We start from the raw sequence: 60,948 nt of genomic DNA, 5'->3' as shown, positions 1-60,948 counted from the left end.
CAGCCCCGCAGCAGCAGGCGGCGGAGCGGGGGGTGCCGGCCGCGCCACCCGCGATGTGGACGCAGCACCGGCGGCGGGGGGCCCCGTAGGGGCCGATCGCGGGGGGGCGGGCGCGCCCCAGCCCTGCGGGGACCCGGCTCCGCGGGGCGCTCGGCTTGTGGCGAAGACTCCGGCCGGGGCAGCGGCGCGTCGGCTCGCCCGTGCCCCGGGGCCGGCGGGGGGATGCGCCCTTAGCCACCCTCTGCGCGCTGCCCTGCGCGCCGCCCGGACCTGCGCCTGGCGAGCCCCCGCGCACCCGCCCCTGGCTGGCCAAAACTTGTTGGACTTGTTTTTCCGGCGCCGGCTGCTCCCCAGGTGGGGCTGGCCGAGCTCGGCTTGGGGGGCAGAGTAAAGGGGCTCGGGCCCAGCCTGCGTCTCTGGAATTTTCAGCCCTCCTGCCCCAGCGCAGCCCCACGGACTAACGGGGCGGGTTGAGGGTCCCAGCCCGGAGCCGGGCGGCTAGACCAGGCCGGAGTTACCCCCCTGCGCCAAATAACCAGTAACTCGCTCGTTTTTGCTCTATTCCTCCCCCGCCCCACTGCCCCGCTGATTTGTTTTTCCCATTGGAAGGCATCGCTGTTTCCTCCGGCTGCCCCACGGAGATATGGCCATGGTGGCTGGAGGCTGGGGAGACCCGAACGGAGACACCAACGGGGTGGACAAGGGTTACCCCAGGACCTCCGAAGAGGACTCGGTGTCGCCCCAAGGTGGGGTGAGCGACCAAGAGCACGGGGACGAGGACAAGCCGGGCATCCAGGTGGACTGCACCGTGTGCGGGGACAAGTCCAGCGGGAAGCACTACGGGGTCTTCACCTGCGAGGGCTGCAAGAGCTTCTTTAAGCGGAGCATCCGGAGGAACCTGAGTTACACCTGCAGGTAGGGGCTCACCTGGATGCCTGCCTGGGGCCTGCTTGGATTCGACTGCTAGAATCAGAGAATCGTAGGCCTGGAAGGGACCTCGAGAGGTCATCTAGTTCAGTCCCTGCCCTCATGACAGGGCTAAGTACTATCTAGACCCCGTCCCTGACAGGTGTTTGGGGGGGTTTTAAGAGCAGGTTAGGCAATGAGGGAGATTCCAACAACCTCTCTTGCCCCAGGCCTGCCCCTTGTGCAGCCATTTACCCCAGTGCAAAATGGGTCCTGTTCCTGGCTTCTCATGTGGTCCCTTGAACCAGCGCCGGTGAGGACACACGGTGCGGGGTGCCGTTGCAGGCTCTTCCTTGTGGTTAGGTTTCCCCTCTCCAGCCAGTGTGGCAGCTAATTAATTCATGGCTGTACAGTTCTCTGCAAACGTGCAGCCGTTGTTGTTATGAATCATTATGTTCCCCAGCGCCTCAGCAGAGAGCAGCCTTTTAAAAAACTTGATGTGGCGACTAATTGGAACCAAAAGCACAAATCCTAATGTGTTACGGACCTCAATTCTCCTCTCGCTCTGGTGTAGATCAGGAGTAACTCTTAAAATCAATAGGGGTGCCGTAACTGGTCAGTGGCCTTGACCCCTCTTAGAAGAAAAATATTTTTCAAGGCAGAGAAGTAAACACAAGGCAGATCTAGGTTCACATGCATGTATGGTACTGTAACAAGCCCTAGGCGTTCTTGCAAATCAAATTTTGCATAACGGTACTTGCCAAACCAGTAGATTCCATAAGATTGGCTACTTACCAGCCTGGGTACACAAATGATTTCCTCAGTATTGTATCTGAGTGCCTATGTTAACAGAACTAATCATTCACAGTCCTGGTCATGGTGGAAGTCATGAGACTCAAACCTGATCAAAGAGCAAGTTTTGCTGCTGTATTTATCTTGCAGTTTCTGACCCACTCCGCTCTCAGGTTTCAGAGTAGCAGCCGTGTTAGTCTGTATTCGCAAAAAGAAAAGGAGGACTTGTGGCACCTTAGAGACTAAATTGGTTAGTCTCTAAGGTGCCACAAGTACTGCTTTTCACTCTGCTCTCAGTTCGCCTGGCCCAGATTCAAACTCCCCTATGTCCTGTTCCGTATCTCCTCTTATCTGGGGGTGAGCTTGATTTCCTCTTTATCCTCAGTTCTTAACAGCAGAAATACTGCCATGTGAAACTGACCTTATGAACCCTTGTGTGCATGAAATTAATCCTGCAGCTGTTAAACTTTGTGCAATGTTTTTTGTCCCCTGCACTTTGCGTTTTGAAAGGTTGCGATATCCTAAAAACCTTCTGTATGTTGCCACCGCTATGAATTCTGGGCCTGTGGGCACAACACATTCAGTGAACCTTTGCTATATCACCGTCCTGTGCCCCTGTTTCCCCAAATCGTGATAATGATGCTTACCTACTTCGTAAAGTGCTTTGAGATCTACTGGTGAAAAGCACTAGATTCAAGAGCTAAGTATTCTTGTTACTTGAAGACTGGATATATGTATCCTACTGAAAGTACCAGCATTCTGAATTACAGAGGGGACAAATGACAAATGCAAAGAATGTTTGTTTTTGCAAAGAAAGAAGATAAATGTCTGTTGTTGCTTAGTAGTTAGGTACAAATGTATTGAGAAAAGTAGCACATCGTTCCAGCTAGACCTTCACGTCTGTAAATGTATTTTTTCGCCTCTTGGGTCAGAGCATGTATTTAGGGGTGAGCGTATTCGCTTTGCGCTCAGAGGAATGTAGGATGAAATAAAAACATAGTTTCTTAGTACGCAGTTCCTAAGTGAGGACATAGGCAATGCTTTCCTCGGGCAGTCCTGTAGTGGGCTTCCTTAAAGGATTCGCAGCGACATCAAGCCAAAATTGCTCTAATTTGAACTTTAAAAGCTGAGCTGAATGCAGTTTAGTTCTTGTACTAAATAATGACCTGTCCTAATTACATAATTTGCACCATACACACCTCCTATGTTCTCACATTTTCCTGTATAGCTACAGTGTGTCTAGGAGAACTTGCTAAGAACTCTTGGCTTTAAATAGAACTATTTAAGTTTTAAAATAACATAAAAAGTGATTTTCTTTTTAAAAAATATATTTTTTGGCCCTTACTGTAACTCAAAGCCTGGATTCAGTTTCGCTCTATGAAGCTCAGGTTTTGGCCTGGGCTGTCTGAATGGAATTGGACCAAAAGCACTAATCATAGCCCGGTTTGTCTGTAGTGAATTTCTGGCCCTCTTTACAGAAGGATTTGTGACACAAACAGTTTCTCACGCTCCAGCCCAAACCGCTGTAACGGAGCCCTGGGATGAAGATGTCATCTGATGTTTAGATTTATCGCTTCTCCACTAGAATAACGTTTGATCAGCAACACATTTTAAATGTGTTAAACACAGTGGTGAGGTTCAGGGTAAATTAATTCCAGTATGAACAGTTGTCGAATCGTACGTGGCTCTTCTCTGGAGTCATGTAAAAATTAGGATATTCGTGTCAGGATTCCAAGGTATAACCAAATGCTTTCACTCACGCTGGCAACGGGTGGGATTTCTTTGCAGGTTGACTGGCCACCGTGCATGGTTTACATTCCCCCCCACCCTCCCCCAGCCTTTCACTTGATCATGCGTTATTTTGCTAGTGGTCCCCTTGCAAATTTAAAGTCCGAACCAATCCTCTGCTTCATTTGCGTGCTTTTATTCCATCCTCATGTCTATCCCTCGTCTCCCTTGACAAATGAAGGGGCAAATTCTCAAACATTCAGCGCCCACAGTGGGGGCAGATTTTCCAAAGGGCTCAGCACCCAGCTGCTCCTGTTGTGACACTTCCAGCTGTTTTTGTTCAAAAGTCCTCTGCACCCAGTGCGCCGAGCGTCTTAGAAAATTTGGTTGCTTATTTTACTGCCTAAATGGGAGCAGAGCCCTTATGAAAATCATGCCCCAAAGGGGCGACTGCCATGTCCTATTTACGCAGGAACAAAGCTCAAGGTAGCAATGTGCAAAATTATTTGAGAACCGGGGCGGGAACTCGTCCTAAATGCACAGGATCAGATTTTGGGAGTACGTTAAAGCCTCCTTCCCACCCTGACATTTACATCTCTTAAATAAAACAGCACATTGCGTTCAGTAGTGAGCTGGGCAATAAACATCTCTGGCTGAGGAAGGCCCACGATTCCAGACACCGAGGCAATGCAGCTTCTGTTCTAGCTGACTGCCGTGTGTGTGCTGGGTTTGGATCCTGGAGAGACTCTCCGGATAGCCTTCGCTCTTTGGAGAACAAAACCCTGTTTTTTTGACCCCTAACATCTATTGCTTCACATCTCTGACTATGAGAACATGCTTCTCATACCATGAATGTGATGGCAAACGGGGTTTGAGCACACAGAAAAGGGCTGCAGCGCTCAAGAGACACGGGATGCTATATTTTGCTGAATCAAAGCCAGGAGGAGTTCGGCATAACACTTGAGCGTGTGCTTAACTTTATGCATGTGAATCTGCTTATCCCTATACATCAAAACACTTAATGTGTGCAAGTCTCCTTGGAGTCGATAGAATTTCATAGCAGGCTTAGATGCTTTTCAGAATCAGGACTGAAAGCTGTCATGGGGCTTAGGACCCCTGAATTATTAGTATTTACCATTGTTTTTAATCTCTCCTGATCAGAGCAGCAGGGGCGGTTAGTTATGGGTCCTGTCTATTTACTTCTCTGCTGGTTTTTCCTATTCACATCTTGTCTGGCGTTGATCCAAAATGTAAGGCTCAAAGTGGTGAGGATGGGGATACGTTTTCTCTCTCTCATCCTTGTTTGAACATGTGCTGGGCCAGGAGAAGAGCCTGCGAAGACAGGACCAGGGCTGGTAGCTTGGTTCCCCACCTCTGCTCTGCCTCAACCGCCCTTCGCTATCAGAGTGTCCCTGCCGAGTCACTTACCTCTCCGTACAGTCTGTAAAATTGATCACGGCTGCCGGAAAGCATCTGGGCGGGTTTGGAAGCTGTGGGCTGGGTTGGGAGACCCTTACCCCGCTCAAGCGCGGTGACTGTCACGGGCCTGCTCCTAGCTGCAGAAAGAGGCTCACGATTGGGCCCATAGTGCTTGAAAGCATTGTTACTCCTGGCTCTGCACGGTTCTCCACTGAGCCTTCTCTCATCCCTCCTCAGATCATAGAATCATAGAGTGGCAGGGTTGGAAGGGACCTTAGGAGGTCATCTAGTCCAACCCCCTGCTCAAAGCAGGACCAATCCCCAAATTTTGCCCCACATCCCTAAATGGCCCTCTCAAGGATTGAACTCACAACCCTGGTTTAGCAGGCCAATGCTCAAACCACTGAGTTATCCGTCCCCCCCCCCCGCCCCCCATCCTTCACTCTTCCTCGTGTCCCCTCCCTTACCCAGACACTCTTTCCACCATTCATCTCCCCACCCCAGGTGACCTTCCCCTCAAAGCTCCCTCAGGCCCAGATCCTCAACTGGTGCAAAACACACAGCTCTCTTGAAGCTAGACGGAGTCACGCCAGCTGAGGATCGCCCTGGGTCTGCACAGTCCATCCGCTAAACGACCCGAAGCTGGTCCCCTGTTGCTCGTGTGTTTCATTTCGTTCTCCGTCTGCTTACGCTGGAAGCTCTTGGGGGCAGGGACCAGGCGTTTGCAGAGCCTACCAAATATTGGGTGCCACCCCCACGACCCGTAACACTCGCAGAGGGGCAGTGTGTTGTCTAATGCCACACTTGGTCCATTTCAAAGGAGCAGAGGGGGAACGGGCAAGCACTGGTCGTGCCCCAGAGACTGGCTGGTTTGGGGGTGCTGATTCTGCAGCAAGCTGGGTAAACGGGGGGGGCCGCAGCAGGCGGGTGAACTGCTGACTCTTAGCTTTTGTCACCCAGGCCTGGTCTCCGTGGGACGTGCCCGTTTTTCAGTCTAGCAGCGCTGGCGCAGACGCGGTGTTTGCGGTGGTGGGCCCCCGCTGCAGACGGCGTGGGGGGGCCAGATCGTGAACTGGCGCTGCACTGATTTCGGTGGCGCGCCGGCGGTTCAGGATCTGGCCCGGAGACTTTTGCCGCTGACTTCAGAGGGGCTGGCATTGTGCCTTCAGCATTAGCCCCTTCTCCAAAGTGGAGTCACAATTGCACGGGGGCAGATAATGATTTTACCCTGCCTCCCCTAGAGGTTTGCCCCCGCGAAGCCAGGCAAATGGCCCATGTCGACAAGGCCTTAGGCAGAGCTGAACGTGAGACCCATGGACGTAAATCTGTAAGTGCTTAGTACCTGGGAAAGCAATCAACAGGCTTTAATGGGGCTGGGATTATTCGCGCCCTGCTGCTGTTTACTTAGGAGGGCAGGTAAATGAGTTGTGTGCACTGGGAAGAGAAGTGACCCCTTCCCCTCGGCTGCCTGGAAAGGGCTGAAATGTTCTCATAGGAAATAGTTGGAATTCTTCAAGCTCCTGGTGAAAGGGGCTGGGAACAAAAGGAAGGCTGGCTCAGCTGTTTTCAGTTTAAACACCGCTGCCCCCTCCTTAGTGCTGGGAAGGCAGAGCAGTGTGGGAGAGCAGCTCTTGCAGGGTGAGGGCTAGACCCTTTCCTCAGCAGTGGATCCTGGGCACAGTTCACCCTGTGCAGATGGGCCAGCCCACAGACTAGCCCTCGGGCCCTGATTCTGGGAAAGCACTTGAGTGCTTATGCATAGCCCCGTGCTGGGCAGCACCATCCTGAATAAAAATACTTTGCTTCAGGGGGTCTAGGCCAAGTGCTGGGCCTCTGCCTGGGGGTGACTTTCATCCAGGGGTTGCAGCAACTGGGGGCAGCTCTTGTTCCCCAGGAGAGCTGTTTGGCGAAGCAGGGTCACGGACAGCAAGGTGAAGTGTGCAGTGCCTGGCGCAAGGGAGTCCCGGGTTCTGTTGAGGCCTCTAGGCCCAGCACTAATACAATGCAACGCTCTGCCCAGTCTGTCTCTCTAAAGTACTCCTCAGGCTCCCATTCCTGGAGTATCTGGGCCTTTCCAAATCTCTAATGTATTTAGCCTCCCAGGCCCCTCCCCGGTGTGGCAGGGCACTCTTATCTCCATTGGACAGGGAAACTGAGGCACAGAGGGATAACGTGACCTGCCCGAGGTCCCACAAAGGAGTCTGTGAGTTGAACCCTCATCTCGTGTCCTCTCCTCCTTCTCACCTCCCCAGTACTTAACTCAGAAAACACACTTCTCCTCTCGGGTCGGCACTTTCCTACCCCCTTGCAATGGCGTGTTGTTGTCTGATTTGCACACAGGTCAAACCGAGACTGTCAGATTGACCAGCACCACCGCAACCAGTGCCAGTACTGCCGCCTGAAGAAGTGCTTTCGTGTGGGCATGAGGAAAGAAGGTAACTTGGCCCACCATTTTGCAAAAAAAAAAACCCCTTCCGCGAATGGTGGAATCTGGCACTCGCTAGCCAGCCGAGCATTCCCCAGGCATAGAGGAGATCCCAGTGCGTGTGAGAGGTGTAGCTGGCTCCTGTGTCGACTGCCTCCCACACAAACAGGGCCGCAGGGGGCGTGGGATGGAGCGGTGCCACGCTGATTCCCAGCTGGCATATGTCCCCAGGGGGTAGATAGACATGCTGGCTGCACGCGAAATAGCAGCCTGGACGTTGCCGCATGGGTGGCTGCTAGAGTACAAGCCTGCCTATTAGCCCTGGGGCCGGAGCTGGGCTGCTCAGCTTGTTGACCTGGCTCGCTCCCAGCTGCAGGGTGGCTGTAACCCTGGAGACCAGAGCAAGGGGATGCAACTTAGAGCAACCTCTGAGCTGCTCTATCTTACGCCGATAAGCTGTGGCCAATGAAAAGGCACTGTGAGAATCCGGGCAGAGTATATCTAGGTCTGTCCTTCCCAATGTGCATTGGTGCTACAGGATTCACGCACGTTTGGACTCTTGGGGCCGGCTTTTCAGAAGAGCTCTGCTCCCATTTAGGCATTGTAATGAGGCCCAGATTTGCAAGAGGTCTCAGCCCCCAGCGGCTCCCATTTTGACGCTGCTGGCCAGATTTCCAAGAGACCTCCGCAGCCAGTGAGCATTCTTGAAAACCCAGCCGCTTGGGTTGATGCCTAGTGGAAACCGAGCTCTCTGGAAAGCCAGGCCCTAGGGGCACGAGTGAGAGCGCTGCTCCGGACCAGCTGGAATGCCAGTTCTTGAACTGCTGTTGCTTGGAAACAAGGAGGCAGGCTGGTAGTTAACCAGCATGGAGACGTGACTGTGCCGGAACTATTGGCTGGGATTTTATCAAGGCTTTAGGCTTCCAAAACCCACTGAAGTTCCAGGGGAGACCGGACAGTCAATAGGGCCCTTTGAAAATTCCAGCCATCTTCTGCATGGACCAGCACCATGGGCGGTCAGTTACATGCCTCCTGAATGGGTTGTTTTCAAAGCGCAGAGGGCAACTAGGTGCCCAACTCCCAGTGGACATCCGTGGGATTTGAGTGCCTAACGCTTGTCTCTGCCTTTGAAAACCTCCCCCAGTATTTTTAAACACTGGCTGCTCCCAGCAACTAAACTAAACTCCTCCAGTGTCAGGAAGGGGCTAGGAATCAGCCACACCTCCCCGACTGGGGCTACCCCTGCCACGAAGGGGATTGCCTGCTGGGATAGGACCAGCGTAATGGCCCTGTCTGACTTCCCACAGCAGCTCCCAGCCTATGGGCATGTTCCAGGAAGGAGCAGGCACTCTGCAATCCAGCTATTCTGGCCTCTAGGCCGGGACCATTGGAGCCAGGGCAACCGTTAGAGCAGTGCCCGGGGCTGCTCTAGTTTGAGCGAGTTTTCAAAAGGATCCCAGCATCCCCACAACCTAGGAGGTGCAAAGGTGGTATAAATTCCCACCCTTAGCCCCCCCCAGGAGCTGTGCCTCCAGAGCTCTGACGGGGTCACAATCCGAACCAGTGCCTCTTGAGAAGGGGGTGAGGGAACAATCCCCCCAAAATGCACCACGTCCTGCCTCGGACAGAGTGGCTGTAGATTTTCCTTTTGTTTGGCTTTTAGAACTAGTAAACGCTGCTCACCAGCTGCCTAGAAAACCAGGTGAGTAAATGCTTCAGTAGAGGAGATTGTTGTTGGATCAGATCCCGAAGCTGAGGCCCAGCCAAATGGCCTGTAAATCCCAAGGCATGCGCTTCCCCAAGATGTGACTGGACATGTTCTAGGGAGGATTAGAAACTCCAGGCCTGATCTCCTCTCTCTCGCCCCAGCTTCGCATGGGTGCAGTGGAATGCCTCCTGCTTTGTGCTTTGAACTGGGGCCTCTGGGAAATAGGGTTAGATTTTTAATCTGGGTTAAAACCAGCCCTGGGGGTGGATGGGTTAGGGGAGTCAGGAACTCCCGGTTGCTTCTTTTAGTAAGTTACATTCCACCCTCTACAATTTATACCAGTTGAGGATTTTGCCCCCATGTATCTTTGGTTACATGCCAGGGACTGCAGTTGGAGAGACTGAGCGAATACCTTTCTGCTGGTTTGATGCCAGCAAGACGCCTTTGAAGTCAGCGGAATCGCACCAAGGAAACACAGTCGAGGATCAGGCCCTTACCACAAGGTCTTGTGGAGCGAACCAGCCAGGAAATCCCTGTGCTGATTGTGGTATCTGGGAGCAGCCATTATTGTCACAGTGAAATCCCCGTCTCCGGGCAGAATACAAAGCCATTTCTGCTATTTCAGTCTGCCCTTGGGCGGATCGCGTACCAGTCTGACAGGTGGTGTTTGTTTGGAAAGCCAAAGCCTTGGCTAGATTCGGTGACTCACCTGGAGCCTTGTACCAGACCACCTGACCTAGCAGCTTTAAAGGTCGCAGATGGAAACCAAGACAAACTTAGAATAATCCTTTGCAGTTCCAATATTGACTCAGTTATGCAAATTTCTGTGGCAATGTATCGGGGGTGTGTGTGTGTGTGTGTGTGTGTGTGCGTGTATGGCACAGCAGATGGCGTTGGCGGCTGTTCTCTTTATCTTGGGCATTGTGTTGCATTGAGAGTAGAACCCAGAACATTTTAAAGCATTTCTTGAGTCCGTTTCCCATCTTTCCAGAACTGGAAAGCAGAGGAATCCTCGTGGCTCAGCACCCTCTCTCCTCCCCTTAACCCAGGGGCCCCGCTTCGATCAGGAACTCCTCTGCCGTGTCTTCATGCGCAGTCAAGGAGCCAGTCAGTGGCAAGCTTAGCAAACCTTTTCCCACAACACGCCATTGGCTGGTGGCACTCATTGCCATAAGATAGCGCTGAAGCTCAGAATGGAGCCGCGTGGTTTTTAGCTGAGACAGAACATTCTGTGGAGAATGAGAATATCCAAAGGTGTTATAGGAAGCCTTAAAAATAACCAAGAGCTTTGGAGTGGCTATAAATCCTCATGCTTCAGGGCATACACCAATGGAGGTAGGAAGGAATTTCCCCAGATTATCCCATAACTGTCCACTGCAGGGGTTCTTGTGCCTTCCTTTGAAGCAGCTTGTTTTGGCCATTGTCGGAAGCTACTGGACGAAATGGACCATGGGTCTGATCCAGTCTGGCCATTCCTAGGTTTGCAATCTTCATTTGAACAAAAAAGTTCAGGCCAGAGTTTTCAGAAGTGGCCACTCGTTCAGGGTGCTCGACTTGAGACCCTGGTGGCCTGATTTTTCAGAGGGGCTCTGCCATTGTTGCTCCATGAGGTCTGAGAGCAGAGCTGGCTGGGCAGGATGGCTAGCTGCAAGGTTTCACTGGGGCCTTGGGGGTTGCTTGGGAAGGGAGTGACCAGAAACAGAGTCATGCTGGGACGAGCTGACACGGGTTTTGAGCGGAGGTGCTGGCAGAGTGAGTTGCACAAGGGGAACCTAGGACACTAGAGACCTACTTAGAGTAGCAAGTGCGAACCCCCATCAGGGATCAAAGCTCTATTGTGGGAGGTGCCGTACAAACCAACGAAGACCACAGGCCCTATCCCAGATTCCCCAGCCACCCTGCTCCTTGTGCCATTGACGCCAGCGAAAAGCGAAATGCTAGTTAAACACTATGGATGTTCCTCGGTGGCATTTCACACCCAATTTGTCTTGGTGTCAGACCACAAGGTGCAAGGCTGGGGCACGAGGTGTCAGAGAGGATGTGATGAGAGGCAGGGTGGGGGAAGGACGGGTAACAGCATGAACAGAGTTTAGCAGACAAAGGAGATGTGAATTTTAAATTCACCACTCGCTCTTTGCTTGATGTCAGGCGGTATTTGTATTTAATAGTCTCTACTTCTTCTCTAGCGCTTTTCATCTCTGGACCTCAAAGTGCTTTACATGGAAGGTCAGGATCATTCACCCCCTCTGTGAAATGGGGAAACCGAGGCACAGAGCGGGGCAGTGACATCCCCAAGGTCTCCCAGCAGGCCAGGGGCTGCTGGGACTAGAACGAGAGGAACAAGAAATTCTTCGCTCCTCTACTGAAGCTCTTCGATGCTCAGAGCCATGTTTCCGCTGGCATTCAGTAAGGTTGGGTGCCTCTGCTGGCCAGATTCCCAGCTGGCATAAATCCGGAGGGAGCCCATTACATCTGATTTTCAGAGGTGCCAGGCCCTCATGAAATTCACACCTCCTGCCTAATGCAACTGCTTGCGCTCGCTTTCCTTTTCCACGGCATCCCTTCCCGCCCCATGTCTGCGGGTTGTCAGCGTAGGCAAAAGGCTTGGAGACAAGGCGCGTGTTGTCTGTCATGACTTAAGGCTCCGTGCTTGCCAGTAAAGTCACGTGCGTGATATCTGTTAACAGTGCGAGAGCAGCAGTGTGCCAGGCCCCCGTGTGCAGCGACAGTGGATTTCAGGCTGTGCTCCAGGTAACAGATTTAGGCCCCGAGTTAGCAAAACACTCACGCACATGCTTGAGTCATTTACCCTGCTTAAGTGAATCGGGGCCACAGGACAGATCCTCTGCCGGTGTAAATGGGTGTGGCCCCTCCGGGGATCTGACCCAACAACTGGACGGGTGAGTGAAGTGCCCATGCTGGCCTGTCTTGCAAGCTTCAAATGCTTGGATCTCCCTGGGCTGGAAGTTGGGGGTGGGGGAGTTTCAGCAACTTTTGTGGGACCGAAGTCCATTCTTGATGCTCATGACAAGACTCCCCAGGCCATTCCCACTAGAAAGGGTCCAGCACTTGCCACTTAGCTGTGTAAAGTTGGATGTTTAGATAAGCATCCTGGTTTGTGGCAGTGCTCCGCTGAGCCCAGTGGTATTCGCTCAGTGCGCACTGGACTGGGACTCAGGAGATCTAGGTTCTCGCTTCCTGACTCTGCCACTGGTCTGCTGGGTGACCTTGGGCAAGTCCTTTCCCTTCCCCGTGCCTCAGTTTCTCCATGTGACGCACTTTGAGCTCTACTGATGTAAAGTACTAGGCAGTAGTATTTAAGCTGCCTAAGTATGGATTTAGGCCCCTAACTTTTAAGTACTCAAGCTTGAAAATCACAACCATTGTTCTGGGCAGATTCCACCTTGCTGTGGGCAAAGATTGAGGGCGGTGGGATCCCTCTGTGGTTCGGCTAGCCAGAGCGTATTTGCTGCTCCACGGGTGGTGGTAGAAATGTAAATAGCACAGGAAAGAGATATTAGGAGCAGGACATAATTTCCTCCTTCCAGGCGAGTGGGGACAGCATTGTTGTCACTTACGATGATTTAGAGCTCTAATTTAACTGCTGCAAGAACAGCCCATAAATTAATTACTGGGGGCCAAGCAAACAGTGGATGCTAACGGGAGCTGAAAAATAGCTTTCTTAGCATGCAGTTAGGAAGAGGAGCACCTCCAGGGTTAACAAGTTCACTGAAGATGTATGTTTCCATTGCAGAGAAATGACCTTGGCTAGCCGTCATCTCACTATAGAGCAAAACGGGGAGGGGAAAGAATTAGAAGCTTCACGTGACTGCTTGGAGATTAGAAACCTGGGCTTAGTGCAGTGTGGAATCCCGCCTGCTACTGGAGATGAAATCAGCTGTCCCAGAGGCCAAGATTATCTGCAGATTGATCCTGGGTTTCCTTTAACCCTCTTGCAAGCCCCCAGGTGGTGCTGATCTCCTTGCTCGTCTCTGGGGGCTCCTCGCCCTTAACCCCAGCAGTGCTCCTTGCTTTTGGTCTAGCACTTGTGCTAAAACCAGAACTATCACCAAAGCTTTAAATGCTCTAGAAGAGACTTGGGGCCCTGCATCTGTCAGCCAGAGCCATTCAATGCCCTTGGCTATAGGCCTTAGCTCAGTTGCTTATCTCTGGGGTTAGGCATTAGTTTACAGCTAATTAGGAGTAATTAGGCAGTGTGGGAGGGGTGATATCACCAAGGTGCTAAGGAGGTTTATCTTATTTTCAGATAAATATTTCTAGTGTGTGTAACTGGCCAGGTATGCGTCATGTACCTCTCCAAGGGCTGGATAACAACCTGCTACTGATACCAGTTAATGGAGTGACCCTTTGAGCTCTGAGGCCTGGGCTGTGGAGCTGAAGGTTTGAGGCGCCCACTCTGCTGGCAACCCGGTCCTTACCCAAGGCGTTTACAGTTCTGTCCAAATTGATTCTAATGAGGCCCAGCGGACAGAGCATTGCTCTGGGAGTCCGGCTCTGCCACTTAACCGCTGGGTGACCGCGGGCAAGACACTGCCCTGCTCTATGCCTCAGTTTCCCTTCCCACCCGTTGCCTGCTCGGACTCTGAGGCAGGGCCCGTCCTGGATTGGATACAAGTCCATGCCGCTCCAAGCCTGCCAGGCCCTGATCTCTGCTGGGGCCTCTAGACGCTACCATAATGCTTATAACAGCAACCGTCTCGTTTGGTAGCCACTTGCGGCCTCTGTGACGGGGACGTCGGCCCCAGCGTAGACCCAGCTGCTGCGTCGCGGTGGTAGCCACCGCATGGGACGTTGCTGCCTCGTGGGATCTAATCTCTCCTCTCGCTCCCTTTCCAGCTGTCCAGAGAGGCAGGATCCCGCCCACTCACTCCAGCACCAGCCCGAGCGCCATGCCCAGTGGGGAGTATTACAACGGGCAGCCGGTCTCTGAACTCATCTCCCAGCTGCTCCGGGCGGAGCCCTACCCGACCGCCCGCTACGGCTCGCAGTACGCCCAGCAGGGCAGCGTGATGGGCATCGACAACATCTGCGAGCTGGCGGCCAGGCTGCTGTTCAGCACGGTGGAGTGGGCCCGGAACATCCCTTTCTTCCTGGAACTGCCGGTCTCCGACCAGGTGGCCTTGCTGCGGCTGAGCTGGAGCGAGCTGTTCGTCCTCAATGCCGCGCAGTCGGCACTGCCGCTGCACATGGCCCCCCTGCTGGCCGCGGCCGGCTTCCACGCCTCCCCCATGTCCGCGGAGCGCGTGGTGTCCTTCATGGACCAGATCCGGATATTTCAGGATCAGGTGGAAAAACTGAACCGGCTGCAAGTGGATTCTGCTGAATACAGCTGCCTGAAGGCCATCGCCCTCTTCACGCCAGGTGAGTGGCTGCTGCATGCTAATCGTCATGACCGGGTCCTGGCCCCGGGCCCCAGCTGAGCTCAGGGCTGGCTGCTGCACAGACACAGGCCCTGTAAGAGCCAGGCCCTGCCCCCAAAAGGCTACAGGCTAAATAGACAAAGGAAGGATCAGTATCCCCATTTTACAGGTGGGAAACTGAGGCAGGGAGAGATGAAGAAGCAGGTTTTTAAAGGTATTTAGGCACCTAAGGGTGCAAGTGGCCGCTAGCGAAATTTTCAAAAGCAGCTAGGCACCCAAGTTCATCAATACCTTTAAAACACTGGCCCAAAGTGACTTGCCCCAGGCCCCCCAGGAAGTCTTTGCACTGTACGACCTTAGAGCAAAGCCACGGAGTTGTAATTAATAGATATCTAGAGAACAAGGATGATCCAGTGTTTCGGGTGCTCGAGACCTGGCTTCCGTTCCCTCCTCTGCCACTGACCTTCCTGCGTGACCATGGGCAAATCACTTAGGGCTAGCCAGGCTTCGTCCCTTGGTTCTGTACAATGGGGATAGTAGCACTGCCTGGGGGCGTTGAGGATAAAGATGCTAAAGATGGTGAGGGGACAGGGTGTGCGCCATAGAAATAATGTCCGTCGAGCCAAATTAACACATGGGGGAGGCAAGCGGGCGGGTAGGTTCTTGGGAGTTCTGCTGGGTGTTGCAGCTCTCCCCACACCTTGGTGCAAAGTGACCCTAATTTACTGACCTTCAGGACATGCTGCCCGGCCCATTTCTTCCCCCTGGCTGTACACGACATGGGAATGCCCTGGTGGCTGGCACAGCTGGCATTCGCCAAAGGATCTGTCCTGCTTCCTCCAACACTCAGTAGGATTTGGTTGCCTGACTCCTTTGGAGAAATCCCAGCCCAGGCCTTTGGGTGCTCAGCTGTTGGTGGTTGTGGGTGGCCCCAGGAGCGGTCTTGTGTGTGTGTGTGTGTGTGTGTGCGTGTTTGTGAACGGGTGGTTTCAGAGCGCAGCCTTTGCAATGAATGCTTACTAGACACAACTAAAGATTGTGTCCGTGCGCCGGTGTGTCACATGACGTGCACCTGGCACTGCTGCCTTTCCTGCTGATGTTATCTCCTGGTACCGAATAGACAGCGCTGAAGCCTGGGATTTACGAAGTAACCTAAGGGCTTCAAACACCCAGGGTAAAATTTTCTAAAAAGCGACTAAGTCACTTAGGAACCTCAGTCATGTTGGGTTTTGACAGGATTTAGGGGTAAAACTTTCAAAAGGACCTAACTCTTGTGTTTCAGTGGGATTTGGGTGCCTAATTCCCATAGGCTCCAGCCCAAAGGTAGCGACTCCCAGGCACATCCTGTGAGCAAGGTAACTTTCCCGCAGGGGGAGATGCTCCATGGGATGCACGTAGTGTTAAAGCTCCGGATCCATCAATCGGAACTGGTTAACTTTTATAAGATAAATTAAAGAGCCTTTGCCCTAAGAATGGAAAAACTTGTATCTGTTAATACTGCTCAACACAAAATGTATGTCCCTTTAAGAGCCATTCCAGCCACCAGCCAAGCTAGCAATCCGGTTGGCCTATGTATGCACTGCAGTACTAACAAGGCACAATCCCATGGGTCTCTAGCTCCCGAGGGGGGCTAGCAGAGAAACCTGGCTATCTAACACTGCCTGGCTTGCGGGCTCTTCCTCCTTCCTAAAGAGAGAGAGAGGAGAAAAAAAAAAAGACCGGCTGGGTCCTCTAAAGGATGTGCCAGCGTGGGGTTCTAATTTAATCACCAATTGGAGCTCGTCAGCCAATCGGCTTGCTCTCCTGCCCACTGCCAGCTAACGAGATGAAGCAATTTTCCGTCATCTCACAAATCAAATACTCCGGGCTGGGTTTTCTGGCTTGTAGCATTTGTATTAAAAACCCATTCGTGCCATCCCCTTGTGGTTGGATTAAGCACCCGCAGGGTTGGGTTTGGTTTTGATAAGAGTCCATTTGCGTAGGGGCCAGACAGCAAAATGTTTGGCTTGCAATAGTGGGCCATGCGCGCGCCAGGCGTCTAATGCAGCGTTGCGTGGATAGCTACAGAAAGCCAGCAATTTGATTTGATTGGGAAAGGTGACAGGAAGGTCAAGGTAGCCAAAGATGCAAGGTGGGGGGTGTGGGGGAGGAGAAAAGGATGTTCTAGGACTTGTCCTGACTGGATGGCCATCGCCATGTGACAGACGGGCACTGGCAGGCCATGGCTTGATGCCTTTCCACCTCCGTTTAACATGGCAGTGCTGCCGTGTTTTTAAAATATCTGGGCAGGCAGATACCCCTGCCACGAGCCGCTGGATGGTTAATAAAATAGAAGCCCGGCTGTGTTTCTGCGTCAGCTGGCAGGGTGAATTGCTCCTACTTGGAGACTGGCTGCAGGGAAGAAACGAAAGCTGCTGATGCAGGGTTGGCAGGCTCTGCCCTGCTACATGATTGTGTTTGTGGCATCTCAGGGCTCCTGTGCCCATGCAGCCTGCAGTGGGAGCAGCGGGTTTACCCTGGGTTTACACTGAAACCAATCTACACCCTCACGCTAAGGCTTCCCGTGGAGCATTTTTGCAACCGTGTTGCTCACAAGGGCAATATTGTGCCAGAAGTGTGGGGCGGGGGGGAGGAGGTTCAGCCTCTTGTGTTCATTTGCGGAAGCTTTGTCCCTGCTGGCAGATTACAGTGCTAATCCCTTGCTTTATAGAGGGCTTTCCATCGGAGTGCAGTATCGTTATCTCCATTGTATAGATAGGGAAACTGAGGCACGTGGGAGGGGGTGTGACTTGCCCAAGGTCACTGAGCGGGTCCAATGCAGAGCCAGAAATCGACACCCAGGTCCCTTACACCCCAAGGCGGGGGCTCTGTCCACTAGGCCATGCTGTCTGCCAGTCCAGGCACACCTTCTGGCCCTTCTGTAGCCAAGGGAGGGATGGGAACGGAAGAGCCTGCTAAGGGACCTCGCTGGGTTAATCCAACTCTCCCAGGAAGTGCTTAGATCCGAGGGCGATGGAAGCCCTAAGGTAGGTAGGTAGGTGGTGCTACCGTGGCCTGCCGTGCTTGTGTTCCTGGTCCTGCTCTGGCGGCCCCTGGGCTGGGTGGGCTGCATGCCACGGGCTCGGTTCATCTCTCCTGCACCTGGCAGAGCAGGAGGGTTTTGCTCTGGTGTGAGTGGCCGCAGAAGGTGCAGGACAGTTGAACTGCCATCGTGGGGCCTTCTGGGCCATGGAGCTGGGAGTGCCGGTAACCGCCCTGTTGCTCCAGTCACGGCTGACCATCTCTCCAGGCGGTGCCGGTCCCCCAGGAGCGTTGGCGGCGGCGCTGGGTTGGATACGGGGTACCTGTGAGCCATGTGCTGGCCTGTGTTACACACGCCGTCAGAGGAGAGGATCTAATAGTCCTGCCCGGCCTTCGCATCTCAGAAGTGGAGCGGGCCCGTGTGTCGGCGTTTGCACAGCCCTTAGCACGGTGTGGTGGGGTCATCCAGAGCTGTGCAATCTCTGTTCCCTGCTAACAATTCTCCCCCCTGCCTTTTGCAGATGCCTGCGGCCTCTCAGACCCTGCCCACGTGGAGAGCTTGCAAGAGAAGGCTCAGGTGGCCCTGACGGAGTACGTCCGTGCCCAGTACCCATCTCAGCCCCAGCGCTTTGGCAGACTCCTGCTGCGGCTCCCGGCGCTCAGGGCGGTGCCGGCTTCACTCATCTCTCAGCTCTTCTTTATGAGACTGGTGGGGAAGACACCCATCGAAACACTAATTAGGGACATGCTGCTGTCTGGGAGCACGTTCAACTGGCCTTACGGGACGGGGCAATAGGAGACAGCGGGAATTCTCCCCTCGCGGTCCCAGATGCAGCTCGGGAACCCCAGCCCGTTCCACCAGAAACCCTTCCTCGCTGGGCCCTTTACTGAGCGGTTCCTGCGAGGCCAGAGGCTCAGGCCTGCACGGTTCTTTTCCAGGCCGGAGTCCCAGACAGTGCGGTCCCCCACCCACGTGGCAACGTTAGCTAGCGCCTCGCCCGGGTGTTGCACACGGAACCCCCTCCCCACTCATGGAGTGGGTCAGCAAAGGGATGGAGCCGATGACTTTTCAGAGCGCGACAGCAGACGGCTCTGGACAGGTGACGATTGGAATCGAACAATGGGCGGGTCGTGCGGTGGGGATTTGAACTTTTATTTTTTCCTTATTTAGAAAAACTTCTCTGAAGGCAAGACAGGCTCGAACTCCCGTCCCTGGGGTACCGGACAACAGAGGTGGGAAATGACTGTGGGCTATTCTGCTGCTCTGCCCGTTGCCTCTGAGCCAGTCCAGGGCGACCGGGGCTGCAGGCCTCTCTCTCCTGCCCCCTCCCCCCCCGTCCCCTCCCCGTCTGCCTTTTGCACGCAAGCTAAATGACAGATGTCAGGTAAAATAGCCAGCAGCTGTCTCTGGCAAGAGTGTTTTGAGCCCTAGGAACTAGACCCGGGGGAGAGCCCAGCGCCTGGTCCCTAGCCAATGGCAGACCACTCTAGGGAATAACAGAACTGCCCAGTGTCAGACGGGTTAAAATAACCAAGTTTGGGAAGGGAGATAAAGCCGTACCCTCCAGGGATGAGCCAGTGTGTGGTGGGGGACAGGGGGAGGGGAAGGAAGAAGGGGGTCATGTTAGGCCTTTGCATCATCTCCGCTTTCAAGGCCCAAGGGATCATTCTGCTCTGAGCAGCAGCCCCCCAGGCCCCATGCTGTCACCCAGTCACGCCTGCATCTAGCGCAACAACTAGGGAGAACCTAGGTGCTGGCCACGGGCTACTGGGCTAGAAGGGCCACAGGTCAGATCCAGGCTGGCCTTCCATGGGGGAAGAGCTCCCTGGGCTGGGCGCTCCAGTGCTTGGCCCTGCCTGCTTCCCTCGACCCCCTGCAGGCAACAACGCTTCCCTGCTGTTCAGCCCGAATTCACCTTGGCTCTAGTCACGATGCCTGGCCTGGCGTGGAGACACTAGGCGAAGGGGAGGCATTTCCTATATTACAGATGACCTCCCCCATTCATTTCACCACTCTATATTTGACATCTCCCAGCTCAGCTCAAGTCAGTCCCTCTCCGCCTGTGATCCTGTCGAGGAAAGTTAGCAGCTGCTTTACACCGCAGACCCTTATATATAGGAAACCCTGTCTCCCCCCTTTCCTTTTTTTCAGGCATACAGCTGTTTCCCTCTCCTAATTCTGCTGAGCCTTTGAGGAGCGGTAGTGAGCTCTTAAATTGCTTGAAGGCTGCCAACATCTGAAGTGGAAGGGAGGGGACTAAGAGGCAGAATCTCTGTATGGCAAAATAAAAAGCAGACTGCAATTATTAAATCCAGGACAGGTAGTGGGTAAATCACTCTTTGCAAGGGCAGGGCTGGCCAGATTCAGGGTTATGTGCTAAACTGGTAAGTGGGGCATGGTTTATTTGTCCTATTAAAAGATCCTGTTCTTTTGGCAATTGCTGGTACACGTGGGAATTGCTGTTGCAGAAAAGAACCTAGCACAGGGGGTCAATGCAAAGTGAGGCAGATCTGGGGCAGACCTCGTTCCTGGAACCGTGTGGCCTCTGCCCCACTAGCGTAGCTGCTCCCCAATGATGCAAGCCTGAGGATCCGTGCTATAAACAGGCTTGGCACAGACATCCTATCTCTGTGTAAGCAAAAGAAAGCTAGATGGGTGGAGGACTTTTTATTTAGATCAAGTCCTGATTCTAAACCCATTAACTGAAGTGAATGCAGATGTTCCTTTTACGAAGGGGTGCTCTGTTTGGAGGGGAGTGGGGAAGGCGCTGGCCTTCGACCATATGGGCTGGGGTGGGAATGAGCTGCCTGGATTTTGAATACCTGCCTTCCCCCCTTCAGTATATATTGCAGGAGACTTTTCAGCACAGCAGCCGCACAAATCTTTGATCCAACTCCCCTAAAAACTTCCAAGGAGAGATCTCATTTTAGTCTCTGAGGGAGGAGGAGCATGACAACGGCTCTCCATTAAACACACTGGCACCCACTGGTTTTTAAAGGCCGGAGAAACAGCTGCTTTGCAGCCACCTTGCGGATTCACTTTGCCTGGAGTTAAGCCATGGTTGCAAGGTGCCTGGGAGATACGAAGCGCTAAATCTTATTATTACACATTCATGTTGCTGCTCCAAAGCGCCCTCCTACTGTGGAGGCAAATAGGACCCTGAATCTGCATTTTCCAAGTGTGACTAGGGATTCTGGGGTGTCCAAGGTGAGGCACCTCAGAGGGGCATGACTTTCAGAAAGCAGGTGCTGGGCAAACTCTGAAGGCATGGCCCCCTTTGAGGGCATCCAGAAACAGTGGCACCCAAAATCTCTAGTCACTCTTGAAAAAAATGAGGCCCTGGATTCTGCTGTTCTATGCAAAGAGCCTTAACACTAAACCCGCTTGCACTTAATCCCCGAGAGCAGGGGCGTTTTGGTCACCCAGGGGCATTATGGGATATTATCACGCGTGGCAAAACCAGCGCAGAGCCCCGATACTTGAAATTTTCAAGTAAGGTTTGGTGCTATGAAGAGATTTTTCTGTTCAGAAATAAGAACCAGACGCGCCGCTGAATCCTGCGTGGGCATCGATGCCCCAGTCCGGGTCCCTAAGGGGCTGGGAAATGAACTTTTCCCCCGTCACCAAAGCAGAGTGTTACTGTTGCTGTCGGACTGAGTGTCTCCAGGTCTAAGTGCCAGGGCAGCACGCCTGCAAAGACCCCCTTAGAAAAGGGCTCAGCCAAAGAATCACAACAATAAAAGTGTGTTTTATGCTTCTGTGTGGTGCCTTCTTCTGGAATAGACTTTACTGGACACACTAGCACAACCCGGACTCGTGCCCAGACTCCTTATCCCCTGCTAGGGGCTGCTTCTGCTGCCTGAGCTCCTGGCACTGGGCCCAGATACTTCTCTGCCTTTGCTAGTTAGATTCCACTGTCATTTCCCAAGTGACATGTTAACAATCCTACGTCCGCCGCTCTCAGGCAGCGTGGGGCTTGTTCTGCTTACCTGGGAATTGCGATGATCAATGGGAATATTGTTTTGTTGGGTTGGGTGTGCGCGCGGGCAGGTAAATTGCTGTTTCCTGACATTTACCAAATCAAATCTAACATGTCCATGCCTAACCCCAGAGAGGAATTGAGCTGCTAGGGGCAGGGATGGTGTTACAGGAGCATTCTGTATTATAGGGCCCCCAAACCCCTTACTCCCCCAGCCAGCGCTCTCTGGGCCTCTGTGCTGGGGCTGGGTTTTAACGTGATGATCAATCTAGTTCCATCAGGCAGTGCCCTGGATTAGCCTCTCTGTGTAGCCCACCCTGTCTGTAAAGGGGTTTGGGCCTAATTCACCACTACACCTTGCGCAGGCCCTGACAGCAGTGGGATGTAGGGGTAAAACAACTTTTCATTGGGTGTAAAATCCTCCCTACTTTGCCCTTGTGTAAACGTGCACATGAGGTGCAGGGCCATCGAAAAGACAAGTCAAGGCCATTTAATGCAACCATTATAAGTAGGTGTCTGGGGGAGGGTGACAAGACCCTCCCCCAGACCCACGCTTTCTTGCACTTAATTCAGGGGTGTAATCGTGCTGGTGCCTAAACCATACCATGGACCTGGGGCCTTTGCAGTAAAATTGGTCAAAGATTGAAGATTAAAATGCAGCCAGAGTTCTGGCTCCCAGTTCCTTCAGTGGGATTAGGACTAAAGTGACTTTTCAGAAGCCATCTGGGCAAGAAGGGTCCTGGGGTTTTAAATATTTTATAGAAAATAGTTCACGCAGCAAGCAGCTCAAAGCCCTTCCCACACCGCCACGCCCTGGCAGCCAGGTCTGGGGTGGAATGCACCAGCAGTTTCACAGTGTAGAACAGCTTTAGGACATGGAGAATTAAGTGCAGCAGCTTGAGGAGGGATCTGGCCGGCAAACCCAGAGCCCTGTTCTTGGGAGTGGGAGTGGGGGTGGGAGTGTGATAACCACACAGAGGAAAGGCCCTTGGAGTCAGGGGAGCAGAGCACTTGTGCAACCAAGGGGTTTTCAGCTGGGGTGGGGGATTCAATCCCTAGGCTCAGGCTTGCACCAAGAACTGCAGGGCTGACCCTTAGGGCCATACAGAGCCCCAGTGATTTCAGCTGAGAGCCAGCCCCGTGGATTGCAGTGCCACTGCACACTGCATACCATCACAGCCCCCAAGATACAGTAGCCCCCCCATTCAACGAGCCCATGGGGCAAAATGCAGCAGGCCCTCGTCCGGCTTAAAGCTCTGACAGCATCTACGGGCCTGAGAGGACGAGCAGCATGTGCCATGCATCACCCCGCTGCTCCCAGAAATCACAAGATTAGCTAAAGAAAATCAGGAGCTTTCACAGAACAATACATTTGGGGGGGAGGTTTATTTATTTATTTTTTAATTTCCTTTCTGTTTTTTTGAGCCTTTAGTGGTCATGATTTTCAAGCTATTTCTCTGCAACCACCAGGGCTAGAAGCTTCTCTCTTGAAACCAAACACTGAGCTGCTCACGAATGCCACGCCTCCAGGTGCTGGTGCTTTAAGAAAAACCCCGAGCCAGGGGAGCTCCACAATAAAAATCCCAAGCGTGGGCAACACAAGGGCTGGTCACGTGGCTCTAACGGCTCCTCTCCAGGCCCAGCTGCTAGCTGACCTGACCAGACACTAACCGCATCGAAACCCTTGTCTTCAGCGTACGCAGGTGATGTGGGACAGCAGATCGCAGGGAGAAGGGCGGGCGGGAAGGGGACTGAATCCACCAGCCTGCACCAAATGGGAAGCAAGGTGCCCACAGACCAACCCCTCTCAAACTGTGACCAAGATATTGGAGTGCCCCAGGAGCACCTGTCCTGGCTCGCTTGGCCCGTAGAACTCAAAGGGCCCTAGGAAAGGGGCCGCCCCTGTTCAGTGCGTGAAAGGGGAAGCACCTGGGGTTAGCAGTACTCACGGGCAGGGAGCGAGAGGCAGCTGGCAGCAGGCAAATGGCCACTTCAGGGTTCCAGCAGCTTCTCTCTGCCAAATGTAAAGGTCCTCCCCCCCAGCAAGGCATGTTAGAAGAATGCAGCTATAAGAAGTAGCTATAAGAATGCAACCCTGGGCTGGGAGTGGGAACTTTGCCAGCCCATTGCTGGCAGAGCATGGCTGGCCTTGTGGTTCAAGCACTGGCTGGAGCTGGGGGACGTTGGGGTTCACGTTTCAGGCTCTGCCCCAGACTCCTCGCATGACCTCGTCCAAGTCACTGCAGCACTCTGGGCCTTGGGTCCTGCCTGGTCTGGCAAACCAGGGGTGATGAGTCTCACCTCCCACATGGGCTGTCAGGAGCATAAAGTCATGACAGCAAAGGGTGGACAGGCTGGAGGCCAGCAGGGACTGCATCAAATGCACTTGCTGTCATCTCTCCCCTTGCCCAGTTTCTACCTCCAAATAGTGCTCCAGCCAGCGGCAAACCACTCCCTGCCTCTGGCTGCAGCCCATTAAACATACAGAGATTCTTTTTCTTTAAGCCACACACTGCTTCAGGAGCGAAAGGGGGAAGCGTTTCATTTTTCAGCAAGCTGCTGAAATTTAAAACCAATAGATACAGTTTATTAAAAAAAACAACCCCAGACATCATAACCGGTTCCCTACAGAACAGCACACGGGCGTAGGAAGTGCCGGTGGCGTTAAAAGAAATTGTGTTCAGACGTTCGCACCGTGCCGTCCCGCGCTATAAAACCGCAGCAGCTGTGGGGGCTATTCTAAGATTGGCACCGGGATGCCCATGCGAGCGTGAAATCTCCTCACAGAATGCCTAGCATGGGCTCTGGCGGGGGGGGAGGGGGGCGGCTAAACCCTGGCTTTTGCTGGCTTGTCAAGTTGTCAGGAGTGTGAGCTGCCTGCGCTGGGTGACTCAGGAGTTCCCTATGTATTATTCATCCCGGTGAAATGTATCCACTGCCGAACTCAGTTGTCAGCTCCACGAGAGACACATCTGCAGAACGGGGCAGGAGGTGAGGGGCTGGGACAATCTCTGGAACTTGGGTCTGCGTTTACACCCAGCTTGACTGCACGCATCTCAGCTGCTGTGGTGGGAGACAGGCCGTCACCCTCAGCTGGCTAGAACGGGCTCCTTACGGCAGGCTGGTGTGGAATGCGAAACATGCCTGGGTTCCAGAGCTCCAGCTGCGGATCTCCCATGCTCCTGGCTTTGAATCACATTGGGACTCGGGGGATGGCGGGGAACGAGGACAGTAATCTAAGAGGGAGCGGGAATCCTTGCTAATTGCCTTTCCAGAGAGCACGGGCCCAATCCTGCAAGCCTTTCCTGGGCAGGGATCCAGCATCAGGCTTATGCAGCACAAAGTCCCCAGAAAGGAGTGAAATCCGGTCTCTATTGAAGTAACAGCTCACTCCCCACAGAGGTCAATGGGGCCAGCATTCCACCTACTGTGTTCGGGGGGGGTCAGTGGTGCATAGGCATTGTACAAATCCCTCTGCCCAGAGGTGAATTTCACCCACTGAGGGTCCTCGCTCACGAGGGATGTCCCACTGAGCTCACTGGGACTACCTAGGCGAATAAGGGCTTGCAGGATCGGGACCAGCACGTGAGCATGCTACAGAGAGGCTCACCCTTTGATCATATAAAACAGGAGGCTAATTTATATACACACCCACATATTTACAAATTTACATCTGCACACATGTACAAACCGAAGGGCCGATGCTGCAGCAACCGCAGGTGCATGCTTAATGCTCAGTTCTATTGAATTAATGACTCGCATGCGTAAACTTAAGCACCAAGGATGATCTCCTAGCCCCACTGAAGTCACTGATTTCAATGGGGCCAGGATTTCTGCTTAGGTCATTGCAAGATAAGGGCCCACCGGAATCAAACCAGAGCGCAAACTTCCTTGGAGTTTCATTTCTGTTCTAAAAATTGCCCTCTTGCCCCGCTCACTGAGACCTGTCGGGTTTCGGTTTGGAAATGGCACAAAGAGAGAGAGAGATTCTGCTTTTGAAACGAGTGTACAAAGCAAAAAGAAATCTGCTTTTAGTCCAGGTATTTGGCATTCTTGCAGCTCTTCGCGGAGGGAAGTCGGCTGACCACACACAGAATTTCTTCCCCCTCCAAAGGATTCCACTTTCCGCGCTACCCTCTCATCTTATCGTAATCGCTCACCATGCGTTTGATGTGGAACAGCTTGTTCCGCAGAGCTTTGCTCTCCATTTTCTTTGTCTGATAGTCAGGAGTCTGAAGCGAGAGCAAGAAACGAGGAGGTGTTAATCACGTCGCAGGGAACACGGGGGCCCATTCTCTCTGGCTCCTTAATGCAGTTGTGCTCTGGAAGCACGAAGCATTGTGGGAGCCGGTTCAGTGTTCTGCATCGCCATCTAGTGGCTGGTCCGCATAAGAAGATAAGAGCCTCCCATTGCTACTGGCTAATGGAGTTCTGTTTTTAGCTCAAGTGGCACAGGCTGATGCTTCTGGAGAGCAAATGTTAAGAATTCATGGCCAGATTTTCAAGGGCTCAGTGCCCACAACTGAGGCCAGATTTAAGAAAATGCTCAGCACCCAATGGGACTGCTCCCTTCAGTGCTTAAATGAGCGCTGGTCCCCTTTGAAAATCTGGTACTTAATGTTCAAGGTTCTGAGTTCAAGCCCCACGTGTTGACTGTGATCCCAGCTTAGACCCCCCTCCCTTTGCAAGTGAACAGAGAGATTTTTTATCCTTTGCGGCCTGTGCTGCAAAGGCAACCCGGGATCCCAGAGGCGTGCCAGGTTTCTTCTTGCCTCGTGCACGCTCCCCGCTAATAAAGATTTTGCAACTGGAACTAAGCTGTCGTTTGGGATGTATGAACCCCAATGGAACCCCCTCATGCCACTGGGCTGGCTCTGCGAGGCTCAAGGGAATAATCCAAAGCCAGGTTTCAGAGTAGCAGCCGTGTTAGTCTGTGAGCTGTAGCTCACGAAAGCTTATGCTCCAATAAATTGGTTAGTCTCTAAGGTGCCACAAGTCCTCCTGTTCTTAATCCAAAGCCAGTGAGCTCCGCAGGCCTGCCAGGTCCCCACAGCGGAGAGCAGATCGGCTGAGTGAAGAAGGCCCCCTGGCCATGCCGCAGGCTGTAGGAGGGCAAGGCTGGCACCGGACGGTGCCGTCTAGACAACTCTGAAAGCAGGAGGTGTTTTTCCTCCGTCTCAGCTCACTGAAGCATGTTGGATTTCAAGCTGTGCCAGAGAGCGTAATCCAACACCAAACCAGCCAGCTCAGGGGCACCGCGAAGGGTGGCAGGGCATTGCACTCCAGGTCACGCGTTTGACTCTGACCCAGGTACGGAGGGGTTGGCAGTTTTTAACCAGCTGATGGCTCCTGGGCCATGTCAAGCACGTTCATCGCCTGGGTCCTAGATGACCCGTCTCCACATTACAGAGTGTAACCCACTGGTGGGTGTGTGTTACAGGCCCCCTTGGAGTGAGGACAGGAGTTGTTACAATGCCCGCCGCCTCCCCTCCACCCAGGGAGCTTTCACTCAAGCTGTAGCAGCTCCTACGTTTAGCTCCGGAGGTCCCCAGTTCAATCCCCCTTATGACAGCCAAGAGGGTGGCTGTCACAAAAGCACACACTGCATGGGACTTCCCCCCCCGCCCAGCCCAGACTAGGGAATGGGGGCCTGATTCTGGGGGGTGCGGCTCCCACTGACTTCAGTGAGAACGGCGTGTACACAGCAATGCTCAGGATCGGGCACACAGAGCGGAGCTAACCTCCCACCCCTAGCCGGGGCCTTCCAGCTCTGGGATCGGTTACATCGCTGGCTACACACGCACTAAAGCCACGCTGCCCTAGGGTGACCAGATGTCCTGATTTTATAGGGACAGTCCCGATTTTTGGGTCTTTTTTTTATATAGGCTCCTATTACCCCCCACCTCCTGTCCCGATTTTTCACATTTGCTGTCTGGTTACCCTATGCTGCCCCTGCCCTGGGATGAAGCACAGAACTCCAGCTCTGGGCTCTCAGTCCAGCCCCCTTCATGGGAGCAACAAATTCACTGAAAAGGGGAAAAAAGACAATCACCCCAAGGCCTGGTCTACACGCACAGAGCTGCCCCGCTCTAACTCAACATGAGATTTTAAACCGATTCAGATAAAACTGGTGCAACATTGTGCGTGGACACCCTGAAATCAGTTTAAGCCTCACTCTGATGATTTCGCTCACCTAGGAAAATTGACAGGCATTCAGCTAAACCGACAGAACTAGATTCAAACCGATATCCATACCTGCACATAGGGGCTTTCAGTGGTTTAACCATGTCTGGGTTGGAAAGCGATTTAAGTTAAGCCGGTGCCGCTTGCGTGTGTAGACAAGTTCTAAGGCTGCTGAAGTGGGAAATGCTGAATGGCTAAGTCCTTGGCTGAGGACACTCACTATGGGATGCTATTTGAATAGCTAGGGGAATGGACAGACACACAAATCCTTAAGGGAGATCAGACAGACAGAATAAACACAGAGGCAAGTGGCTAAAGACAAGCTGGGTTTTGGAGACTCACCCGTTTTAAATCTTTCAGCCGGTTGTATTCCTCGGCGACTCCCTGAAAAAGAAAAACCAGGAGGAGAGGAATGTTATGTGCACAGCAGATAATTATTCCAGAGCCATCACTCGGCAGTGTACCTAACGAGGGAGCACAGGTGTTGGTGCCAGGCGGGGGCTGACAAAGAAACCCTTTCAGGCTACTGTATGGAAAGCCAGCCACATTGCCGAAAGGCAGTCTTCCCAAGGCAGCCCATCACTGCATGCTGGTGGAATCAGGATGGGCTGGGCAGGGGCTGGAGCTATGGAAGGAGAAGAAGAGATGTCTTCCAGCTCCCACTAACTGGGCAAAATTTCCTGTCAGCTTCCATAGGGGCAGGGTGGGTCCCTGAACAAAATAGATGAGCATCAGCTTTCAGATGAGACCTACATCCCCCTTGAGTGGGGCTCCGGCTTGGTGCTGGCCCCTCTGCAGGGGGGTGAAGTAGCAGGAAGGATGCCCTGTAGATAAGGCACTGGGCTGGGAATCAGGAGACCTAAGCTCAGTTCCTGCCTCTGCCACTGAATCTCTCTGGTTCTCAGTTCCCTGGCTGCAAAATGGGGCGACAACGCCCCCTTTGTCTGTTGAGCCTGTGAGTGCTTCGGAGTCAGGCCGGGCTCTTGGGGTCTGTGCAGCGCCAGGCACAACGGGACCCTGAGCTCTGCTGAGCCCTAGAGGGGCTACTGTGATACAACGCCTACAGACTCCGTGTCAGTCGGTAAAGCACAGCCCCAGCCCGGCCCCGCACTGACCTGGTACTGCGGGCTGTCCTCCGACAAGCCGTCCAGCTGCTTGCTGAGCTGGTTCAACTGGTCGTTGATGTCGTCCATCTCGGCACACAGCTGCTTGTAGTGCTTGAGGTCAGCATCGAACTCCTGCTTGTATTCCTGGCGAATGCTGTCCGAGGTGATTGGGGGGTACACGCTGCCCGGCAGGAGAGGGAGAGAGAGAGATTAGACTGGAGACTCAATGGGGGGTGGGGTGCTCTGGGGCTGAAGGGTCGAGTCTCTGGGAACCAGGTTCAAGGTGCCTCGAGTTTGGAGCCCCTCTCCCCTGCACCCCCAAATCATTGCAATTTATTTCCATGCAGCGCTGTTCTTGCACCCACATCCAAGGAGCTGGCAGGTGCCTACTGGAATTACAGGAGGGCCGTGTCACCGGCCTGTCTGACGGGGGAGGAATGCAGGCGTCCCCCAGATGCTGCTGCCACGGCACATGGTGACATCACTGCATGAGGTCATCGCCATGACAATGACATCACATCGGGATGCCAGCACACCGTGTCAAAATGTCAGTGAAGCTGGCGTGACCAGATCCCCCTCCCGCCTCCCATGGAGTAGCCCTCCCCCACAGGCCAAATGGGGCAACCTGGATCCCCATCCTGGTCCAGCTGCATGGCATAACATAAGACCATAAGAACGGCCATACTGGGTCAGACCAAAGGTCCATCTGGCCCAGTATCTTGTCTTCTGACAGCAGCCAATGCCAGGTGCCCCAGAGCGAATGAACAGAACAGGGAATTATCAAGTGATCCATCCAGTCACCCACTCCCAGCTTCTGGCAAACAGAGGCTAGAGACACCATCCCTGCCCAGCTTGGCTAATAGCCATTGATGGACCTGTCCTCCATGAGTTTATCTGTTCTTTTTTGAACCCTGTTATGGGCTTGGCCTTCACAACATCCTCTGGCAAGGAGTTCCACAGGTTGGCTGTGCGTTGGGTGACAAAATACTTCTGTTTGTTTGTTTTAACCCTGCTGCCTGTTAATTTCATTCGGTGACCCCTAGTTCTTGTGTTATAAGAAGCAGTCAGTAACACTTCCTTATTTACTTTCTCCACACCAGCCATGATTTTATAGACCTCTATCATACCCCCCTTGGTCGTCTCTTTTCCAAGCTGAAAAGTTCCAGTCTTATTAATCTCTTCTCATATGGCAGCTGTTCCGTGCCCCTCATCATTCTTGTTGCCCTTTTCTGAACCTTTCCCAATCCCAATACATCTTTTTTGAGATGTGGCGACCACATCTGCACGCAGTATTCAAGCTGTGGGCTTACCAGGGATTTATATAGAGGCAACATGATATTTTCTGTCTTATTATCTCTCCCTTTCCTAATGATGCCCAACACTCTGTTGGCTTTTTTGACGGCCGCTGCACATTGAGTGGATGTTTTCAGAGAACTATCCACAATGACTCCAAGATCTCTCTCTTCAGCTAATTTAGACCCCAGCATTTTATGTGTATAGTTGGGATTGTGTTTTCCAATGTGCATGACTTTGCCTGGCCATGGGTCAGCCTCTGATGTTAACAGCAGCGATCTCTGGCGCTAGACACCCTTCTGGGGGACGGCCCCAGTAGATGCAGCCCTGCAGAGGCAGCCAGGGGTCACTGATGGACGCGCCGGGGAGAGCGAGCCCCTCACCTGCCCCACTCGTCCTTGTCCCGCTCATCGCTGGACTCCATGGCTGTGGTGTAGTCCGTCTCGTACTGGGACTCGTCCAGCTCGGGGTTGCGCCTCCTTCTCCTCCCACGCCGGGCGGCGGGCTTGCTGGAGCTCTCCCTCCCCCTCTCCTCCAAGGTGCTGGTGCTGAAGGTCCTGGCGGGCTGATCGCTGACCACACGGGCAGGAGAGCTGGGAGGGGTGTGTGTGGACACGGGGCTCAGCCTAGAGCCGGGATTCTCAGCCTGAGACCTCCCCAAACTGCTCATCCATCCAGGCGGGACACAGGGGAACCCCTGGGCTAGAGCGCCCCAGCTCCTGCGGGTGACCGGGGGCTGGCAGCATGGGAAGGCGGCAGGTCTGAGCGAAACCGGGAGCGCGCTCCCCGCATGGGCACCATTATCGGTTTGGACACCTTTTTCTACCAGCAGCAGCGAAGCCGGCTGCTGCCCAGACACGCAGTGAGAGACAGCCCCTGCCCCAGAGCTCACAGCCCCAGACCATTATCCTCCAGTCTGCAGATGTCTGGGAAATGAGGCCCAGGGAGATGCAGGGCCTTGCCCAAGGTCCCACAGAGCTGCGCCCTGAACCCAGTGAGTCCGAGCCCTGGGCTCTAACCACTAGACCCACTGGGCACGTTACTTCGTCAAACCAGTGGCTCCCGAGCACCGTGAGCCCAGCTGAGCTGGGGGGAAGAGTCTGCCGGAGGCCCGGGTGGGAGATCTGGATACAAAGGGACCCTGGGTTCCCAGCCCTTGGGACGGACTCACCTTCTGGGGTTGTAGGCCTCGGGGGCATAGTAGCCGTTCTCCTTGCGCGGGTAGCCATAGGCGCTGGCCGGGGCGTTGACAGGGCTCATTGGCTTCTCAGAGTAGGCCAGCGTGGCCATCTCATCGTGCATGCTGGCCCCCTCTGCAACGTTCTTCACCTGAAAAGCAGCCAGAGGCATTCGGCTCCCTCTGTGCCCGCGTGCGGCCTTGGGGGGGCTGGGTGTGATGCTGGGGTCATGCTCTGCCCTTAGCTCCACCTTAGCGAGAGCCAGGGCCAGGCGTGACCTTGGTCTCAACTTCAGGCCTGGTGACGGCCTCGGGGCAGTCCGCAGGGTGCACACAGTGGGGCCCAAATGGCAGCCCCCACCTGAGGGAGGCTGGGAGGGTGGGAGAGCAGGGAGCTGGGGATTGAGATTTAGGGACATTGGCAGAGCTGTGTGGGAGGGGGGAGCTCAGGGCGGGGATAACAGGGGGATGGGAGGTCGGGATTGAGCAGCATCAGCAGGGCTGGGGGTTGGCGGGGAGCCCAGGGCTGTGATAACAAGGGGCTGTGGGTCGGGATTCAGGGACGCTGGCAGAGCGGGGTGGTGGTGGAGCTCAGGGCTGGGGTAACAGGGGCTGGGGGTCTGCACTGTGCGAGGAGCTCTGGCAGAGCCATGAGGGGGGCGCTGGCCCAGCCAGTTCTATTCGTTCCTGGTCACCGTCACACAAAGGCACACAGAAAACCAAACCAGGGGCGGCTAATGCAGCCCAACCCTCCTCCGGTCTGCAGGGCCCCGGAGCTGGGATTGGGATCGAGAGCAGAGGGAACCACTGCCCAGATCCCGACTCTCTGCCTCCCGTGTGCGCAGCCCCAACCCCCTTATCACAGTGCGAGGGGCTGATAAGCTAAATCAGCACTTGGCAAACACCTCCCCTGCCATTTAATCAGCCCTGCCCCGCAGGCTGGGTGAGAGGCAGCTGGCACCACCGGGCCCCACGATCCCACAACCTGCCAGCCCAGCAGCAGAGGCCAGAGGGATGGGTGGGTGCCAGTGGATAAGTCCCAGGCACAGAGGAATGGGGCTAAATTGTGTGGCCTACCCCCCCATTCCAGGGCCTAGCTGACCTGGCTTGCTATGCCCCACCCCCAGGAGCCAGCCCCCACAAACTGCAGTGAAGAACAAAGCAGTGGGGCTGTTGGGTGACACCTCCCCACCCCCCAGCTCCTGGCTGTTAGAGGTCTGGGAGCTGCGGGAGCAGAGCGAAGGAGATACAAGGCTCTCCGGGAAGGGGAGTGGCAGCGCTCAGTGCCAGGGAACAGGCGGTTTGGGTGGGAATTTCCCCTCCCGAACTCCCCTGTGCCAGCACGCCACGGGGCCAGTTCCCTTTCCCAGGGGTGTTTGCTCGCCTCGCTTACAATAAATCACAGGGACTCAGCCACCTGGAGAGCACTAACCCTTCCCTCCCCAGACATCCCTGGGACTGACAAAGGGAGGATGTGCTGTTCTGGGCAGCGCCGCCCTGACCTGGGTCCCTACAGAGCCCATGCAGGAGACGCTTCCACCAGAACTCAGGAAATGCCTCCCAGGGGCGACCTGCACAGTAAATAAACCGAGCTGGGAGGAATGTGGAAACGCCCAGGGCTGGGAAACTGGTCACGTCCAGGGTGCTTCGGTTCTTTCAGGCTTTGCTCTTGTACAGACGGCAGGCTACAGGGTCAGATTCTGCCCATCTGTCTTATGTACATCTAGGACCTCCAGCGCTGTAGGATCTGAGCACCTCCCAATTGCTAACGCATTGATATATCTTCACCTCCACCCTCCGTAAGTTAGGGAAATGCAATTATGTCCATTGTACAGATACCACCTACCGCTTACATAGCACTTTTCATCAGCTGATCTCCAAGGGCTTTACAGAGGAGGTCAGGACCACTATCCCCATTTTGCAGATGGTGAAACTGAGGCACAGAGATGGGAAGTGACACGCCCCAGGTTACACAGCAACCCAGTGGCAGGGCCAAGAAGAGAACCCAACACTGCTGGGTCCCAGTCTGGGGCTGCACCCACTAGGCAATGCTGTCTCCTCTCTAGAGAGGCGCCTGAGGCCCACAGAGATTAAGTGACTCACCCAAGGTCACACAAGAAGTCTGTGGCAGAGAAATGACCCCTCACCTTCCCAAGCCAGTGCCCTAACCACTACGCAATCCTTCCACTGTATTCACACAATCTTCCTCATGCTGGACACAATGCCTCACGCAGCCAGTGGGCCCATTGACCTCAATTGTGCAGTAGGACACTACTTAGCAGAAAGTTACAAAAACAAAGTATTAAAATCTGGCTCTAAACGGGGGAACCATAGCTTTAGAAGTTGTGACATTGATATAGCCTTCTGGCCCAGCCCCCCACGTACATCCTCCTCCACTTCCACCAGGCATCTGCTAAAGAGGGCATCCCAACAGAACAGATTTTTAAATAATCAATAAATAGTTAATGTATGAATGGGAATAACATTCACCGGGGGCGGGGAAGGAGATGGTAAAACAGTGTTAGACTGAGTTCATCAGGGTCTCTGAAAGAAAAAGAAGAAAGCAGCAAGCAATCTCCACTTGTATCATGTGGAGAAGATGACATAGAGAGATCGATACAGTGTTGCCAACTCTCTCAACACCTCATGTTTCTCCTAAAGCTCCAGCGCCTGGAATCAGGGGATTAGGGGAGAATCTCCTTTTTTTAAAAGTCATTTTTTAACCTTCATGCTTTTGGAGGAAAGCTTGAGCACACACTCTGCGTGCCCCCCAGCGGCTCAGTAACCAGAAGGCAAATCAAAAGTAACCAAAATTCATTTTTAAACAAAATCTCATAGTTTTTATGCCAATTGTGTGATTTTTCTGGGAGACCGGATATGGGATGATTGAGCTCTTGAGGCCGGTGATCAGCGAGATCGATAGAAATGAGAGCGAAGGGGCGGGGGATTAAGAGATATCTTTTATGGGACCAACTCCTGCTTGTGCAAGAGACAAGCTTTCAAGAGCTCTTCTTCAGGGCAGGAAAAGGTACTTGGAGTGTCACTGTGAACTACAAGGTGGGACAGACTGTTAAGCCCAAGGGATTGGCACACGTAGGCAGACCGATCAAACAGAACAGGTTTCATAAACGGCATGCCTGATTCTCCCCTGTCCTTGGCTAGTTGCCCCTCTGCTCCAGTCAGATCTTTTCTAAACGCCTTAAGTTTGCCCCTGCTTGCAATTCATTCCCTGGATAGCTGATGCACTCGTTAACCCCTTCCTTCCTCTCCTCACGTCCACCCAGCCACCCGGTGGAAGCTGTCTTTGCTCCATGCTGCCAGCTGCTGAATAATGCAGGCCGCTCCCTCCCCTGCCCATCGGAGCATGAACGTCTGCTCTGCTCTATGTAACCTCGCAGCTGCAGGGCCCTGGCCCCTTAACGTTCCCGCATCCTAGTCCCTGACCTCAGGCCAAAGGCATTTCCTAGCACTGGGCCTCCAGGCCAAGAGGTGCTGGGTTGGTGACGCAAGAGAGGTGCAGGCAAAGAGGGAATGCGGCCACATCTGCTCCTGGAGGTTAAGGAAATGGGGAGGGGCGGGGGCATTTGTTTAGACTGAATCCTAGACGGCCAGATGTTTTCCCCTTTCACCCTTCCTTTCTTCCTGGCCCTTTGTGGCTTGTTAGCTAGAGCCGCTTGCTGGGGGCAGAAGTTGTCACTTGTCTGGGATCTGATGGATCTTTGGAGAAAAAAGCTTCATTCCCTGGCTAAGTCAATCTCTCTCCCACCTTCCTTCCCACGTGAGCAAAGATACAGAGAAACCTGGGAGCTGATCCTGGGGGGGAATCTCAGGGGGGCCTGGGAGCTGATCCTGAGTGGGATGAGGGGAAATCCCAGCTCCCACCTGCAGAGCCCAGTCTGGGAAGAACTTGTCTTGTTCACTTCCACACATTATTGAGCCCTTGACCCCAGCCCGGACTCAATGCTGCCAGCCCTGCTTGCGCTGTTAGACACTCCCTGCCAGAGCTGTGACTACAACCCAGGCATCCTGGCTCCCCAGCCCCCATCCAGCTCTAACCCCTAGGCCGCGCGGCCTACGACTCTGACAGTCGCGCTCTCTCCTTGCCCTTGTGAGAAGCGCTGATTTGGCAGTTAACTCTCCTTTCGAAGGTCGCAGCCCAGCCCTTAAACACGGTACACGTCACTTAGGACATGCCTGGGCGACGCTCAGACCCTAGTTACGAGAGCAGGACAAGACCCCAAACAGAACAAAGGAGGCTCCTGCTGCGGACAAGTCTTCCTCCAGCGACTGCCCTGACTGTGTTAATTTCCCCACAGCTAGGTTTGTCAGTGCTGTTCAGTTCCCTGATGCGGAGATGGCTGCTTTTCTGGGTCATGCCATGCAGTGGAGGGGATGCCAACTGCCATATGCCCTAGCCCAGCAGCGCCCTGGAGGGCTTGTCACTCTGCGTTAGGCTTTTAGGCATCAGACGCTCACGCTGAGAGGCAGGGATGCACTGGGGAGGTGGAGGGGAGAGGGATGATTGCTCTGATGGCCCTTGGGGGATTTCACCCGGGGCAGAAGCCCAGCGCAACACCACGGTACCACTACACCCATGGCTGGGAATCCCAGAATCCTTTGCTTCCTTGGCATGGGTGTAAATGGGATGCAAGTGGTGCCAAGACCACCCGCCAGCCCCCCGCCTAGAGGTGAATTTCCCAGGCTTAAGCGGAGCCCAGCACTTACACTGGTGTGAAATTTCACCCGAACAACCAACCCTGCTCCCCCACCCCATCCCCAAGTGCCTGTGACCCCACTCGCCCAACCCCACTGCCAACCAGATGTGACCTGGCGCCAAGCGATGGACCAGAACACCGTGGCCGTTTGAGATGTGCCAGGCGAAACCCTGTGTGGCAAGAGCTGCCCGGTTAATCATTGACGAGGGTGAAACTAAATCATATCATAAGCAAACATCTTTCAAGCACTCAGACAAAGGGGAAGAGAACAAAAACCCTTCGTGTTGCTGGTTCCAGGCTCACAGCCTATCTGATCCAATCCTGTTTTATTTATCTTTTGGTACATTCGAGATAGCTTGGACCAGCCCTGCTCTCTACACCCTGTTACTCATATCTGAGCAACAAAGAGACCCAAAAGCAAATGGAAAAAACAAGGCATTTAAAACAGATACAAGGAACTACATCCCCCCTCCACTAATATATAAAATTAACCCGTGGAACTCATTGCTACATGATATTATTGTTATTATTATTTATTTTAATTTCGGAAGTAGGCCGGAGCCACAGCCATGGACCAGGATCCTGTTGTGCTAGGTTCTGTACAAACACTGAACAAAAGTAATAATTCCTAGTTCTTATATAGCACATTTCATAACGTGCGTCAGGGAGCGCACAGCACTCTGCCACAGTCCCTGCCAGGCCACTGCACTTGCCCTAGTCCATCTTTTGCTCCAGAACCTAACCTGACCCGGACATTTATGGTTGCCTAGATCACCTTAAAATGTGAAGCAGACGAATCCAGCCACATCTGCCCGCAGCCTGAAAGAGCAGATCAGAGAGATTTCTGAGCTTGCCCCATTGACGACAATGGAGTGTTAACTCTGAAGCCTACAGACGGTGACCTACAGGTCAACATTGTTAACCATTTATAGATTCGTACCTCCTAAGACCAGAAGGGAATTATTGTGATCATCTAGTCTGACTTCCTGCATAACACATGCCAGAGAACTTCCCAAAGTAACTCCTACAGCATCTCTCTTAGAACAAATCTAAATCTTGATTTTAAAATGGTCAGTGATGGAGAATCCTCCATGACCCTTAGTAAATTGTTCCAACAGTTAATTACTCTCACCATTAAAACGTTATGCCTTATTTCCAATCTGAATTTGTCTAGCTTCAATGTCCAGCCATTGGATTGTGTTAGCCCTGTCTCTGCTAGATTGAAGAGCCTGTTATTAAATATTTGTTCCCCGTGTAGATTCTTTATAGACTGTTTTCAAGTCACTCCTGACCCTTCTCTTTGTTGAGATAAATAAATGAAGCTCTTTGAGTCTCTTGCTACAAGGCAGGTTTTCTAAGCCTTTAATCATTCTTGTGGCTCTTCTCTGACCCCTCTCCAATTTACCAACATCAACATTTCCCTGCTGCTAAAAGAAAGATGAGGATGGATCATGCTACAAAGATCTGCACAACCTACTGTGAGTGACGGCTGACTTTGAGGGCTCTCAATTTTGGCGCCATGAGTGGACGGGGCTTAGGAGAGTCCCTCCCCTTTTTTGTTTCCCAATCTGGCTCCTGAGGGTACCTCTGGCACCTAGACACCTTGGTTATGGGCTGGTTAGTAATGCCCTGAGTTAGCCAGAGCAGGTTGGAGCCTCAAAGTCCCTATCACTCATCTGCTCCACCCACAGCCTGCACCATCCTAGACTCACCCACTCCTCCACGTTGGGGCCTTCCTGGAAGGCGAGTGGCTTGTCCCAGTAGATATTGGGCTTCCCAAACTTCCAGATCTTGTGGCGCGTCTTGTGAGCAAAAAAGCAAATCACGCAGAGAAGAATGACGATGAAGAACCCACAGACAATGGCGATGGCCTAGAAGAGAGGAAAAAACCCACATTGGCCAGGGAGTCAGGGAAATTACCCTTATGTCATCCATCAGCTTGGTTCAACCCCACCACCCTCTGCACTGCAGCACTGACCTCTACCACGCAAGCTAAAGGAAGAACTCCATCAGCTGATAGCAGCAGTAGGTTGTTGTCCTCTATGTGGATTGGCCACTAGCAGGAAATGAGACACCCGTTCCTGCCAGCACAGCTGGAGAAGTCATTCCAGTCCATGTGAAGGTGCCAAAGGGTGGGGGGAAATCAAATGAGAGGGAAAATAATTGTTACATCAGACAAAAGAGTCCCCCCAAGGAAGAGAGAGTGAGACAGATGAGGAATTTCCTGGAATTGGGACTTAGGGGGAGGAAGAGAAGAAAAGGCAGCTTCTTGGGTTGGCAAGGGCTTTTGGAACCGGCTCCTTCACCAGAGCTGCCAAGCGACGGAGAACAAACCCGGCAGCACTCAAAGGGGGAATGGTAGGGATTGGTTGTGCTGGCAACAAACCGAATCAGCTTCCCCAGCTCTCCCTGGCACAAAGCAGGATCACATGGGAGGCTGCCGCTGCTTTGCTCATTGCTATGATCTTATCCTGTGTGGAAGTCAGCAAAACAATCGAGCCGGCAAAGCTTTCTGGGGTTTGATTCTCCGGGACTGGGCCCAGCTCAAGAACCAAAAAGGAACCAGATGATGCCAAAGCACTTTGCAAGCTACAGGGATCCAATGCCCTCATATTTTACAGACTGAGAGACTGAGGCACACGGCGAGAGAGGAAACGACTTTCGCAAGGCCCCACAGAGCCAGGAAAAGAGCCCAGGAGTCCTGACTCCCCACTGCATGCTGAAACAACCAACAATCTTCTCCTAAGGACACATGGCCGAGAGCAGCAGAAACAGGGGCTACTTATTCTCTGTATGATTTTTGCTCCAGGAGAAGGGGTTCAAATCCTTGCATTCTGGTGTGTGTGAGAGAGGGAGACTCCCCAGAATTTCCCACAGGGCCCTAGTAAGAATGTTGAAGTTTGATAGATATTAGACATGGGGGGAATGACAGATTAGGTCACATCTGGTCCATGCATCAGGCAAGTGCAGCATGGCTTGTTTGTGGAAGGAAATATACAGCAAAGTGTGTAGCTCTACGTGCCTCTGGATTTCAGGTGGCCGGAATGCGGACGGCTGGTATCGGCAGCCCCGCCCAGCTTGCTGCTTAAATCGCTGCAATTGTTTCTCTCCAGACCGAAACTGGCTTCACAGAGACCTTGTTTGTTACTATTCTGCTGCCTTCTATCCAACAGACAGCCTAGAGCTCTGACTCCGGAGCCAGGGCCCTCAAGCAGAAATCCCAGTTAGCTGCACAGTGTCAATAAGGAAACTGACCAAGCCCAGCAGAGTAACTGAGCAGCAAATGAAGGAGATTTTTATAAGGCTGTTTTGCACCGTGTTACATCCTGGGGGCTAGACCTGGACAAAGCACGTGGCTGGTGGGCTTGTGGTTAAGGGGGGGAGGGATAGCTCAGTGGTTTGAGCATTGGCGTGCTAAACCCAGGGTTGTGAGTTCAATCCTTGAAGGGGCCATTTGGGGAAAAAATGGGGGATTGGTCCTGCTTTGAGCAGGGTGTTGGACTAGATGACCTCCTGAGGTCCCTTCCAACCCTGATATTCTATGATTCTACAGCAGTGAACTGGGAGTCAGGAGACCTGAGTTTATTCTGAGCTGAAAGAGGCGTTTCTTAGCTTAGAAGAAGGAAGGTTCAGTGATCAGGGCACTAGCCTAGGACTTGGAAGACCTGGATTCAGCTCCCAGCTCTGCCACAGGGTCCCTGTGTGACCCTTAGCCAAGTCATTCAGCCACTCTGTGCCGCAGTTTCCCCTCCATTCAATGGCGATGACAGCCAGGCCTTGCCTCCTAGGAGTGTGTGAGGATAAATCCATTAAATACTGGGAGGTGCTCAGCTCAGAGACTACAGTAATGTGGGCTATACAAACAGTTATGATAAATAACTGGGCTGCAGATTCCGCTGTGTGTCTGTCTGGGCCTCAGTTTCCCCCTTTGTAAAATGGGGTGAATGAGCCTTCCTTCATTTATTCAGACTGAGTTCTTTGGTGCAGGGCCTGTCTCTCACTATGCATCTGTGCAGCGCCTGGCACATAGGGTCCCTGACCTCAGCTGGGGTGTCTAGGTGCTAGTGGGCTACAACGCACCCAACACTGGTCTAAGGGGAGCCTGCAGTGGACTCATCTGTCTTGGCAATCGAAGACTGCTAGATGCTGCTATCGGTGATCCCCGTGTAGCTCTGCAGAACCGTTGCTGTAGCCAGTGGGGATTCAGTGGTGTCAATCCATAGTAACTGTCACAAAGACATTACAGCAAATCTTTTCCATCAGCTTTCTCCCAGGACTTAGAGACTTTGAGGCCGTGACCACCCGACCCACTGGGATCAAGGGAAACTGACTAAGGCAAAACCCAACTTTCAGCGACTGTCAGTGGCACTCGGTTCATAGCTGTAGAGTTTTAAACTGTACAAATCGTTGCACCAGGACGGCTCAAGGAGGGGAGAGGGGAGAGGGGAGCAGAGCTCTGAGCTGATCAGAACAGAGGGTTTGGAGAATCCCAGAAAATGGGTAGAGATGAAAAAGAGCCAGGAGATGGTCTAGTCCAGGGTTTACCGAACTTTCCCATAGTGGGGACCACAGCTTAATAGAGGGATTGCCCTCCCATCCCTTTCATGATCCTATTTCACTCCTGTCAACTAAAGCCATTGGTTGAATGGAAAAATAACCACATGCTTTTCCTTCAGCTCCCTCTCCCATCAGCTCTGACCCTCCTTCAGCTGCAAAACCCAGGACGAATGAGTCAGCACCATGACAGCAGCCAGCTCCCCCCTGGGCCAGGGGCCAGTTTGCAACCCTCTGGGCTAGCCCATCCACCCGCCAAAGCAGGATTTTTCTCATACTTTGCCCAACCTGGATTTAGAAGGCCCAACTACTTGGGTCTCCACCGTTCCCCTGTGAGATTGGCTCCACAGTTTCGCCCACCAGAAAGCACCTCCGGTATTGAGCCTTGAATTTCCCTGTCCTCAGCTCCGTCCTCCTAGCCCTGGTGACACCCTGTGTCGAGCCAAGGGCAGCTGACGCTAGTCACCAGGAACTGCTCTTAGCTGAGGCAAGCTGGAGAAGCGCACCTATGGCTAGTGGAAAAGGGAAAGTAGCAGTTACAGCTGATGGCTATGGAGGTACTGACTGGCTGGGAAATGCCAACACTTCCAAGCAAAATTTTAAAATGTTAACAAAAAACCCAAAACAAATGGAGGGTTTCCACGAATATTCTGTCCAAAATTTCATCCTGTTCGTCTGTGAAATCGAGCGAGCAAGCGAAACGGTAGGAAATTTTCAAACCCCTCTGTAGATCATTTCACATTTTAAACAAACAAGGACTAAATTGGCGTTAACATTTCCCCAAAACAGTCACCCCGTTTTCTGAGCCCCTCCAAGAGAAAGTCGACGAAAGATGAAGACAAAATGGAAGGAGAGAGAAAAGAAGGAGAAAGAGAGAAAAGGCAGAAAGGAAGTGGAAGGAAGGAGAACGAGAGAAAAGAAGGAAAGCTGAAGGGAAAACGCAAGCAGTGCCCATCTTACCTCCTGCGGGTCCACGGTGCAGTAATGGTAGAGGTACTGGTTCATGTAGGCTCCACCGGAGGAGTACATCTGGTTGCACATGGTCAGCATGGGGCTGTAATAGTAACTGCCGGTCATTTGCGCCCGGGGGTTGACGCCCATGATGTAGACGATGGAGGCGATGAGCATGACAAAGGCCAGGATGGCGCACACCACGATGACCGCCAGGTAAAACCTGCGGGAGCGGGCGCTGCTGGACTTGGTGACGCTGGCCACGAAGAACCCCAGCAGTGCGATGAAGCACAACACCGACATGGCGATCATGAAGCCGCTGGCTGCCCGCGGGTTGGTCATCCCGCCATAGTAGCCTCCATAGCCGCCGTATCCGCCGTATCCGCCGTATCCCCCGTAGCCCGTCCCTCCGCCATAATAGCCAGACCCGTAGTAACTCCCTAGCCCGCTCCCGTACATGCCCCCGTAGCCGTAGCTGTATTCCCAGGCCAGCGTAGAGGCCACGCAGGCGAAGATGGTGATGCAGAGCAGGACGACCAGGGCCTCCAGGATCCTCACCACGCCGGGCGGAGAGTTCCACTTGTAAAAATACTGCGGCACGTCCTCAATGTAGAAGGAGCCCGGGGTGGGGGAGTGGATGTCGTAGCCGTAGCCGTCGCCGGGGGGGCCGTAGCCGGTGGGCGGGCTGTCGTAGGGCTTCTGGCTATACATGGCGGAGGAAGGATCCGATGCAGGGCCGGCGGCCAGAGACCGCAGTGATGGGCAGCCTTAGAAACGCCTCGGTAGGGCGGCAGATAAACAAGCTGGTCAAGCAGGGTGGCCTGGAGGTGGGACAAGCACAAGGGCAGGGGGTTCGAATCCTGGCTCTGCCACTGAGGCCTTGAGCTAGTCACTTACAAACTCCCCGAGCAAAGGGCGTGAGGGCCACGCCTTTCCCTCGGCTGCCGTCTGGCCTTGGGAGATGACTGCAGTGGAATCGGCTGCCTAGGGCAGCCGGAGCAGGGAGCTGTGAATATCCAGAGAACTTGCCACAGTTCTGACTGGACTTTCGCTGCTCTGCGTTGTTTGCTCCAGCTCTGAGCTTCTCTCCACACCTGCCCAGCCCCCTTTGCTTTCCAGCTAGCTGATTTCCAAACTAACCCACTGCCACCCCCCAGAAAACGTGGCATCAATATGCTGCTTGCTGCCACCTCTGCCTGTGGGTTGTAGCCCTTCGCCGGGGGTCACAGACCTTGGGCCTGTCTCGTTTTAGTTAGACTGTGAGCGCCGACCACCCCCTGCTTCGTATTGGTGCAGTGCCTAGCACAGTGGGGCTCTATTCCTGGCTGGCCTTCAGGCACTACCATAATAACCCCGGTTAATAACAAATCAGTGGCAATTAGGGGCCTAGGCCCCTTTGAAAATCCCAGCATCTCCATCTATAAAATTGGGGTGGTTTTATGTGTATTGGTATGTATATTACATAGATAGATAGAGGGGGTGTATTGGAATGGATAGACAGATAGCTAGAAGGGGGTGTATGGGGATAGATAGATAGCTAGATAGAGGGGGGTGTATGGAGATAGATAGATAGATAGATAGATAGATGGGGTGTATGGGAATGGATAGATAGATAGATAGATAGATTGTAATTGCGTCTACATAGATGGTCAAGTCAAGCATGTTAGTCACTGGCTACGTCTACACTGCAAAACCCCCCGCAGCAGCGAGTCTCAGAGCCTGGGTCTACAGACTCCGGTTTGCATTATGGGTAGGGCGACCAGACAGCAAGTGTGAAAAATCGGGACGGGGGTGGGGGCTAATAGGAGCCTATATAAGAAAAAGACCCAAAAATCAGGACTGTCCCTATGAAATTGGGACATCTGGTCACCCTAGTTACGGGGCTGAAAGCAGCAGTGTAGATGTTCCCTCTTGGGTGCCACGACCTAGCAATAGGGTGTCTTAATCATTCATGAGCTGGGGGAAGGGCTTTGGGCGAGGCCAGGCAGCCCTTGGGGACGGGTGCAGCCTACAAGGATGTGGCCATCTTCTAACTGGCCCCAGCGGCAAAAGGAGGCGTCACGCAGACCCCAATTTAAGTCCTGAGCAGCACAACTGATCTCTCCAGCTCAGAAATGATCCACGATGGGGTGGAAGGTCAAAACCAGGGGGCTGGGCTTGTTCATGCCACCTAGAGGTTCTGTAGGGGGACTGTCCAAACAGGACTTGCTTGTCTAATATCCCAGAATCTAATCCTCCATCTGGTCCCAGCCAGCCTCCTCCCTGAGCCCTCGGCACCATCTCCCCATGCCGGGGCGAGACCCTTCTCCCCTGCAGAGAACAGAAACCCCATTCACCTCGATGGACTCATTGACGCACACCTAGCAAAGACTGCAGGGGTCAAACAGCCCCCATGCCCCAGGCTGTGCTCAGCCCTGACACTAGGGGGTGAAATTCCCATTGACTTTGGCCCTCCGCCTTGCAAAGGATTCTCCTAGCTGAACTTTAGGGACCCTTGGTAAAGTTTTTTTTTAAAGCACATAAATGACTTAGGAGCCGAAGTCCCATTTTCAGAAGTCACCAAAGTGCTGGGAATTGAGGGGGCCTGTTGATTTTCCAGGAGGCTTGGACTCTTAAGTCACATGGGATCTGAGTTAAGTGGGGTGAACAACCCCAAGGTTAGCCTAGCCCTGGTGTGGGCAGCCACACAGTGACTGTGCCTCCCGGGTGCCGACTCATCCAGGCGTGCAGCTAGGACGCCGGGGGACCCATCCTTGGGTCTTTGCCCTGCAGTAAACTGAGCCACAGGGTTTTTCTCCAGTGGATTGTGGGAGACCTTGACTGTCCCTCTAGGCACGTGGAGGGAATAGTGGGAAGGCCCTGGAGGACTGGCCGCATGATGTCCTTGCCACAAGTGGGTGGGTTACCAGCTCCTGCGTGAGCACTCCGCCCTAGAGGAGCCAGCTAGCCCAGGGTGAAAGCACCGCTAAACTCAGGTTCCGAGGGTTTTGGGTGCGGACGGGAGCTGGGTTAGGGGCAACCCCCGAGCAAGAACCTGAGTAAACTTTGCACTGAAGACAGATCCTTAGACACTGATGATTTTTGCCCCCCTTGCACTAGCGCCGGGCTCTGGTCTCAGTTACACCAGCATAAACCTGGAATAACTCTGCCAAATGCGGGTCTGACATACTGGTGCAAATCCTGAGAACAGGCCGTCACACCCTCAATATCCTCTGCATTTTTAATTCAACACCCCACAAAATTGACTCACTTGAATTTACTCAAATTGCTTCAACCAAATAATGCAAAGATTTAAAAAAAAAACACCAACAACTGAACTAAAGTAATTTTGTTCAGACACTTTGGTAACAAAATGCAAACCCCCAAGCCCCACAGATTATATGTTTCTAAAAGAGATTACTTCCGCATGTTCCCACGCTATGGTGACGGTACCAGTACCTCAGCAGGCAGACGTGCCTTTCTAGGCCGTCTGCCTTACATTCGTGTATTTCAGTCAATCAATCGGTTTTTCCCTAGGTCTCCCCTACCCCCGCGCCCGGCTCTGTGCAATAGCAACACCGCTGAGCGCTTCAAAGCGCCTCCCGAGCATTGACTAATAACGGTACAAACAACAGAGGCTCAGACACAGAAATGCTTTTGTAACACAAACCTTATTAGTAAGATAAAGAGGCCCGACCTTGCTGCTTCTGCACGAGTCATTATGACCCAGGGAGAAGAACTCCTGTGTACTTGTAGGTTACAGTTATCCGGTAAAGGGGGAATTTCACGTATTTACATTTACAACTTCTCTGTGAGGCAGGGAAAGGCCATTAATGCCATGGAGAACAAAGGCAGCCCAGAGAAACTGAGTCACTTACTCAAAGGGAGTCGCAGCCAGGGCAGGGGATTGAACCCTGGCCTCCCAGGGTATGTCTACACGGCGACAAAAAACCCACGGCTGGTCCAGGGAGCTGACTCAAGCTCACCGGGCTTGAATTGCGGGGCTATAAAACTGCCATGTAGCCATCAGGCTGGCACCCCGGTTCTGAGCCCCTCACAAGCGAGGGTCACTAATACACGGAAGACCTGGCTGCTGAGAATAATTACCCCAGGGATGAATTCGCTGTGCTATATTTAAAGTGATACATAAAAGGAAGATGCAGTTTTGTTTATTTGATCCCTTACACTTCTGGGGTAGCCACGTTTTAAACGCTCTTTTCTGCCCCTGCATTCCGGAGGTGTACCCCCCCCCCCCCCCGAGTGTCCTTTGGGTCGGTTCGGCAGGCTCCGACTCGCTGGGCACAGGCCCAGGGGTTCCCACAGGAACTGCCTGTTCTCCCCCTCACCCAACTTTTAATAAAAGGCCTGTTTATTTTGCTACAGGCTCAGCTCACGAGAGCCTTGCCACTGCGCTCCATTGTAATCCCCCCAGTGCTGGAGGGGCAGAGAACACAGGGAAGGGCAAACAAACCTCCGTAGAATCCTTCTAAGCCTCACCTTGGATTTTGGGATCACTAGGAACGTGCAGGGTCAATGATCCCTGCTGAATCCAGCCGTCCTGAACCGCTGGGAATGTTCGGCTGGGGCCTCCACTCCGGCTGCAACAGTTTCTGCCAACACCACCTCCTCTCTTATTTCACCTGATTAATAAGGCTCTGTTTTCCCAGGCCTGCAGCTGGGAAGCCCACAGCAGCTCAGGGCAGGGTTCGCTCACTACACGCCCCTCGTGGGTCTCCACCCGTCTGTCCGGCACTAGCAAATAGTACGCTCCCCTCACACACGCGTGTGCTCTAGTCAGTCCTTTTTAAAAAAAATCCCCAATGTTTTTCTTTCCCCAAGAGAGCCCGCGATAAGGTTGGTGCTGTGTTCTCACTGCCAAACCTCCTTTCTTTGGCCAGGATTCAAGTTTCAAAGACAACAAAAGCTCCCAGTGCTTCTAAAAGCTGCAGTTCCAGTTTGATCCCAGACCCCAGAGAGAATTTCCAGACCCAGTGAAGTTGACTCCGATACCTAAGCCCTTTCTGCAAAGATTTTGCAATTCCACCTCTTTCTTTAACCCGGTTCTTTGAATTGCCCAGGATTTTTGTTTAGCAAGCACCTTGCTTTACTCAATGGAGCCAGTTAAGCTTGTTTTCATTTTCGTCCTAGCTTTGTTACTCTAGAAATAAACAAGAAAACCCAACGGCCCCTCTAAAAACCCCTTAACAACAAACAAGGATTTAAGCTTTGAAGGAAGCAGCTAGTGAACATTCACGGTGTTCTGCATCGAAGGCGAACTCTCGGAGGCAGATCTGTGTGAATTCAGCCTTCTGACCTCTTGCGAAGAATTTTTCTAGGCCAGGGCCTCAGCTAGCATCCATTGCCACTGCTCCACTGAGGTCAATGGGGCCAGACCCCTATCTGGCTGCAGGTTGATTGATACCCGCTGGGAATCGGGCCCCCTTAAGTTCGACAGAGCTTTAAGAAAAGGAGTACTTTTCTTAAAAGCATCCGATGAAGTGAGCTGTAGCTCACGAAAGCTTATATTCAAATAAATTGGTTAGTCTCTAAGGTGCCACAAGTCCTCCTTTTCTTTTTGCAAATACAGACTAACACGGCGGCTACTCTGAAACCTGACAGAGCTTTAGATGATCCTGAAACGTATGAAGCAAAAATAAGGGAGCAGCTCTCCCCCGTGAAGCGATCAATACACCTTACCTTAGACTGCAGCAGCTATCTCCAGTGCCAGCTGCGCCGGTCTCTGGCCTTAGTATTATTGGTAAACGTGCTGCTTTCCAGCCTGGTGCTGCCTGCAGATGGGCCCCTGGCTCACGGCGCCGTTCCTGGAGCCGCTGCCTTGAGAAAAGGGGGTTGGCTGGGTTTCCTTTAAAAGCAGCTACCTGGGTCCCCTCTGTTTTCCTCCCCTCTTTGTTCGTCTTAAAATGGCAGCCCAGGGATTAATCATTACTAGGTGCACAATCATTAAAAACAACCCACCAGCCTCCTCTGGCTGCAGCCAGGCCGAAGAGAAGGCTTGTAACTGCAGGAACCTGGCGCAGCTGGAGTCAAAACCTTGGCAGCAGCAGATGGAGTGCTTAAACCTCAGCTCCCTGTTCCAGCGTGGACATAAATCGCCTTGTGTGCAAGACTCTGATCAAAGCGCCCGGCTGCGTGGCTGGTTTGACTTTAACCCCTTCCATTGGTCATGCACATGGACCGACGGGGGAGCAGCCCCCTAGGCAAGGTTGAGCTGCCTCTCCCTGACTCAGTCGGGCCCGAGAGGTCCTGCCAAGCCGCAAGGATCCCAGCCCGGCACTTGGATTTTACTCCTCTTTAAGTCTTGCTCCCTGTGCGCCCCCCCCGCTCTTCGGGGTGCAGTGAGTTTGTGGGGTCCCGGGCTTTGCAGTCAGAGGGTGTCTCAGCTGAACAGCCCACAGGGCTTGAAGTTAAACATGGGGCATGTTGGCAGGATTGGGGCCTTAACTAGCCCTGGACGCCTCGTTGTTTCCAATTTTTAAATAAAAAGCAGCTTTGTAAGTGGAAAAAGAACCTAAAGCCGGGTGTGTTTCAGTGAACGTGCGAATAGCAGGGCTGCTCCGACCAGCTGCCCACACCGGGATGGCTGTCAGTCAGGGTGCTCTGAAATTCTCCCTCTGCAGCTAGCTTCCAGCGCTGGTCACTAGAGCTAACAATCCACAGATGCACCAGGGTAGCTCATCATGGGTCTGTCTACACTGCATTGTAAACCCAGGTTTTTCCAAGCCCATTCTTGAGTGTCCACGCCGCACTGTAAACCTGGGTTTACAACTGCTGGACCCGAGTCGCACAGCTGGGCTAACGGCTTGAGCTGCATCCACACTGCAACATGACAGGGCTCGGACCCCAGTCACAGCGGGACTCAGGCTCCAATCCATCCCCCAGCAGGGTCCAAGGACCTGGGCCTTGAGTGTTTGCTGACCTGAGTCGGGTTGATGTGTGTAGCCGGGAGGCTCAAACCTGAATCAGAGCCTGGGCTTAGTGTGCAGGGGAGACACACCCCACGTCGTCTCACTCTGCTCCCTAATGACCACATGGGGACGGCCCAGGAACCGAACCTGGGACCTTCCCAGGAAGAGCACGAGCCTTTCATGAGCTTGAACTAAAGTAGTAAATCCCCCTGTGGGGAAGCTGCAACAGAGTCACATCCTCTGGGGGGGTGGGGGGTCTCAGGGCATAATGAGCAGAGAGCTCCGCTAATTTCCCACGTGATGCTGCTATGACCCACAGTGCTTTTAGCGGAGAGCACGTGTGTTAGCATCCCTCCCCTCACATCCCCCCCTTCGGGGACCCTCTCCAGGGGAATTCTGGCACAGGGCAGGGCAGATCCTGCTGGCTACAGGGATTTCACACACGGGCCACCAGGTGTATTTTATTCACTGGGGAAGCCGTCGCTCCTTAGAGACAGTTACAGGCACCCCCCAAAGCTCAGTTTTTGCTGCACAGATGAATGCTGCCCCCCTCCTCCGATGGCTGCTTTGCAGACAGAGTAAGGGAGGGTGGCGATGAAGTCATGCACGTAAGAGGCAATCTCCGGCCTGGCTCCCAGGGCTCCAGCCAGGGACCACGTTACAGGAGTCAGGGTCCCAATCCTGCTCCCGCTGAAGTCAATGACCTGATTCAGACCAGTGCAAGTCCACTGTCCTCAGTGCCATGACTCCCAAGTTTACACCAGCATGAAGTGAGCACAGATCCAGGCCCGGGGGCGTTTTATCCTCCCATCACAACAGCTCTCTTCAGCCAGAAGCTTTGTCCAGTTTCACAGCTTCTCCCCAGGGTCCACCTGGAGGATGGGTCTGGCTGCTGCTGGCTGGAGCAGATGCACGGTGCACCTGGTTACCTATCCCCGTGAGCAGGAGCGATGCGCCTCTCCCCACCCCGCCTGAGGCCCCACTCCTCCCACCCCCAGCTTCGGTCCCACCTGGAGAGTGCACATCAGCACTGCTGGTTCCCAGCCCCAGCCGGTGAGGGGGCAGCACGGGGCAGGGATGGTACCTGACCCACATGTGACCCAGCTGGGATGTGTGTGATGCACAGGAGGCCACAAGACACAAGCACCCCCATAGGTGCTGGAACTAGGGGTGCGGCCGCACCCCCTGGCTGGGAATGGTTTCCATTATAGACAGGGTTTACAGTTTGGTTCAATGGCTCTCAGCATCCCCACTATAAAAATTGTTCGAGCCCCCCTGAGCGCCCCCCAGTGTCCTGTATCCTGCTCTCTTTCAGGCTGAGATCTCCCAGACATCAGCAAGCCCCAGAGTAAATCAGGGCTGGCGGCTAGGGTGTTGGGGACCAGCCCAGGGGTGGTATGGTGCCACCCCGCAAGTGCCAGGCTCAGAAGTACATGGAGCCCTCCTTGGCCATCCGGTCGTACTCCTGGATCTGCGCTTTGATGTGCGTGAGCTTCTTCTTCAGGTAGTCACAGCGCTCCTGTTTCTCCAGGAAGGTGGGGTCCTGCAGGGATGGGGAATGGGTCCTTTGTCAGCATCACCACTGCTGGATCTGGACTTCACCCCCCTATCCGCTGCCTGCGGGCATTCACAAAACAATGACCAGAGACCGAACTGGGGAACAAGGTCTCCAAAAGGATCCGGGATTTGCTCCACGCTCCCGACCCTGCGGAGAGCTGCATCCCTGCTGGCACCGACCGGGCTCCGAACAGCTCTTGAGCCAAGCGGAGAAGCAGGGAGCGCTTCCACCTGGGGACGTTCCTTTGTATGGGGCCTGAGCCCTCAGCTGGGAAGGCCAGAGCCGTTGTGGCAGCCCTGTTGTGAGCAGCCCCAGGCAGGCCAGGATTGAGAGACGGCACAAAACCACGTCAGCCAGTCTGGGGACCCCAAGAGAATCACAGGTTCTATCTGCATCCAGCAGCCTCCATAGAGAATCCCCAGTAGAGTCATTTGAACCCAGTCTGGCTCTTCCGTACCACAGGGGCTCCACAGCCACACGCGTGGGAATGCCCAAGACCCCCCGGTTGGCCAGAGGGGCCCTGCTCGTTTGGGAGAATTCTTTAGCCAGAGATGCCCCAAGCACCGTTCAAATGGGGACACGGGCTGGAGAGCCTCAGGGCAGGTCTGTACAGCTATTGGGATGTGACTAGCTCATGCGGACACACCCAAGCTGGCTTGAATCCAGCTAGCTCGGCCATCGGGGCAGGGAGGTTGTGCTGCCACGGCGTCACTGGGACCCGAGCTAGCTCAGATATGTCCGCACACTGCAATCGCACCCTGTGATGGGGCGAGCTCCAGGGTGTGCAGCGTCCCCTCTGAGTCGGTCTGCCTACTAGCCTCCGCCCCTTGGCTTGTCCAGTGCAAGTCCAGCACCATGCCCCTAACTCACCCTCTTTTTCTTCTTGTACTCCTTCCAGATGTTGGAGACCCGGCTCTGTTCCTGCGGAGCACAAAGCAGTGGGTGAGGGGGCCTGGCCGAGCTGTGCCGGACAGGAGCAGGGAGCAGCCCCAGCAAGCCTGGGTCATCAGCAGAGCTGGCGGGAGCGGAAATTTGGCCAGAAAATTTGGAAACATTTTTCTGTTCGGAATTGGCACCTTTCGATTCTGGTGAATCAGCGTTTTCCGACAGGAGACTGCGCCCCTGGAATGCTGTGGCCAGCTCCAGGAATTAGCTGCTAACCAGCCAGCCAGGGACCCCACCAACACCCTGGGAATAGAGGGGGGAAATTAACCCCCCTTCAGCTGGGCGTCTGGCAGGGTAACTGTGACAAGGGCCCGGCTGGGAAATGCTGCTGCTCTTTTGATCTGCCAGCTGGGCTCTCAGATCCCGGAAAACCAGGAACTGCCCCTGAACAATCCTCTGTGTCTTAGGGTAGCTCTGAAGACAGCGGGTGGTAAATAACCAGAACTGCAAAGCCTGGAGTTGGCTTGGATCCCAGCAGATGACCAGCTTCCCCTTTCCTCAATCAGCCCTGGGCGTCTGCTCCGAGTATTAATGAAACCAGCAGGAGCCGTGTCGGTTCATGGGCCACAAGGGTTTGACTTGAACTGGCTTCCTCAAGGAAGCCCCAGCGGAACCCGAAGCACAAAGCTCAGTCCCGCCAGTCCAAGGAAAATTTCCGGACAGCTTTGTCACAAGAGCGACAGCGGCTCCTTTCTTGTTCCTGGGGGCTCAGTCGACCCTCTGATGCGTCTAGCCTCACGCTGGTACCAGTCTATGGCTTAGGCCACATTGTTCTACCTGCTTCTGCTCCTGGTGGGTTCCCTACCTGTCTCCAGCCCTGGGCCTCTTTGCCAACACTGCGAGAAAGGGGCCGACCAATTCCAGTGGGTTTTTTGTGGCTTGTTCCTGTCCCAGTAGAAAATCAACTGAGACCCGTCAATTCATTCCACCAAACATTCCTCACTGCTGAGTCAGGCAGGATAGGAAGCGGACCCCTAGCGGTGGAGAAGTCCCACAACCCAACCCCGGCTCCGACCTGCCCGTGCCGTGCCCCCTCTGGTTAGCAACTGACCTTCCTGCTGGGCGTGAGACGCGGCAGCCGGCTCATCATGGCATCCAACTCCTTGAACTTCTGCAGCGCCGCATGGACCTCGTGGTAGAGCTCCTTGTACTCGCCGTACTGGTCGTTGAAGACGGCCTTGTACTTCTCTCTCTCCTCAGGGCAGCAGATCCCCGGGTATTTCCTACCCAGCCCCAAGAGACTCTGTGATAGGTGGGGGGTGGAGCTGGCAAGGGATGGATCCGCGAATGGTGGGAAAATGTTAACCCGTGGGGCAGGAGGAAATGAGGGACTTCTTAGGAAGGAAGATACCTGCAGACCTAGGTGGGTGCTCAGACATCATGTGTATTATCATTGTATCTAGAGGCAGTGACTTGCTCAAGGTCACCCGGAGAGCCCGTGACAGAGGCAGGCATTGAACCCAGGTCACCTGGGTCCCAGGCCAGAGCCTCAGTTGCCGGGATGGAGAGTGACGCAGAAACCCAGTGCTGCCGTCTCAGCCCCCCCCCCCACACTCCTGCTAATGACCGTGCTAAACTCACCAGCGCATAGCCCTGAGCCAGCCTTCACCTGCTCCCGCGGCCGGAGACATGGATGGGGCGGGCGGGTCGTTACTTACACAACATAGTCGGGGACGATGTGCGGCTTCGGGGTGTGCCCCGTTGGGATGGAGCAACTCAAGGCCCCCAACTCCTCTCCCTTCTCGGAGAACGCCAGCTGTTTGGTGACCTTCCCGGGGAGGCTCCCGGACGGCATCACCTCATCCTGGAAGACGATCCGCTTGGGTCTGGCTTGCAGGAGGACGGGGTTGTGCTTAAAGAGACAGAGGGGAGTGAGGTTCAGCAGCAAAGCGGCAACCCACATGGGCCTCAAAGAGTGAACTCCTAGAGCCTGGGTTAACACGCCAGACCCCATAGCCCACCTCCTCAAGAGCAGCCTCCCATCTCTAGGCATGGCCTAGCCACTGGAGGGAGACCCTGCCTAGGAAGGGTTAGGCAAGCCCCAACCCCTCAGCCCCATGCAAAGGGCGAGGGCACAAAGGGGGTGTCTGCGCTGCAGGCAGGGGGTGTGATTGCAGCTCCTGTAGATACGGAGATCAGCGTTAGCTGGGTAACAATAGCAGGGAAGCTGCGGCAGCATGACCAGGACCCTGGGTAGGGACCTGAGCTGGCTTTGATGTACTCCAGTGTGCTACGTCTGCAGGAGTGGCAGTCACGCACGTCCCGACGGCCGAGCAGAAATACCCGGAGAGAGGGAGGCTCCTGCCGCACAGAGCCAGCGAGCTGCCAGCCGCCAGTCTGAGTGACGGCCGTCTCTGACGCAGCGGGGGCTGGAGATGGATGGATGCTCCAGAAGGAGGATTCGTGCATCTTTGGAAGGCTCCGGTTCGTGGGTCCCCCGCATGGAACCATTTCCTGTTCCTAAGGAGTTAATCCCCCAGCCCTCAGTATAACCATCACTGTCTCCAGCTCGGGGTTTGCCCCGACCCTTGTAGGACTCTCTGCCACAGCCTCACCCCACACAATGCAACCGTGCATGGGGCTGGGGGCGTAGGGCTAGGTTACTCACAGCCCTGGCGCCCTTTTATACCAGCTAGCCAGGCACGAGCCCCCCGGGGGAGCTCCCCAGCACAAGGAACCCCCTGGCGGGCCTGGGGGGAGGGGGGAGCTGTGGGCAGGCTGGAGGGAGGGAGGGAGGGGGCGTGTCAAAAGTAGAAGGGGGTGTGGCTTAGGCGGGCCTGCATTCTGCCTCCCTGCAATGCCCCATAAGGGCCTTTGAAGCATGGGTGGTGAAACAGGGCACCCGTGGCTTAAGCTAGGGGCCACACCGGCCCCTGTAGCCCTGAAACAGAGGTACCCAGTGCCTCCCCTCTGCCCCTGCCTGGGGCGAATCCTTCCCAGAGCCAAGAGAAGGCGCTGGGCCCCGGGGGCAGGGAAGGGGGCAGAAGCGCTAGGAAGCGGCCTCCTCCTGCTCCGGGGCAGGCGTCCCTGGGGAGGACTCACTAGCGCTTCAAAGGCCTCCCGCTGCTTCCTCGCCATCTCATGCCTCCACATCTTCAGACACACCAGCGCCCCGGCCAGGTAGAGCAGGGTGGTGATGAAGAGGAAGGCGATCGCCGCCACCTGGCCCCCTTCCACCCGGCAGAAGGCAGCTAGGAGCGGGTTGCTGGCGAACAAGGAGTAGCACAGGCCGCCACGGTTCACGTCGTTGACGTAGGCGATGGCCGCCCCCATGTAGAGGAGGAACATGATGATGTTGAGGGCGAACTCCGTCAGGGGCCACCAGTGGGAGTCTAGGAGGATGGTCCTATAGTACATGGTGACCCCCAGCCCCAAGAGGATCACTGTCACCAGCCACGCCAGGCTGGCCACCACCAGCACAAAGGGGGTCATGGGGCCGTAATAATTGTACCCGTAGCCCCCCCCGAAGAGGCCGTCCGACAGCAGGTTCCCGCCGTACAGGTTTTGCCACTGGTAGTCCTTCTGGATGTAGGCGCAGACGCAGGCAAAGACCATGCCGCCAAAGAGCAGCTCCAGCCCGGCCATCAGCCTGAGCAGGCCTGGCCAGGACTTCATGTAGGAGTACTTGAGGTTGTAGGCCTCCAGCTTCTCCTCATAGCTCGGCAAGGCGGGTTGGCCCTGCTGGCTCTTGGGGGGAGACATCTCTGTCTCCTGGTTACACTCAGAGGGGCTGGACCACGAGGGTTCCTGGAAACCGCTGCTGGAGCTGCCATCGCGGGCTGGCCTGCGGCGATCTAACAACGGACTTACGGGTGGGGAGCTCTGGGCAGCGGCGTAGGCCAGCGGCAGGAACGGCTCGGGCTCTCGCCTCCATCTTTGGAAAAAGTTCTTCCACGACGGCGGGATAAAACGCCTGACGGGCTTCAAGTGAGAGGCCTCTTGGTTCTCTGAGCTGCGGGGGACGTCCCCGACGGGTGGCTGGGCGGGCAGGGGAGGCTCACGGGTGGAGGAATCGAAAGAGTCAGACAAGTCGCTCTTGCCAGGGTAGGACCTGCCGGATGCCCTGATCCAGGCTGGCGAGGGCCACATTTGCCGGGAGGAGTTTAGCGGGTCTCCGTCTGACACCACGATGGGCTGCCTCTTCTCCCTGGAGGAGGAGGAGTTCGCCATGTCCAAGGAGTCATAGCATTTCAGTCCCTAGTCTCATCAGCACCGCTGGGACCGAGGGGAGCTCCCCTCTCTCCGATCTGGCCAGGCTCTGTTGGAGCGGGAAGGAAGAAACAGGGCCAGGTTAACGCTGAGGTTCATAGGCTCTTTGCTACAAGCCCATTCGTTTATTCATTACATCAGCAAATAAAATTCCCTTGGTGAGAGTTGGCACCCTGCTCTCTCATCCCACTCTCCATTCCCGAGCACCTGCAGCTCCCATTGACTTCAGCTGCAGTGGCCTCCTGGCCCTATGACGGGCAGTGTGGTCTAGTGGCCAGGAGACCTGTGTTCTTGTCCCAGGCCTGCCCATGGACCTTGGGTAAGTCACTGCCTATCTGTGTGTTTCGTTAGCCTCCTCTTGTCTGGTTAGACTGAGCCCTTCAAGGCAGGGACTGTCTCATACTGGGTACGTACAGCGCAACGGGGCCATGGTCTTGGTGTGCACCTTGGAGTGATACTGCAGGTGTTCCAGAGCAGGGCTTAGAACCCAGCAACGCCTGCGCTCGGACCACGAATCCCTCTCCTAGAGCGTTGCCTTGGGCCTGCGGCTCGTTCCCCGTCGGTCGCTGCTGATTGATAAATGGTCAGCACCAAGGGAACAATCTGAACATAAAGAACATAAGAATGGCCAGGCTGGGTCAGAGCAAAGGTCCATCTAGCCCAGTCCCTGTCTTCCAACAGTGGCCAATGCCAGGTGCCCCAGAGGGAATGAACAGAACAGGGAATCATCAAGTGATCCATCCCCTGTGGCCCATTCCCAGCTTCTGGCACACAAAGGCTAGGGACACCATCCCTGCCCAGCCTGGCTGATTTCCTTGAGGTCCATCAATGGCTCTTATCTAGTTCTTTTTTCATTGGCTTATGGTGACGTCACCGCCACGCTTACACTCCAATTCTTCCCCATCTGTAGGAATCAGCAGGGTTACGAGCCCCTTCAGCTCTGGTGCATTCCAGGCCCCTGGGCACCCACCCCATTAATACCACTCAAGGCTGGGCTATAATGGGGCAGCCTGTCAGGCCTTAGTGTTGAATATAGAGAGAATTTCTTGGCTGTTTGGGATTGTTCTCAGCTCATCGCCCAAACTTCAGGGGCCGCACAATCTCTGTTGGACGTGAAAAGCAATTAGAGTGGCTCTGGGCTGGCACAGCCAGCTTCCTCCAGGGCCTTCTTCCCATGCAAACAGGCACGATGACAAGCGGCTTTCATTGGCCATTTTGCTGCTCACCTGACACCGCCGAGCGCATTGGGTTCAGAAATAACAGCAGCAGCTAACAAAAGAAAGGCCTCCACGTCTAAGGAGAGTCCCCTCCCCTCCTCCAGGCTGCTTGGTCTTTTTCATTTCTCACTCCCCTTGGGCACCTGGCTCAGTAGCACCGCCTTATAACCTGGGTTCTACTCAGGGACGTCCTCTGCTGCTTCTGGGGTGGGGATGTGGCTTTCCCCTTTGCACCAGAGCAGCCACCCAGGCAAGGTGGGGTCCACAGAACCACGTTTACTAACGAGACACGACACGCAAGGACTAATTACATCACACTGCCAGCCTGGCTGCCTTCTAAAACACGGTGAGCACCACCAGCTGGCTCACGGACGAGTTAAAGGGATACGACCCTCTGCACTCACCTGACTAATGCCACTTGCAGTGCAGGGCTCACATCACGGGGGTGCCGATCAGCACCCCATGGAAAAAGACACTAAAGTCACATTCAATTGAAGTTAATGCGTGCGTGTGAAATCCAGAGGGAACACGCCTTTGACCGGGTTTGGGGATTGACTTGGGGGATCTAACAGCGTGAGCACCTGCTTCTTGAGCCAAAGGACTGGTCCATCTGCCCAGGGAGACTTTGTTCATCCAGAGGGCCACAGCGAGACTGAGCCCAGAAGAAGTTTGGAGCTCCTGTTTTCTATCTCTAGAGGGCCTGGGGGCGTTCACACAGGGGCTGGCTGGAAAACAGAGATTCTTGGGTTTTCTTCCAGATCCGAAAAAAACCACAAGAGCTTTGGAAATTTCATCCACCGCCACATACATGAGAATGAATGAGACACCCTCCCTCCACCTCCAGAATAGCCCAGTGGCCCAGGCACTCACACGGGTGAGCCAGCTTCAAGTCCCCATCCTGCCTGATTTGGAGCAAGGACTTGAGCGTCCTACTCTGTCATCCCAGGCGAGCCCCAGCCCCTTGGCTGTCCCAGACCTGAGACGCCTTCCTGATGAACGGGCCGTCCGAACCAACGCCTTCCCACCTGACGTCTCTGGCTTGATGAATTGGCATTTTCAAGTAGAAAAAACCATTTCATTGAAAAATTCCCACTCGGCCCTAACTAGCCGGGATCTCATCGGTTTGTCTAGGCAAAGCCAGCCACAGCTGAGCTGCCACCCTGCCTTACCCTGGAGCACACAAAATCCAGCAGAGAGCCGCACCCCCCCTCCGACTGGGGGCTCGGCTCCCTGGGGATTCTTGCACGGATGTGGTTGTGCTGTACCAGCGGAGAGCAGGGCTTGTGCCCGTGGGACCGACCCTGGCCACACCACGGCAGGCCCCACATTACACGCCCGGGGCCCACTTCTGCTTCCAGCGCAAATCAGCAGCCGTGGCGCTGCGGTCAGCAGAGTCGGACCGGGTGATGCCGTTGGGAGCCAGGGCAGGCCCGGTTTGTAGGATCTGCACCAGCGGGGGGTATCTTGGGCTGCTCCAGCCTTCCCAGCATGGCCGCTAACTGCGCCTACGCTCAAGAAGGGAGGGCCCCCGGGATTTCAAACAGAACACGGCGTGAGCCATTACCTGTCCTTCCCTTGTGGGGCCACAGGCTGCGGGGTACATAGGTTCATGGCTGATCCTCACCCTCCTGCTGTCATCCCGGCAAAGTCGGGGTATTGTGAAGGCGTCTGGCCCAGCTGCTCCCCTTGGTGCGTTCTTAGCCTCCAATGAAAACAGCGAGTTAAACATTAACTGTGCCCAGCCGCCTTGTGTGGCCGGATGATAAGCTCCACCCCTGGGGGGGGAGAGTTCTCATAGAGCGCCCCCACCACTCCACTTCCCTGAAGGCGGGTGGCACTCCGCCCCATGCTTTCCTGCCCATCAGCCAAGCCTTCCTGGTGGCGGGGACGGGGTTACTGCCAGCAAAAATAAAATCTGTGAGAGCTCTGTGCCTGCCAACAGAGATTGTGGGTTCCTATTGACCCCTGATGGCTGGGATGCCAACAGGATTTGAACCCGCCAGCTTCAGCAGCCCAGTACAGACCTCTCTCCCACTGGAGCTAAAAGAGTAACTCCATGAACCGGCAGCAGTAGCAGGCTAGGATTGGGGAGGCCAATAGTACGGTTATGAACAGCATGAGGGTGATCACTGCCCCCTACTGGGGGGACTCAGCAGTTTACCATAGGCACTATATTGCTAGGAGATAATGAAGATTTTCCTTGAAATCAAACGGTTGAGACCTGGGCCACAAGGATCGGCGTCCACACGGCCTCAGGCCCAGCTCCGTCCCAGCACACCCGGCTGCACTATGGCTAAAGTGTTTCTCCAATCAATTAGGAGGGGCAGGATCATTCACCTTCCTGGGGCTGGGGCACGACCAGCCCCTCCCTCCTCCCCTGCAGCTAATCAGATTTGGGCTGGGACAACACAGAAAACCATCTGCCGTTTGCTGGGTTGTTTTAAGCATTCCACGTGGCAGTGGCGCCTTTCTTGATCTTTATCCCCCCGAACGAGTCAGGCACGCTTAACCCCTTGCACTGTTAGCATCACTGAGTCTATAAACTTCTCTCTGGCCTGGTCGGGGGGGTCCCAGCCTGGGGCTCATGGAGAGATTTCAGGAGGCCATGACCACGCCCCGTTTCTTTAGATGAGGCGGAGGGGTGTGGGTACAGGACCCACTTTTTGTCCTGTTGTAATAGGAGGTCACAGCCAGCAGGATGGGCTGTGCTGGCAGCTACTTAACTAACAAAACTTCATGTGCCCTAGGCTAGCACTGTGTGGGTCTTTGTCCCCCTCTGTTGGCTGCTCCACATACAGTCGGGCTGGGGGGAGACCCATGAGCCCTTCTGGCTGAACTGGGCCGACGAGATTCCTCGTGCCAAGCCCAGAAGCCACGGAAAAGCCACTCCATGCCAGGGAGAGGCATGCGAGACAGAGCAGCTTTCATCTGAGACACTTCAGGCACCTTGTGGGCATGAACCATTCACCCCCAGCCCCTTCTCTCAGGTCGGGTTGATATTCCTCATTCCACAGATAGGGAAACTGAGGCACAGAGCAGGGCCGTGACTTGATTGAGGCCACAATAGGAGGCAGTGGCAGAGCTGGGCCTGGAACACAGGGGTCCTGACTGCCAGTCCTCGGGTTCTAACCACTAGACCCTCCCACCCCCGCATTAGGACACCACAAAGGACTGCGGCAGAGGGCTTGCCGCACCGGGAAGTGGCCAATGCAACAGCGAGAGACCAAATTAAGAGGCCTGGCTGGGGAGGAGGGTGGGAAATTGAACGTTAAGAAGTCCGAGTCCAATTAAACACGCCCAGGACAAATAGCGCTGAGGAGCCACAGCAGCTGATGGCTCTGGTCAAAGGGCATCCCTTTGCAGCAACAGGGGGCGCCCTCCCCCTACAGTTCACACTGGGCCCAAGTTATTTGTTAAGCAGAATAAAGGAGCATCTTTGTCCAAGAGACTACAGCACCCCCTGCCAGCCTCAGCCGGTGCCCGCAGACCAATCCCAGGTAGGGCTGGGTCCCTCTTCCTCTCACAGGGCAGCCACCCCGTGACACCGTCCACCCCGTCTCCACAGTGCTCCCAGCCATGCTGGCTAGGTGAGCTTTGGATGTGTGGCGTTTTGTTTCCCGGTGCCTTTAGAGGTCAGGGGCTAAACGAGAAGACCAGGCGTGCCACAGCCACCCGGCGCCTGCTGTCCTTTGTTCCTAGCCCTGGCGCTTTAGGTCTGGATGGTCCAGAAATCTCACCTCCCGGGTAGGGCCGTTTTTCAGGCTTATCATTATTACTGAGTCACTGTATTGCAATAGCCCCGGGGTGTCCCAGTCACGGGCCAGCCTCCCCGGTGCCCTAGGCGCTGAACAGACACGCAACAAAGAGACCGTCTCTGCCCTAAAGCGCTTCCAGTCTAAACCAGATTAGCTCAACAGTGCACAGCCCCATAGCTCCCATTCTGACACCCATGGGCAGGTTCTTCAGACCCACCCAGCCGAGCAGTTTGGGGCAATCTGGCCCGGATGGTTGGGGGAGGGGGGCAGGAAGAGGAGGGGCACCGCCTGAAAGTGCGGGCCTGTTGCACTGGTCTGTTGGTAAAACCTGGTTGGATCGTGCTGGGATCCTCTAGGTTTCCTTACTCAGAAACAAGGCCCAGGCAGTGTGAGAGGAAGATGGGGCATCTTTCAAGAGCAGCAGGGAGCTTCTTGTAGACGCCCCGATAAATCCCTAGTGGGGTGTGTGACGATGTGACGCAGCAGGGAGGGGGGAGTGTTGACCTGGGAATGTGCCCTGGGGACGGGAGACCTGAGAGCCTGTCACCTGAGCCAGGAGGGGGAGGGGGAGGTGACACCTCTGCCCAGGAATGTGGACGGAGGCTGCAGCAGGGAACCTGCTCGGTGGGTTTAGTTTCAGTTTGGGGCTGGGTGGAGGAAGACAGGGAACCCCAGGGCTGGGGTCTAAGCTCCCTGCTCCCCCAGAAGGACTTCACTGAGGGGTCCTGGGGGTACCCACAAGCTCTGTTTTGGACTGTGTTCCTGTTGTCCAATAAACCTTCTGTTTTACTGGCTGGCTGAGAGTCTCAGTGAATCCCAGGAAGAGGGGTGCAGGGCCTGGACTCCCCCACACTCCGTGACAACTGGTGGCAGCGGTGGGATCTACTGCACCCCGTGAACGGCGCTTCCTGCAGTAAGTGACTGGGGAACAGTAAAACGAAGGGGGATTGACGGGGACCAGGTGTGCTGAAGATTCAGAGAGAGACGGTTCCAGGGGGCGGTTAACCCCTGGGAGTGTGT

General features: G+C 54.4%; 3 protein-coding genes across 6 annotated transcripts; 1 reads left to right on the top strand and 2 right to left on the bottom strand.

Annotated features, from left to right (window-relative positions):
* The first annotated feature begins 215 nt into the window (after positions 1-215).
* NR2F6 (nuclear receptor subfamily 2 group F member 6) lies at positions 216-21,130 on the top strand. Its single transcript, XM_074939747.1, has 4 exons — positions 216-915; positions 7,186-7,280; positions 13,836-14,360; positions 17,902-21,130. The coding sequence occupies exons 1-4, from the start codon at positions 644-646 to the stop codon at positions 18,174-18,176; spliced, it is 1,167 nt and encodes a 388-aa protein (XP_074795848.1). The 5' UTR covers positions 216-643; the 3' UTR covers positions 18,177-21,130.
* Positions 21,131-22,719: 1,589 nt separating this feature from the next.
* On the bottom strand, positions 22,720-47,463 carry LOC141977776 (occludin-like). 2 transcript variants are annotated; one of them, XM_074939446.1, is made up of 8 exons: positions 47,016-47,463; positions 41,349-42,160; positions 37,547-37,705; positions 31,114-31,271; positions 30,326-30,535; positions 28,659-28,830; positions 27,886-27,927; positions 22,720-25,592 (listed from the first exon to the last, which is right to left on the bottom strand). In XM_074939446.1, exons 2-8 carry the CDS (start codon positions 42,048-42,050, stop codon positions 25,491-25,493), a joined length of 1,545 nt encoding a protein of 514 aa, XP_074795547.1. In that variant the 5' UTR covers positions 42,051-42,160; positions 47,016-47,463; the 3' UTR covers positions 22,720-25,490. The 2 variants fall into 2 exon arrangements, with proteins under 2 accessions (XP_074795547.1, XP_074795548.1); XM_074939447.1 differs by lacking the exon at positions 47,016-47,463 and adding an exon at positions 45,816-45,944.
* Positions 47,464-49,257: 1,794 nt separating this feature from the next.
* OCEL1 (occludin/ELL domain containing 1) lies at positions 49,258-57,875 on the bottom strand. Of its 3 annotated transcripts, none has more exons than XM_074939313.1 (7): positions 57,738-57,875; positions 55,371-55,559; positions 53,790-55,005; positions 52,406-52,599; positions 51,799-51,970; positions 50,673-50,723; positions 49,258-49,787 (listed from the first exon to the last, which is right to left on the bottom strand). In XM_074939313.1, exons 3-7 carry the CDS (start codon positions 54,915-54,917, stop codon positions 49,668-49,670), a joined length of 1,665 nt encoding a protein of 554 aa, XP_074795414.1. In that variant the 5' UTR covers positions 54,918-55,005; positions 55,371-55,559; positions 57,738-57,875; the 3' UTR covers positions 49,258-49,667. The 3 variants fall into 3 exon arrangements, with proteins under 3 accessions (XP_074795414.1, XP_074795415.1, XP_074795416.1); XM_074939314.1 differs by having other exon boundaries at positions 55,402-55,559; XM_074939315.1 differs by lacking the exon at positions 55,371-55,559.
* Between the last annotated feature and the right edge of the window lie 3,073 nt (positions 57,876-60,948).

Source organism: Natator depressus, chromosome 25 (genome assembly GCF_965152275.1).
Source record: "Natator depressus isolate rNatDep1 chromosome 25, rNatDep2.hap1, whole genome shotgun sequence".
NCBI lineage: Eukaryota > Metazoa > Chordata > Testudines > Cheloniidae > Natator > Natator depressus.
Note: the sequence above shows the minus strand (reverse complement) of the source record. Positions and strands in the feature narration are given on the sequence as shown.

Coding starts and splice junctions, on each gene's coding strand:
- NR2F6 (XM_074939747.1), top strand. CDS start 644: ATGGCCATGGTGGCTGGAGGCTGGGGAGACCCGAACGGAGACACCAAC. Junction 7,281..13,835: donor TGTGGGCATGAGGAAAGAAG/GTAACTTGGCCC, acceptor CTCCCTTTCCAG/CTGTCCAGAGAGGCAGGATC. Junction 14,361..17,901: donor CATCGCCCTCTTCACGCCAG/GTGAGTGGCTGC, acceptor TGCCTTTTGCAG/ATGCCTGCGGCCTCTCAGAC.
- LOC141977776 (XM_074939446.1), bottom strand. CDS start 42,050: ATGTATAGCCAGAAGCCCTACGACAGCCCGCCCACCGGCTACGGCCCC. Junction 27,928..28,658: donor AGGACAGCCCGCAGTACCAG/GTCAGTGCGGGG, acceptor TTTCTTTTTCAG/GGAGTCGCCGAGGAATACAA. Junction 25,593..27,885: donor GGCTGAAAGATTTAAAACGG/GTGAGTCTCCAA, acceptor CTCTCGCTTCAG/ACTCCTGACTATCAGACAAA.
- OCEL1 (XM_074939313.1), bottom strand. CDS start 54,917: ATGGCGAACTCCTCCTCCTCCAGGGAGAAGAGGCAGCCCATCGTGGTG. Junction 50,724..51,798: donor GTCTCACGCCCAGCAGGAAG/GTCAGTTGCTAA, acceptor TGTGCTCCGCAG/GAACAGAGCCGGGTCTCCAA. Junction 49,788..50,672: donor AGTACAAGAAGAAAAAGAGG/GTGAGTTAGGGG, acceptor CCATCCCTGCAG/GACCCCACCTTCCTGGAGAA.